The 59,118-nt window shown below is 43.3% G+C and overlaps 1 protein-coding gene and 1 long non-coding RNA gene across 3 annotated transcripts; one reads left to right on the top strand and one right to left on the bottom strand.

Moving 5' to 3' along the window:
• Nucleotides 1–1,090: 1,090 nt before the first annotated feature.
• On the top strand, nt 1,091–33,155 carry ruvbl2 (RuvB-like AAA ATPase 2). 2 transcript variants are annotated; one of them, XM_034178997.1, is made up of 14 exons: nt 1,091–1,162; nt 2,855–2,946; nt 3,092–3,147; nt 3,462–3,603; nt 3,749–3,878; nt 3,963–4,029; nt 4,194–4,300; nt 4,427–4,520; nt 5,427–5,645; nt 6,720–6,838; nt 10,040–10,159; nt 10,402–10,531; nt 24,225–24,339; nt 32,935–33,155. In XM_034178997.1, exons 2-14 carry the CDS (start codon nt 2,892–2,894, stop codon nt 32,961–32,963), a joined length of 1,383 nt encoding a protein of 460 aa, XP_034034888.1. In that variant the 5' UTR covers nt 1,091–1,162; nt 2,855–2,891; the 3' UTR covers nt 32,964–33,155. The 2 variants fall into 2 exon arrangements, with proteins under 2 accessions (XP_034034888.1, XP_034034889.1); XM_034178998.1 differs by lacking the exon at nt 1,091–1,162 and adding an exon at nt 1,287–1,290 and having other exon boundaries at nt 2,857–2,946.
• Nucleotides 33,156–33,492: 337 nt separating this feature from the next.
• LOC117516632 lies at nt 33,493–52,194 on the bottom strand. Its single transcript, XR_004562497.1, has 4 exons — nt 52,181–52,194; nt 51,756–51,761; nt 46,890–46,893; nt 33,493–33,572 (listed from the first exon to the last, which is right to left on the bottom strand). It is a non-coding gene; the product is annotated as an uncharacterized LOC117516632 (long non-coding RNA).
• Between the last annotated feature and the right edge of the window lie 6,924 nt (nt 52,195–59,118).

The raw sequence follows: 59,118 nt of genomic DNA, 5'->3' as shown, positions 1-59,118 counted from the left end.
AGTCTTCTATCTGTTGAATTCTCTTGTCAGTTTTTTGTTATTGTTGAGTCTGTGTGCTGAATAAATTCATTCAGTTCATTCATTAATTCATTCTGTGGTGCAAATTTGGTGAGAATCTGTGAAGTAGTTTTGAAGTAATCGTTCAAATCCTATACAAAGTGAAATCTTGATCCAGAATCCGAATCTAGATCACCTCCAAAATTCTGGGGAGTCTTCCGTGTACTAATATGTATCTGTTGTGCAAATTTGGTGAGAATCCATGAAGTAGTTGCTGACCGTGTGTGTGTGTGTGTGTGTGTGTTTGTTTGCGCACGTACAAGTTTGTCTGGCACAGACAAACCAGTGACCCCATGTAACTCCTGGCAGTTATCCAGGCACATTGTGCAGTTATGGTATATGAAAGATTTTCTCTCTGCCCGCTGTTGGCATTTTTTCCCCTGAGGCTATAGGCTACATGTGTAGGTCTGTGAATATTTGTATTGAACAGTAGCCTAGATTTGTGTGTGTGATTTTTGTCATTCTGTATATCATTAGTGACTGTCACACAAGGTTGGATAGGATTACTTTGAAAGAATACATGTGGATTACATGTATGTATGTACATACATTTGGATTATTTGTAATCTGATTACTTTTGGATTACATTTCAAAGTAATTCTACCCAACCCTGCTGTCACATATGAGAATGTGGCTATGTGTATGCATGCCCACGAATGTGGCAGAGGTTTAACAGAGGCGTCGCGACACATGAGCCCATAGCACACTCATAAAAATGCCAAGCTCCCCTGCAGAAAATATCTCTGGAGCCGCCACTGTTCAGGGACGAGCATTCATATCATATTGTGAATTTCGTTTTTTGAAGGCAACATAGGTCTTGACGTGCACAAGTAGATATATTGCTTGTATTTAATTTATACACAAAGGAAGTTGCTATTCATTCAAAGTTACAAAATCGTCATTCATTTCTACTAGTTATGAAATTCGTCCCCTGTCGGGTTCGTATTACTAGTGATTCACTTTGTGGCCTATAGAGGGCAGTCAGACGTAAAGCTGACAGTAGGAAAAAAAAAAATCTGTTTTGTTTCTTTCCGGACACATTTCGCCTGCGCACCTGTCGAAAGAAGCGCCGCATTCTCACGTTTTCATCAGTGCTGGTACCGAGGTGGGTTTTTAATTTATTATAATAATTATTTTTTTACACATATCGTGTAATGTGTAGTATGCTATGTATAGTATCTATTGAGTGTTTGTTTCTGTTGTGGTGTGTAACAGGAGAAACAAAAGAGCGGACAGAATCTTTGAGTGAATGGAGCTAGCTAGTTTTGCCAACATTAGCCAGTGCTAGCGTCTGCGCTTTCCGGAAAATATTTGTAATACTTTATAGCTTCTTTGTGTAATTGTTACTCGAATAAATTGTGTGATTGTTCGTTGTTTATATTAAAAAGGGAACTCGAGAAATAAAAGCCATGTTTGCTTATGTTTGTGACAGACGTCTCGACTGTCACTATGACAACCGCTTCAACAGACTTCACTTTTGTCATATTTAATTTGGAGAATTAACCTTTATTTGCAGTGATGTAAAAATAAATAAATAAAGCTGAAAACTGTACGAGAAATCTTTGTTTCTGATATATACATTTGCACTTGTCAACCATATAATCAACTATTACATATGTCATTTGTCTAAGGCATTTGTCTTCCAAATAATATCTAGGTTATAGCATTATAATATCTATATGTCGCGGACATGAGCAAAACTCTTCAGCATCTCACCATGTCATTTAGGTCCTTTGTCTACCATTACGACAATATTGTCCAGTTTATGGCTTCGTCTCCTAGGGCAGATTTTTTTTGTGCCATTTATGGTTTGTAGCTTCGTCTATTATCGGTTTGTGGCTTTTTCCCCTATATGGACAGATTTCTTGTGCCATTTCCGGTTTGTGCCTTAGTCCACCATAGAGTGAGCTTTGCGCTGCTGCACGGCTCTTTGCTCATACTATTCTAATTTTTCAGCTAGTTAACAGTGGGGATGTACAATATGGCCAAATTATCATATTGCAATATTGTCATATCAGTATGATATACGATATGACTATGATTTCACACAAAGTGCAGCAGCAGTGAACATTAAACATTCTTAAACAAAACAGTAATAATGCCACACTCATTTTGCACTCATAAAGTTAGAATACAGTGTCCTCCAAAAGTATTGGAACACTTGGTATTTCACACATTATATGTTCGTTGTCACTGACATTAATGAGTGAAGCTCTTCACTATCTGTGTATATATCATCGGACAATAAATAAAAATTGAATAATTGTTGCAGAACCTACCGTCGGTGTTGTCTGGTTTGTGGCAGCTTCATCTACCATGGGCAGATTTTTTTGTGCCATTTGCGGTTTGTTGCTTCGTCTACCATCGGTTTGTGGCTTTTTACGACAATGTTGTCCAGTTTGTTGCTTTGTCGACCATGGGCAGAGTTTTTTGTGCCGTTTCAGATTTGTGGCTTTTTACAACGTTGTCTGGTTTGTGGCTTTTTCCCCTATGGGAATTTTTTTTTGTGCCATTTCCGGATTGTTTTGTGCCATTTTGGGTTTGTGCCTTCGTCTACCATAAGAGCAAGCTTCGCGCCACTCAACAGCGCTTCACTCGTATAACCTTTTCCTTTTCCAATCACAATTGTATTTGTACTCAAAAAGAGATATTCAAATATTTTGTTGTATTTGTACATTGGGATTTTCATTTGTCATGTTTTGTGAAACAGCTATGGCATTCAAGTGTTTTTCTCTTAGCTGGGGTTCAAGCTAAAGATGGAAAACATACTTTTTCTTTGTTACTTTCCTGTTTTTAGTGTTTAGCCTATTTCTATTGGCTGTAACGTAACACAAATGGCGGCTCCGAAGGTCCCAGAGGTTCGTGACATTACACGGATTGAGAGAATCGGTAAGCCTACTTAACTCTAGAACCTTGACTGTTCAGGTAGTTAATGCTGGTGCTAAGTCTCTGGTTCCTTGGAGCTCAACATTGCAAGCGATACCTGGTTTTCATGTCACATTTACTGTCAGTTGTTTATTTTGATTGTGTTTAGGTGCACATTCTCACATTCGCGGTCTTGGATTGGATGATGCTTTGGAGCCAAGACAGGTAGGATTACTTTTAGATTAAATTTTGTGAAGCTTTAAAAATGTGAACTGTTGAGTCTTTAGTGGCCATTTGAAGGGAGTTATTTACAGTATAAGATTAAAACAAGGAAGTCCATTTTACTGGGATTGAGGTGCCTGTAATTTAATACTGCCTGTTTAGTGATGTAAATGAAATGTGTGTCATGAAATGCAGCACAGGTTTTTGGTCACGCAAATGTGTTTTGCATTTTGCTGCTCAAAATATGCCAGAGCGGAGAATGTGTAGTATGAGCCTCCAGTTACTATAGATACAGATTTGAATTTGTCTGAGTGCAGGTGTCTCAGGGGATGGTTGGGCAGCTCGCCCCCCGTCGGGCTGCAGGTGTCATTCTGGAAATGATCAGAGACGGTCGCATTGCTGGCAGGGCTGTACTGCTCGCTGGTCAACCGGGCACAGGAAAGACAGCCATCGCTATGGGTAACATTAATCTTTTAATCATCTTTCCATGAAGTGGTGATCATGTCTGCCATTAATTTATTTAATTCAACTGTTCAGTAAAGCAGTTTTCAACGTTTCCATATTTCAGGTTAGTGCACGATTTTCTTTTGATTTATTTATGCAGGTATTGCCCAGTCTCTTGGCCCTGATACTCCCTTCACAGCGATGGCTGGTAGTGAGATCTTCTCCTTGGAAATGAGCAAGACTGAGGCACTCAGTCAAGCTTTTAGAAAAGCCATTGGAGTAAGAATCAAGTGAGTGTGTAAACAATCATTTTGCTTTCAACTCTCACTTCATGAAATGAGTCAGTGTTAATCTGTGTTTATTTTTCACTGCAGAGAGGAGACAGAGATTATTGAAGGAGAGGTGGTGGAGATCCAGATTGATAGACCAGCCACAGGAACAGTAAGTTTCTCAAATGGTTCTGGGTTGCACATTGCATTCATATTTTTTAGTCATTACTCAGGATTTTACTCATAGATTTATTCATTGAAGAAAGGAACTGGTTCAGTGTGTGAGAGGTTAAAGCATCAAACTTGGTCTAAAAACGTGTAACTCTTATTTCGCAGGGTGCAAAAGTAGGCAAGTTGACACTAAAGACGACTGAAATGGAGACAATCTATGATTTAGGAAACAAGATGATCGACAGTCTCAGTAAAGAGAAGGTACAGGCTGGGTGAGTACATCTTTGCACATCGGGACCTCCCGTCTTTCTGTGTTTTTCTTTTTTTTGTTTTTCACCGAGTCCTTTCATAAATACAGGTATTTTGTTTTGTGTTTTTTCTTCTCATCACTCCTGTAGAGATGTTATCACCATTGACAAAGCCACAGGAAAGATCAGCAAGTTGGGCCGCTCCTTCACCAGAGCCAGAGACTATGATGCCATGGGAGCTCAGGTACCCTGTAACTATAAGTACATGTGTTTTCTGCAGAAGTAATGAAATGATAGCTTCACTTTGTTTTGTTTTAACAAGCCTAGTCATTTAAAACATTGTTAGCAAGCAATCCTCTTGAGTGCTGTTCTCACTTTTGATAATTATTATGTTTGTAAGAAATTATAATAATAATAATAATAATTATTATTATTATTAGTATTATTTTATTTATTTTTTTTTTTAAGTTTGTGAACGTCTGGTATAAAGGTTGTGACAAATCTACAAGCATATCTGCATCTGATCTGCTGAGATGACAAAATGGGAGAAGCCAAAAGAAATTATTTTTAGTTAAGGAAATTAATCCATGAAAGCCAATAAGACAGTTGCCTCAAGATGTAAAAATAGCAACAAAATAATGCCAAAATAGTTTTTTTTTTTAAACTAGGCAACGTTTTAGTGAAAAAATGTGAAGTACAACCCCAATTCCATTGAAGTTGGGATGTTGTGTAAAATGTAAATAAAAACAGAATACAATGATTTTCAAATCTTCTTCAACCTATATTCAATTGAATACATCACAAAGACAAGATATTTAATGTTCAAACTGATAAACTTTATTGTTTTTGTGCAAATGTTTGCTCATTTTGAAATGGATGCCTGCTACATGTTTCAAAAAAGCTGGGACAGTGGTATGTTTCCCACTGTGTTACATCACCTTTCCTTCTAACAACACTCAATAAACATTTGGGAACTGAGGACACTAATTGGCAAAGCTTCTGGGGAAAACCTGATCACATGTGGTACAGTGGACATTGGCTCTTGGGTTGCAAATTAACAAAAGAATACTTGCCTGGTTGTTTAAAAACTAACTGCCTGAGAAACCAAACTCCCTCTGTAAAATAATTTATTCCATTTTCATCCTCTCAGACGCAGTTTGTACAGTGTCCAGAGGGGGAGCTTCAGAAGAGGAAAGAGATAGTCCACACTGTGTCCCTTCACGAGATTGACGTCATCAACAGCCGCACACAAGGCTTCCTGGCCCTGTTCTCTGGAGAAACAGGCGAAATTAAGTCTGAAGTTCGTGAACAAATTAACGCTAAAGTGTGCGAATGGAGAGAAGAAGGAAAAGCAGAGATTATTCCAGGGGTAAGTTCCTGTACGTCTTTGTCCGTGTACTATCTCTGGAAGTCAATCAATCAATCAATCAATCAATTTTATTTATATAGCGCCAAATCACAACAAACAGTTGCCCCAAGGCACTTTATATTGTAAGGCAAGGCCATACAATAATTATGTAAAACCCCAACGGTCAAAACGACCCCCTGTGAGCAAGCACTTGGCTACAGTGGGAAGGAAAAACTCCCTTTTAACAGGAAGAAACCTCCAGCAGAACCAGGCTCAGGGAGGGGCAGTCTTCTGCTGGGACTGGTTGGGGCTGAGGGAGAGAACCAGGAAAAAGACATGCTGTGGAGGGGAGCAGAGATAGATCACTAATGATTAAATGCAGAGTGGTGCATACAGAGCAAAAAGAGAAAGAAACAGTGCATCATGGGAACCCCCCAGCAGTCTATGTCTATAGCAGCATAACTAAGGGATGGTTCAGGGTCACCTGATCCAGCCCTAACTATAAGCTTTAGCAAAAAGGAAAGTTTTAAGCCTAATCTTAAAAGTAGAGAGGGTGTCTGTCTCCCTGATCTGAATTGGGAGCTGGTTCCACAGGAGAGGAGCCTGAAAGCTGAAGGCTCTGCCTCCCATTCTACTCTTACAAACCCTAGGAACTACAAGTAAGCCTGCAGTCTGAGAGCGAAGCGCTCTATTGGGGTGATATGGTACTATGAGGTCCCTAAGATAAGATGGGACCTGATTATTCAAAACCTTATAAGTAAGAAGAAGAATTTTAAATTCTATTCTAGAATTAACAGGAAGCCAATGAAGAGAGGCCAATATGGGTGAGATATGCTCTCTCCTTCTAGTCCCCGTCAGCACTCTAGCTGCAGCATTTTGAATTAACTGAAGGCTTTTTAGGGAACTTTTAGGACAACCTGATAATAATGAATTACAATAGTCCAGCCTAGAGGAAATAAATGCATGAATTAGTTTTTCAGCATCACTCTGAGACAAGACCTTTCTAATTTTAGAGATATTGCGTAAATGCAAAAAAGCATTTACATAGCATGAAGTGTAAATGACTTTTTTTTTCTTACATGTTTGTGGTTTTAGGTGTTATTTATTGATGAAGTCCACATGCTGGACATTGAGTGCTTCTCCTTCCTGAACCGTGCTCTGGAGAGCGACTTGTCGCCGGTTCTCATTATGGCCACTAACAGAGGCATCACTCGGTACTGCCCACTTATCACACATACCTGTTTGATCACCCTGATCATTTTGATTATCACACTGAGGAATAAACTTAAGTGTAATTTAAATTATTGTGAATTATCATGTCTCAACTGTTAGGAATATTTTGTTTAATACAACTGGCGTTTTTTTTTTTTTATGCATTTCTGGCTGATGAATCTTCCAATTTGTGTCAGGTGTTATGACCTAAACTTGATTTATGCTTCAGCGTTCTGAAACAATTTTCAAAATGTTGCATTTAAAGACACACCCTCATCAAAAAGGCTGTGTTTGGAACATTTTTAACCAAGCACACACCTTCTAACATTTCTATCTACATGCAGACAGAATATCAGACTGGAAAAGATGGACAACAGGAGAAACTGTGTTTGGATTACAAAAGTACAGCTGTCTGTGACCTGAGGGAGTCTTTAAATGACCAGTGAATGGGCTTCTCTGATAATTTGAAAAAATATTTTTTAAAGCTTCGTCATGGAGCAGCATTTATACTGAATACGCCCATGAAAGTAATCTCATAGGTGCCATTTTACCCCTTTGCAATGCAAGATATGTGTAAATTTATACTCCACTGCCCCCTAGTGTTTGAAGAATAACATGAATATTTATTTTCAGTCTGCAAATAGAAATTGGTTCATTATGTATTATTCTACGTACGTGTGTGTGTGTGCGTGCGTGCGTGCGCACACACACACGTATAGGAAGACATGCTGGCACACTCTTCAAGAACAAAGGGGCCAGGACAGACTGTGGCAACTACAGGGGGATCTCGCTTCTTTCCATCACAGGCAGGATTCTTGCCCGCATCCTCCTTAACAGCTCATCAGTAACATCTATGAGAGCAACTTGCCCGAGGCCCAGTGTGGCTTCCACCCTGGCCGAGGCACCACAGACATGGTGTTTGTCATGCGACAAGTACAGGAGAAGTGTATCAAGCAGCAGATGGACCTAGGGGTGGGCGGTATAAATGATACATTCAGTTCACGGTATAAATTTGGGCGACAGTAGAGATTTAGACTCCACCGACCAATCAATCAATCAATCAATTTTTTTTTTTTTTTTAAGGCAATCACAGTAATGCTTGTTGATGACTTCATCATATCTTCCTCATCGACTCTGAACGATTGGAAAAGGCTGCAGTCAGTGCTTCAGTTATAGGCTCCATCACCACCTTGGCAGATTAAAACTTCTCCTTGTAAGAGTGTAAAATTGTTATTTTAACCCTCTGGAGTTGCTTGACTGAATTCAGTCATGTAAAAGTCACATGACCAAATTAATCAATTGTCCTATTAAATTCACTAGACTCAGTCTCTGTTTCAATGTGTTTTAAAAGTGCATGTTTCAAGCTTTATATGAGTTTTTAAATTACAACCCAATTCCAATGAAGTTGGGGCGTTGTGTAAAATGTAAATAAAAACAATACAATGATTTGCAAATCCATTTCAACCTATATTCAATTGAATACACCACAAAGACAAGATATTTAATGTTCAAACTGATAAGCATTATTGTTTTTGTGCAAATATTTGCTCCTTTTGAAATGGATTGGTCAACAAAATCTCCTCAGATGGGTCACTGGACAAAGAAATCACCTCCAGGATTCAGAACCCAAGCTAAGCACTAGATCTCCTCAGAGTGACTGTACTCCAGCAGAAGGGCATTCGTCTGACCACCAAGCTGAAGATTTACAAAGCTGTCGTTCTGTCGCCGACACTCCTGTATGGATGCAAAACATGGACTTCATACTGGTGGCACATCAAACAACTTGAACAATTTCATGCAAGGTCTCTCCATGCAGTCATGTTCATCTGCTGGCAGGACAGTTTCCAACCTGGAGGTTCTTGCAAAGGCAGAGTCCAAGAGCATTGAGGCAATGCTCATCCGAGTCCAACTATGCTGGATCAGCCATGTCATCAGAATGCAATACCACCGCATCCCAAAACAACTGTTGTACAATCAGCTGAGAGAGGGCACAAGAAAAACTGGAGGACCAAAGCAGAGGTTCAGAGACACTCTGAAAAACAACCACGAGTGGTGCAAACTCAGACTCATGACCTGGAAACGGCAGCTACAGACAGAGGCGCCTGGAGATCTCTGATCTACAGTGGAGTGAAAGCCTTTGAAGAAGACCGACAACACCAACTCAAGGCTGCAAGAGAGAGCTGTCACAAGGCTGCATCATCCCACATCCTTATAACCGATCACCAGTATCCAACCTGTGGGCGACTCTGTGCGTCAAGTTTTGGACTGCGGAGTCACATGCACTCCCATCGCAGACAAAGTCACCATCGGATCTGATGGACTACCAAGAAGAAGATGTGTGTATAGAAAACTATATTGCTGCTTACAAAAAACTAACAGATTATTGTGTAATGCAGTTGAAAACACAACAATGGAACTTAACATCCTGTAAAAGTTCCTTGCAGTCTGAAGAATGTGTAGGCTGATGCTCCAGGTTTTAATACCGATCTTTTTAACAGCACGTCATATTTAGCAAACTAAAATTCAAGCAATGAAACAAATAAGCAATGTTTCTGTGGAAAGTCATTTCCATAGTGACGCAGAGGCGGTCCTGAGTAGTCGTTAGTTGGGGAAGGTCAGCGGGCTGTGTGTTTCTCCATGTAGAGCTGGAGAGTTTTGTTTTTGTTATTTTTTTGTTTGTTTTTTGTTTGTTTGTTTTTTTTAGGAAGGGCATCCAGTGTGTAACTTGTGCCAAATCCCAATGCTGATCTGGACTGGATCCGCTGTGGTGACTCTCAACATCTGGGAGCAGCAGAAAGACCACACGTCATCAGAACAAATTTAAAAATAATGATAAAATATTAAATGTTCCCCTAATCTGGCTTCATTTGGAAAACAAATATTTGTTAAAGAAATGAAAATTTAAAATGTCACAAATACTTTTTAACAAGAAAATTTTTGAAACTACTTATTAAAATTATTATTATTTCTTAAAGAATAGCACATATCCAATTTTGCAAAAGAACTTTTCATACATACTGGTAAGAAAGTATGGATGTGTCACTTTAAAAATTCTCAGAAACTGGATTCTTTGCCTCTGAATATGAGTTGTAATTTTATTTAAAAATTAAGATGTATGCACATTCACCTCTGCACATTAAAACAAGATGACTTTATAGAATTTAACATTACTGAAGATTTAATATCTCACTTTTTCTCCCTAGTATCCGAGGCACAAACTATCAGAGCCCTCACGGCATCCCCATCGACCTGCTGGATCGCCTGCTGATCATCGTCACCTTGCCGTACACTGAAAAAGAGACCAGACAGATTCTCAAGATACGGTGATAATCTGATCTTTCTCTTTCAGCCAAACTTTAGTTTATTCTTTTATTTGTTATTTTGTTGTTGTTGGTATGGTCAGAGCAGATGGGCACCCCTTTGAGTCTTGTCTACTTGAGGTTTCCTCTGGTAGACAAAAAGCACCTGAGGAAGGTTTATGACTTATATTGTGATTTGGCGCAATATAATTAATTGAATTGAAACGGATTCTTTCAGGAGTTCACCTGTGTGACTTTTATTTCAGATGTGAAGAGGAGGATGTGGAGCTGAGCGAGGAGGCTCACACTGTTCTGACTCGCATTGGTATGGAAACGTCACTTCGTTATGCCATCCAGCTGATCAGCCCTGCTGGGTTGGTGTGTCGTAAACGCAAGGTAAGCTCAACCCACTGGAATACAGCAAGAAAACACTTGGGTCCTGCATATCTTCCTCCCGGAGTGAAGCAGCACACAGCACAGGTGTCTTTGCAAGTTTCCACCCTATACAGTTGTCATTGTCATGGCCACATTATTTAAAATGGCAAGTGTGTGGGTGTGTTGATCTTAGACCAGGGGTGGGCAGCGAGGGCTGAGACACTGCAGGTTTTCCTTGCAACCAATCACCTCAGCAGGGTGGTTGCTGATGAGCTTCTCCCCTGAGCAGAAACACTTGATCGTTAATGAAATCACCTGCTGAGGTGATTGGTAGGAAGGAAAACCTGTAGTGTCTCAGCCCTTCATGGCACGATTGCTCACCCCTGTCTTAGGCCGGGTTCACACGGCAGGATAATTAGGCCGATATTGGACCCGATCTTCCCCTTCCGACAATCGTAAGCACGCCCCGACAATCGTGATGACGCTAAAGATAATCTTATCAGATCTTCCTGCCATGTGTGGTGTGTTAAGAGGACTCTGATCTACTCGGAAGGGCGTCAGGAGCGCTCCGATCACAAATCGGGGATATTCAACATGTTGGATTTTTTTGGCCCGATATCGCTGTGTGTGTTGTGTCCTCCGACCAAAACAAGCACACACCCTGCTGAATGTGACGTGCAGCCAATCAGAAAGCGAGGTGACAGACACACGGAGCGGAAAATAAAATCAAAACAGCTGTTCTGACTTACCAGAAAGTCCGATGGTTGCGCTGTCTCCACTCCTTTAAAGAACGCCTTTTTTTTTTCTTTTTGTATCATTTTTTCCCTGTTTTAAATAGTCCACAAAGTACCGCCGTTTGTTTACTCTGAGGTCACGTTTAATCTCGAGAGATTTTGCGAGATTTCCTGTCTGAGCTGTGAATGTTCGTGTGTGGTGTTGTTGTCCTTACTGTGTGGCTGAACACCACACACTGTGTATGACCAAACCTGTTAGAGCTATGATTTTTTTATCTTCATGTGTGTGGTCCTCAGGTTTTGGAAACCTAAAGATAATTTTAAAATCCTGTCGTGTGAACCAGGCTTTAGACTGAGCTGTGGTCAGACACATTTCTATTGCGAACCAGCAGAAAGTGATATCGCAACAGACTACCAAAACCCAAGTCTAAGGTCGAGCGCATTTTTTTCTATTTATTTATTTATTTATTTATTTTTACATCAGGCAGCTTGGGCAGCTAAAGTACCCTCTGGGTTTTTAAGCTGTGGCTGTGCTCCTCATTCTCTTAATTTTTTCCTGCTAAACCGTAAAGAGCATATGTCTGTCAGTTATACTTACCTTTTTTATGTTAAACTGACCTGTTATGGTCTTCTGAAACAGTTGATGTATTTTATAACTTAAAAATGGGAGCTATGCTAATGCGTTAGCATGTCTATGGAATTTTTAATGTTAAAGTTAGCATTAGAGTCAAATGCATTACAAATTGTAATATTCATTTATTTCTGTTCATGAATTGTATTCATAACATAATAAAAAGTTAAACATCAACAGACAGTATAAAGTTTGTTCAAAAAGGAGTGGGAAGAAGTCTAAACTTATCAAATCCCACCCCTTCCCTACTTCCTTAGAAAGTACTACTGTTAACAGTCATGATAATAATAATAATAATAATAGCAGCAACAGCAATAAAAATAATGCTACAATACAATTTTAGACAAAGACAAAAACAACCCAATGAAACAAAACACAAAAGAAAAGTTAAAACCAACTAACAATGAACATATATAAATAATAACAGTTTCCTGTGAACACCTAGTGACTCTCACACCCCCCCACTTCAGCCCTGTATCCTGTGAAAACACATTCTTTATATTTTGTTTTAAACTGAATGTTTGGATGCTGCTTCAACTCTTCACTGATACTGTTCCTCAGTCTGACCCCACATAATGGAATGCAGACTCACAGGCAGTGTCTGTCAGAAGCAGTGCGCCCGGGCTTGTTCAGTCCTTTCCACGTCTACATCTCATCTGGGAATTGATAGAGACATCTTCCTCGTCACAGAGGGCTTGCCACGATATAAGCGGGGTGAATCGAAAAGAAAAATGAGATAAAAGTTACAAACTAAACTTAAAACACTATTTCAATAACTCTAGACTGTAGCATACTAACTTAACAAAATGTGGAAAAAGTGAAGCGCTGTGAATACCTTTTGGATGCACTGGATTTCTTTCTTCTCCCCTTATAGGTGATCAACACTGGAAGTTTTTATTGCAGTACATTTGGTCTGTTTGAAAATAACACTGGCTGTATGTTAAAATAAGAGCATGTGTAATTTAAAAAGTTCAACACATTTAAGCTGCATAAACAGGAAAAATTTGGAGAGGAACTTGAAAAAACTATTGTGAGAAATCAATGAAAATGGCACGCATGCGCGGTGTCAACATTATATACATTTTATATAACGGCTGAGTGGATCCTTGTGATTTGATTGGTGCTTTGTATGTCACATGACATAGATTAATTCATCCCATTTGTGTTGCATTGCATTCAGAGTGCGGCTCGGTTCCATTTAGAGTGCAAATTTGGTTCCATACGTTTGGTACCAGTGCACACACACATGTGATCACGCATATACAAGTGCGCACGAGTATGTGTGCACGCGCATACATGCTCGTGCACTGTGCGCACGTCGCAAAACACGCACGTATGTGCGCACCAACGCATGTTCGTGCGCGCGCACCCACACACAAAACCAATCCACTGTGCTGCCTGGAGGTTGTTAGCAGGAAGAGAGAACAAAAGCTGGACTCATTTTTGATGTGATTTTTTTATTTATTTATTTTTTTTGCTGCACTGAGGACGTATACAGTCTTATTTTTGTTGCTCACGCACGCACAAGCGCCGACCAGGTTGTGTGTGTGTGTGTGTGTGTGTGTGTGTGTGTGTGTGTGTGTGTGTGTGTGTGTGTGTGTGTGTGTGTGTGTGTGTGTATGCGTGCGCGCCGCGTGCAGGGGACACGACTCTCCTGAGACATAATTTGAGCTAACTGACACTGCTAATTCTTGTAAGATACACACACAAAACAAATCCACTGTGCTGCCTGTTAGCAGGAAGAGAAAGAAAACCTGGACTCATTTCTGACGTGACTTTTTTTTTGCTGTACTGAAGAGGTACAGCTGGACCGAGCCGGTTGCGTGGGCGCGCGCACGGGACAGTGACATGATTTGATTGAGTTAACTGACTCTGCTACACACACACACACACACACACACACACAAAATCCACTCCCTGTAAGTCGTCTGGATGCATGAAGAGCTGCTAACATGAAACGCTGATGTGATTTTTGGCTGAACTGAGGAACTACACAAAGTCTTTTTTTTTTTCTTTTTTTTTTTTTAATGGAAGTCAGAAGTCAGTGCACAGCATCACTGGACTACACATCACAGTGGAACACCAAAATGTAAGTCCCTTTTCTGTTGTTTATAAATGAATAAAATATCAAATGACAATGAGCTATTTTAGCCGTTATATAAAACAAATAATGAATGTTTTTACATTCTTTCAATGGTATGAATATTTCATGAGGTGAAATATTCATACCATTGAACTCATAAACATTCATTATTTGTATAATATATTACATTAGACGTACTAATTAATGCACATTGATGTGTATTATCAACCTGCCTTTCAGTTTTCCTTACCTCTCTGAGAGCATCAGCATTGTCGTTGGGATTCAATCTACACAGCCTCACATGCCCTGGCCATAATATAAATCATTATTTAATTAATTAAAACTAATAATAATAAGAAGAATTTTATTGATCTCACGCTCCATCCGTCCCTCATTCGTGAGCAAGACCCTGAGATACTTAAACTCCTCCACTTGAGGCAAGGACACTCCACCGACTTGAAGAGGGCATAGCACCTTTTTCCGGTCGAGAACCATGGCCTCGGATTTTGAGGTGAAGAGAGAGCTGAGTAGAGGGGAAAAGCTCTCGATTTACTGATCGATCTACGTTCCGATCCTCACCTATGGTCATGAGATTTGGCTCATGACCGATAGAACGAGATTGCGAGTATAAGCGGCCGAGATGAGTTTCCTCCGCAGGGTGGCTGGGCGCTCCCTTAGAGATAGGGTGAGGAGCTCGGTCACTCGGGAGGAACTCAGAGTCGAGCCGCTGCTCCTCCATGTCGAAAGGAGTCAGTTGAGGTGGCTCGGGCATCTTTTCCGGATGCCCCCTGGACGCCTCGCTTGAGAGGTGTTCCGGACACGTCCCATTGGGAGGAGGCCCCAGTGAAGACCCAGGACACGCTGGAGGGACTACATCTCTCGGCTGGTTTGGGAACGCCTTGGGGTTCCCCCGGAGGAGCTGGGGGAGGTGTGTGTGGATCGGGAGGTCTGGGCGGCTTTGCTTGAGCTGCTGCCCCCGCGACCCGACTCCGGATAAAGCGGAAGAAAATGGATAGATGGATGAATGGAATTTTGTTGATCCATTTACACTTTGCAAATTCTTCCTGATAATCTGGTTAATCTAGTAAAAAAAAAAGTAATCTGAATCTCGTCTCGTATGTTTTTTTTTTTTTCCCTGCATGTTTTTAGATCAGCGGCAAAACAACACTCGTGTAAAAAATGCGTTCACGCACAGGTATTCATTGCGATAATTTGCACTCGCAAATTATCACTACACGCGCAAATAGTGCTGTGTGCGAGGACCAGCGCTTCCCCCACTCCCTCAAAGTTGATTTCTGCTTGCGTGCAGAGAATTCCTGCTCTCTCGCTTGAAGTTTATGGCACTATGGAGGAGGGAAGGAGAGCGAGGTTTGATTGACAGCCCTCCTCTCTGATGCAGACTTCAGTCGGAGACAATGGCGTTAAGCGAATATCACCTCGTTTCTGCCTAAAACTTCACTCCAGTCATCATCTATCTCAGTGATAGATCTCTGAAGCTTCTGTACAACAATCATTTCCACATAAATTCAGCATTATTTCATAACAAATTACAGAAAGTCCTAAAAATCACCTCCTGACACCTTCACGTCTGCAGACTGACTGAATTTAAATTAATTGTGATGAGAACAATAATGATTAGATGGAGCTCACCAACTGAATCACCTCAAAGGCTGTAAACATGTCCTCCTATGCTGTGGAAGAACAATAATTTGCTTTGAATTTATTAAAACCTGCAAACAAAGAATAGCTTTCAATGTCAGAATCCTTAGAAAAATACAGAGAGATGTCATAATGATGAGAAATTGGTGAAATGCAAAATAATTGTGCCTTTTATGTTAATTCATGTACTAGCATACAAACATTAACAACATCAGGCCAATTTTGTTGCAGTTGAATAGTTTTCTTGGCAGTTAGAAATAGTAGTTAGAAATTAAAGCTTACAGAGTGTTTTGATTTTACACATAAGCTTCAGAAATATTTGGTGTTAATAAGGTAACAGGCTCAGTGTCGGCACCGGGCTTAACTCTTATCAAGACCAACTTATGGAACACATGTAATTCATGAACTGTAACATACAGTAGTGTTCAGAATAATAGTAGTGCTATGTGACTAAAAAGATTAATCCAGGTTTTGAGTATATTTCTTATTGTTACATGGGAAACAAGGTACCAGTAGATTCAGTAGATTCTCACAAATCCAACAAGACCAAGCATTCATGATATGCACACTCTTAAGGCTATGAAATTGGGCTATTAGTAAAAAAAAAAGTAGAAAAGGGGGTGTTCACAATAGTAGTAGTGTGGCATTCAGTCAGTGAGTTCGTCAGTTTTGTGGAACAAACAGGTGTGAATCAGGTGTCCCCTATTTAAGGATGAAGCCAGCACCTGTTGAACATGCTTTTCTCTTTGAGAGCCTGAGGAAAATGGGACGTTCAAGACATTGTTTAGAAGAATAGCGTAGTTTGATTAAAAAGTTGATTGGAGAGGGGAAAACGTATACACAGGTGCAAAAAATTATAGGCTGTTCATCTACAATGCTTTAAAATGGACAAAAAACCAGAGACGTGTGGACGAAAACGGAAACCAACCATCAAAATGGATAGAAGAATAACCAGAATGGCAAAGGCTCACCCACTGATCAGTTCCAGGATGATCAAAGACAGTCTGGAGTTACCTGTAAGTGCTGTGACAGTTAGAAGACGCCTGTGTGAAGCTAATTTATTTGCAAGAATCCCCCGCAAAGTCCCTCTGTTAAATAAAAGACGTGCAGAAGAGGTTACAATTTGCCAAAGAACACATCAACTGGCCTAAAGAGAAATGGAGGAACATTTTGTGGACTGATGAGAGTAAAGTTGTTCTTTTTGGGTCCAAGGGCCGCAGTTTGTGAGACGACCCCCAAACTCTGAATTCAAGCCACAGTTCACAGTGAAGACAGTGAAGCATGGTGGTGCAAGCTGTTGTGTGGGCCGCCAGAAGAGGAGGTACTGCTGGCCCACCACCAGAGGGCGCCCTGCCTGAAGTGCGGGCTTCAGGCACGAGGGGGCGCTGCCGCCTTACAGGAACAGCCGAGGTGACAGCTGTCACTCATCAACTATGACAGCTGTCACCGATCATCTGCACTTCTCCCCGGATAAAAGCAGGATGACACCTCCACCACGTCGCCGAGATATCGTACTTCTTTGAGAGGTAACTTTCTCTGCCTGCGTACTATTTTGATTGATTCCAAGAGCTACTGTGTTGCAGCTGTCTACCCAGAGGACCGGTGTGGGTCGCGACTGTTTCGTCCTACTTCCCACCAGATAAGTGCAGTACCAGATCCGACACGCTGAGACAGTGGCCACCTGGGGACTTCGGGACCTGGCGGCTCCAGTATCCTTCGGGTTCGAGGGTGGTGGAAATCGTGTGGTTCCGGTTCATCTCCAGACGGACGTCTCCTATCGTCGAGCCTGCCCACACGACACCTTCATTCATTGACTTGTATTTATTCTATAATCTGCTGTGTGTGGTTGTGACATTCACAACAGTAAAGTGTTCAAACTTAACTTCCTCTATTGTCCGTTCATTTACGCCCCCTGTTGTGGGTCCGTGTCACTACACTTTCCCAACAGGATATCTCGGCCAGCGTCATGGACTCCGAGGGGCGTCACCCAGCTGTTGAACGACCAATGGGAGAGCAGGGAGCGCAGGCGTCTGCAGGAGGCGTGATTGGTGAGCTGCAGCACATCCTCACCGCCTTAACGGCTCGGTTGGATCAGATGACCGAGCAAAACATCCTACTGAACCGCAGGGTGGAGGCTCTCTCCGCACAGGTGGCGGCGAGCGCTCAGGGCGCTGCGGCAGCTGCTCCTCCTGCCGACCCTGTGCAGGATATGAATATTCCAGTGGTTGTTCAACAACCCCTCCCACCATCCCCTGAAGCATACATAAGCCCCCCAGAGCCGTACGGAGGTTGTGTGGAGACGTGCGCGGACTTTCTCATGCAGTGTTCGCTCGTCTTTGCACAACGTCCCGTCATGTACACGTCTGATGCTAGTAAAGTAGCTTTTGTAATCAATCTGCTTCGAGGAGAGGCACGCGCTTGGGCTTCGGCGCTTTGGGAGCAAAATTCACGGCTCCTTCACACGTACACTGGGTTTGTGAGAGAGTTCAAAACCGTGTTTGATCACCCTAACAGGGGAGAGACCGCTTCAACAGTGCTGCTGTCTATGAGACAGGGACGCCGGAGCGCAGCCGCTTATGCAGTCGACTTCCGCATCGCGGCTGCAAGGTCCGGCTGGAATAACGCTGCGCTCCGCGCCGGCTTCGTAAACGGACTGTCGTCGGTCCTGAAGGAGCACCTGGTGGCCAAGGACGAATCGCGGGAATTAGATGGGCTTATCGATCTTGTTATACGGTTAGACAATCGGTTGGAAGAACGCCGTCGGGAACGAGACGAGGGGCGTGGCCGGGCACGCGCCGTCCCTCTTCCTTCCGGGTCCGAAAAAGGTCCGCCCTTCCCACGCTCCATGGCCTCTACGCCCCGTGTGGCTACATTCAGACCACCGAATAGACAGAGGAGGCTTCCCCGCGGGGCGTGTTTTGTTTGCGGCTCAATTGAGCACCAATTGAGACTGCCCCGAACGGTTAAACACCAACGTCCGCCCCTAGAAACTGGGCTTAGGGTGGGCCAAGAAATTCACGTGGGACACACACATATTTCCACACAGCTCCCAGTTACAATCCTTAGTGGGGATTTAACCCTTCAGGCCCCAGCACTGGTAGACACAGGGTCAGAAGGGAATCTGCTAGACAGCAGATGGGCCAGGGAGGTAGGGCTCCCTCTGGTGGCGCTTCCTTCGCCATTGCAGGTGCGAGCACTAGATGGCACCCTACTCCCTTTAATCACACACAGGACACTACCAGTAACTCTGGTGGTGTCAGGGAATCATCGGGAGGAGATTGAGTTTTTTGTGACTCCTTCTACGTCCCGTGTGATTCTGGGGTTCCCCTGGATGCTAAAACACAATCCCCGGATTGATTGGCCGTCCGGGGTGGTGGTACAGTGGAGCGAGACCTGCCATCGGGTGTGTTTGGGATCCTCGGTCCCTCCCGGTTCCCAGGCTAAGGAGCAGGTCAAAGTTCCCCCCAATCTGTCGGCGGTGCCGGTTGAGTACCATGATCTTGCTGACGTTTTTAGCAAGGATCGGGCACTCACCCTTCCCCCGCACTGTCCGTACGATTGTGCCATCGATTTGATGCCAGGCGTGGAGTTCCCGTCCAGCAGGTTGTACAACCTCTCCCAACCTGAGCGCGAATCAATGGAAACCTACATCCCGGACTCCTTAGCTGCCGGGCTGATCCGTAACTCCACCTCCCCGATGGGAGCAGGTTTCTTTTTTGTGGGCAAGAAAGATGGCGGTCTTCGTCCATGCATTGATTACCGGGGGCTGAACGAGATCACGGTTCGCAACCGATACCCGTTGCCTTTGTTGGATTCAGTGTTCACCCCCCTGGATGGAGCCAAAATATTCACAAAGCTGGATCTTAGGAACGCATATCACCTAGTTCGGGTCCGGAAGGGAGACGAATGGAAGACGGCATTCAACACCCCGTTAGGTCATTTTGAGTACCTGGTCATGCCGTTCGGCCTCACTAACGCCCCCGCGACGTTCCAAGCTTTGGTAAATGACGTCTTGCGGGACTTCCTGCACCGATTCGTCTTTGTGTATCTGGACGATATACTCATTTTTTTCTCTGGACCCTGAGACCCATGTCCAGCATGTACGTCAGGTCCTGCAGCGGTTGTTAGAGAACCGGCTGTTTGTGAAGGGCGAGAAGTGTGAGTTTCACCGCACCTCTTTGTCCTTCCTAGGGTTTATCATCTCCTCCAACTCCGTCGCCCCGGATCCGGCCAAGGTCGCAGCGGTGAGAGACTGGCCCCAACCTACGAGCCGTAGGAAGCTGCAACAGTTCCTCGGCTTCGCAAATTTTTACAGGAGGTTCATTAAGGGGTATAGTCAGGTAGTTAGCCCCCTGACAGCCCTGACCTCACCAAAAGTTCCCTTCACCTGGTTGGATCGGTGCGATCCCGCGTTCAGGGAGTTGAAACAGCGCTTCTCGACTGCACCCATCTTGGTTCAGCCCGATCCCAGTCGCCAGTTTTTGGTTGAAGTGGACGCCTCTGACTCAGGGATAGGAGCCGTGCTATCCCAGAGCGGAGAGACCGATAAGGTTCTTCACCCGTGTGCCTATTTCTCCCGCAGGTTGACCCCAGCAGAGCGGAACTATGACGTGGGCAATCGAGAGCTCCTTGCGGTGAAAGAGGCTCTTGAGGAGTGGAGACACCTGCTGGAGGGGGCGTCAGTGCCTTTCACGGTTTTTACTGACCACCGGAACCTGGAGTATATCAGGACCGCCAGGCGACTGAACCCCAGGCAAGCCCGCTGGTCACTGTTCTTCGGCCGTTTTGACTTCCGGATCACCTACCGCCCCGGGACCAAAAACCAGAGGTCGGATACCTTGTCCCGGGTGCATGAACATGAAGTCAAGACCGAGCTGTCGGATCCACCGGAACCCATCGTACCGGAGTCCACTATCGTGGCTGCCCTTACCTGGGACGTGGAGAAGACCATCCGGGAGGCCCTGGCACGGAGCCCGGATCCCGGAACAGGACCGAAGAATAGACTATACGTCCCACCAGAAGCTAGGGCTGCCGTCCTGGACTTCTGTCACGGGTCCAAGCTCTCCTGCCACCCAGGGGTGCGTAGGACCGTGGCAGTGGTCCGGCAGCGCTTCTGGTGGGCGTCTCTGGAGGCTGACGTCCGGGCTTACATCCAGGCCTGCACCACCTGCTCCAGGGGCAAAGCGGACCACCAAAAGGCACAGGCACTCCTTCAGCCGCTTCCTGTGCCTCATCGCCCCTGGTCTCACATTGGTCTGGATTTCGTCACGGGCCTCCCGCCGTCCCGGAGGCACACCACCATCCTCACGATAGTGGACCGGTTCTCCAAGGCGGCCCACTTCGTGGCCCTCCCGAAGCTCCCGTCGGCCCAGGAGACAGCGGATCTTCTGGTCCACCATGTCGTTCGTCTGCATGCGATACCAACAGACATCGTCTCGGATCGCGGTCCCCAGTTGTCCTCGCAGGTTTGGAGAAGTTTCTACCAGGAACTGGGGGCCACCGTGAGCCTCTCGTCTGGGTATCACCCTCAGACCAACGGACAGGCTGAACGGGCTAATCAAGAGCTGGAGCAGGCCCTGCGATGTACTACATCCGCACACCCGACGGCTTGGAGTGAACACCTGGCCTGGATCGAGTATGCGCATAACAGCCAAGTGTCCTCTGCCACCGGCCTCTCCCCGTTCGAGGAGTGTCTGGGGTACCAGCCCCCTTTGTTTCCTGTGGTGGAGGGAGAGGTCTGTGTGCCCTCGATCCAGACCCACCTGCGGAGATGCCGTCGGGTGTGGCGCACCGCCCGTTCGGCCTTGTTGAGGGCCCGGACGAGTGCAAAGGCCCATGCAGACCGTCGACGGTCCCCGGCTCCCGCATATCAGCCCGGGCAGGAGGTATGGCTATCCAGGTGGCTTCCCCCAAACTAAAGGACCGCTACATAGGGCCCTTCCGGATCCTCAAGGTCCTCAGTCCCACCGCAGTGAGGCTCCAACTCCCGGCCTCACTGCGGATCCATCCAGTCTTTCATGTGTCTCGGTTGAAACCGCATCACACCTCACCCCTCTGTACTCCCGGTCCGGCGCCGCCTCCTGCCCGTATCATCGACGGGGAGCCGGCTTGGACAGTACGCCGGCTCTTGGATGTCCGTCGAATGGGTCGGGGCTTCCAATATTTGGTGGACTGGGAGGGGTATGGACCCGAAGAACGCTCCTGGGTGAAGAGGAGCTTCATCCTGGACCCGGCCCTCCTGGCCGATTTTTACCGTCGCCACCCGGACAAGCCTGGTCGGGCGCCAGGAGGCGCCCGTTGAGGGGGGGGGTCCTGTTGTGTGGGCCGCCAGAAGAGGAGGTACTGCTGGCCCACCACCAGAGGGCGCCCTGCCTGAAGTGCGGGCTTCAGGCACGAGGGGGCGCTGCCGCCTTACAGGAACAGCCGAGGTGACAGCTGTCACTCATCAACTATGACAGCTGTCACCGATCATCTGCACTTCTCCCCGGATAAAAGCAGGATGACACCTCCACCACGTCGCCGAGATATCGTACTTCTTTGAGAGGTAACTTTCTCTGCCTGCGTACTATTTTGATTGATTCCAAGAGCTACTGTGTTGCAGCTGTCTACCCAGAGGACCGGCGTGGGTCGCGACTGTTTCGTCCTACTTCCCACCAGATAAGTGCAGTACCAGATCCGACACGCTGAGACAGTGGCCACCTGGGGACTTCGGGACCTGGCGGCTCCAGTATCCTTCGGGTTCGGTGGCGGTGGAAATTGTGTGGTTCCGGTTCATCTCCAGACGGACGTCTCCTATCGTCGAGCCTGCCCACACGACACCTTCATTCATTGACTTGTATTTATTCTATAATCTGCTGTGTGTGGTTGTGACATTCACAACAGTAAAGTGTTCAAATTTAACTTCCTCTATTGTCCGTTCATTTACGCCCCCTGTTGTGGGTCCGTGTCACTACACTTTCCCAACAGCAAGCATCATGATATGGGCATGTTTCTCCTACTATGGTGTTGGGCCTATATATCACATACCAGGTATCATGGATCAGTTTGGATATGTCAAAATACTTGAAGAGGTCATGTTGCCTTATGCTGAAGAGGACATGCCCTTGAAATGGGTGTTTCAACAAGACAATGACCCCAAGCACACTAGTAAACCAGCAAAATCTTGGTTCCAAACCAACAAAATTAATGCCTCACAGATGTGACGAAATCATGAAAAACTGGTTATACAACTCAATACTAGTTTAGTGATTCACAGGATTGCTAAAAAAGCAGTTTGAACATAATAGTTTTGAGTTTGTAGCGTCAACAGCAGATGCTACTATTATTGTGAACACCCCCTTTTCTACTTTTTTTTTTTTTACTAATAGCCCAATTTCATAGCCTTAAGAGTGTGAATATCATGAATGCTTGGTCTTGTTGGATTTGTGAGAATCTACTGAATCTACTGGTACCTTGTTTCCCATGTAACAATAAGAAATATACTCAAAACCTGGATTAATCTTTTTAGTCACTTAGCACTACTATTATTCTGAACACTACTGTATACACGGGTGGTCATCCACTTGTCCACTTTATTGCACATGATACAAGTTGCTGGTAAAGTAGTTGACCTCTGAGCCAGGCTGGTGCTGTCACATCTTAAGAAGTATGGTATTTTTGGCCGGTGGTTCATCAATATAGCAGCATCTTGATCTTTAGCTCTTTTCAGCCTGAGGAGTGAAGAGGATCACATTTATTTACTGGGTACAAATGTATTCAATTAAAAACATACTAAATGTGCATGTATGTGTTTTTTCTGTGTACAGTGACCACAAGCATCCATTTACATGTAAAGGAAGGACCCTTTAAACAGTTAAATGGGGCCTTTGAACTGCTTCATCAACAATGAGCCCTAAAATATTACGAAATATTCCCTTAATCTACCTTGGGGATTAAATTTATGTCGGTGGATCAACAATAACACGGCGGATGAAATCCAAAGTCGAGGTGTACCGCAACATCACGAAAGGATTTCCCTCCATTTCACCAGGATTTACAGCAATCAACAACCTTAATCACCTCGCTGCTGTCATTGGGGCGGATTTCTCGTTATTTACAGATTCAAGGTGGAAAAAGCATTTAATTTCTGCTTCTCTCGCCAGTGAGCCGACACTTGCTTACACGCTGCTAGCATGTGAATGTTGAGCAGTGATTGGTCCAGACGGATCACGTTCCGCTTCTCAGTGAAAATATTTTTTTTTCGCACTTATATCTTGCTGCTGTGCAGATTTTTTGAGTTGAACTCTGTGAAATGTGCTTTTGTATATTTTTTAACAAAATTATTGCATAACGATCATTTAAACCGATTTCACTGCAACAGAATGTGAAGATTTTTTTTAATCAGATCGCCTGTGATGGGATACTGTGGACAGAGATGGAGGAGGAGATTTTGTAGGATTGAGGTGCTCAACTGCTTCACTTTTTAACTCTGATTATATGAAGTGGAGATAGCAAAATAGAGTTTGACACGCCCCCAAAATACGCATGTGCTATATGTTGTCAAGATAGGGCCCAGTGTTTTCAGCAGTCTAAAAATAACACTGATGCACGGTTTTTGTTGTCTTTTAGGGGACAGAAGTTCAGGTTGAAGACATTAAGAGAGTTTACTCTCTGTTCCTGGATGAAACCAGATCCGCTCAATACATGAAGGAGTATCAGGATTCGTTCCTCTTCAATGAATCACGTGAGTTTGCTGCTTATCCTTTTTGTGTTTTAGTGGTTGAATTAAGTGGAGCCCACAAAGATCGCAAAATAAAGCTTCTTCTAAGTTTTCTGTTGCCGAACAAACGTTATCTGTTAGCCAGAAGGATATTCATACATTTTCTATACCCGCTTGCTCCAATCAAGGGTCGGGGGGGGTGAGTTGTAGCCTATCCCAGCAGTCATAGGGTGTGAGCCTCGGTACACCCTGGACAGAACGACAGTCTATCACAGGGCCACATACAAACAGACGGCGGCGTGGCTTAGTTCCAGCTTTACCGGGAATCGTCGAAAAAATTATTCAACGTCGAATAATTCCGGGAGCGCTCCCGGAGAATTCGCGTGACAACGGAGACAACGCGGACAACAGCGTTTGATACTTTTTAATCGCTGTTTCATCCTGCCCCTTCCTGTAGTGCCGCAGTTTACACCGCCGTAATTGGCGGCCGGCGTTGTATCCCTAATCAACGGTGTGTAAAACGGCGATAGAGCCCACATCGGCGTCCTCAAGGGCGTTTTAACCGCCGACAGAGGCACACAAAACGGCGGTGCTAGCAGACAGTACGTCGTTGTAAACGCCACCTCCCGGTTATTAACGGCGTTCCAAACGGCCGATAGGCAGCGGTCAGTATAAAAACGCTAGCGCGCTGCATGCAGGCCTCTCACTCGCGGCCAGCTCCAGATATTTTTGCAGAGAAGCTCCAGTATGCAAAAGAAAATTGGCAGCGGCAAGGACTTACCAAGAGGTCTGGTTCAGAAGCAGAGGGGAGGTGGAGACGGAGCAACACGTTGAGGAGGTGGAAAAGGAAAGGAGAAGAAAAGACTGAGTATGATCTCCCTTCCCCTGCAGTGACAGAGGCATGTATTCCTGCTGCATCAGCCTATTATACTCTGGGGGCGGTGCCTATATGCAAAAGTTCCTCGAGTAACACAGGATTTGCCTGGATAAAACCAGCGGTACACAGGGCATTATCGGCGGCAGCAGAACACCGCTGTTCTCACGCGCGTCTTAACCTGCGATTGTACAGGATAGAACTGGGTATTAACCCCGTTGCCTGACATGTGCCAGATGCTACGGCGGATTTAGCGGCGTTTTATCCGCGTATTTGCGGCTAGTACGGCGGTCAAAACGCCGGTGAAATGCTCCGCCCCTTTCCACCGTGAAAACAGCCGGAACTACCGCGAACTTCGGTCTACATACTACCCGCCGACAAAACCGTCTATGTGTAAACGGGGCTTTACTGTGAGGCTATAGTGCTAACCGCTAAGCCACTGTGTTGCCCAGCCAGAAATTAGAAGAGCAAATATTGTTTTGACAGCTGTACTTTAGTCCCAAGGTAATTCTAAACAAATTGCTGTTTGTCTTTATCTTGCTGCTTTTTTTTTGGGGTGTTTGTTGCTCAACATTGAATGCTGGAATGAGAATAAGAAACTCCTGCATTAAACTCCATGCCAAATTTGAGCACATGACCTGCACTGGTACAGTTTTTGTACAAATTGTTTTGAATGAAGTACAAAGTAGAGGTGCAACAGTGAACCGTGAAACCAAAAGACTTCAATATTTTACATTTTCTGAATATTACACGTACTGAAAAAGGGCTGTGCACCTTTAAAAAACAAACAAAAGGTGAGGTCTGCAACTTTTACTATGAATTATATTGTCATGTTCAGATGTTTGTTTTTCATGTAATTGTCCAAAAAGAAATGTAAAACTTCATGCAGAGTGTTCAGCAGATGGTAAGTGTAGAAAGTTGTGCCAGATGCTGAACATCTCTAAAGCCCCTTTCACACCAGGCTTGCATACAGTTGCGTTATGATGCATATGGAGTACACTAGAAAATTGTGCACATTTGGCATAGTCCCTGTATAGGCTGGTGTGTGATTGCATGCGTTTGCATTCCTAGTCTTGCTTGCAGTTGCATATGGTTGCTTACTGTCACGTATGGAGCCTTTGCCATTATGTTTTGCCTCTGTGGAAGTGCACGCCATTGTCCAAACGGTTCATGAAAAGCAAACGGCACTCACGTTTTCCAACATACAGCACTGCTGTCTCGTCAGGGCTCATAATATCAGATTACAAAGTTCAGAGTCCGTTGTGCCCCCCCCTCCAAAAAAAAAGAAATTATTGCCATTTAAACTCACATACTTAAACATCACGTTTCTTGTTTCAGCATGTGAGCGAGACAGAGACGGAACACTGTCTCCGGTCCTAAAAAAAAAACAGACAGCGCTGTCTCTGTTTTTTTTTTTTTTTTTTTTCCAGGACTATGGAGGCCAAAAGTTTTGTAATCTGAAAATAAAAAAAGATTGAAAAAATACATTTTGAAACTGAAAATTCAATGTTTGTTCTTGAATTTTATAATCATTTAAAAAGTATTATTGAAATAAAAATAAGTGTAAGATATATATTTTTCAGTTTAAATACATTTTTGATTCAGCTCTGTAATTTTTTTGATCAAATTTATTTTCATTCATATTTGTTTTTTTCACCTTCAGATCTTTTTTTCACTTTCAGATCTTATTTTTTCAGTTTCAAACTTTTGGCCCTGTTCTGGTGTGGGAGGGCGTGGCTTCGATTGAGAGGGGCGTGGAATTGTGAGTGACAGGAGAGCAATCAGTCCTCACATGACGTTGCTTTCAGGAAACGTGGGTCCTTTGATAGATACATCGGGGTGAATGTGAGGCATAATTGTAAAGCGCTTTGAGCGTCTGATGCAGATGGAAAAGCGCTATACAAATGCAGTCCATTTACCATAATGACTCTGCTCCCGTCTCCATCGTCTGTTTAATACGCAGCTGGTGCGTGAAAGAAAATAGAGAGAATGAAAGTTTATTACGAGGCTTTAAACCCTTGCGATAAAGCTGTTTATTGGTTCAGTTGGTTCAGTGGATCCGTATGTTGTACTGGATAGGTGAATTTAATGACGATGTAACAAAGTTGACCGCCTGTAAATCCAAATCCAAAGCTGCCCAGAAGAGCGCTCCGGCTACTGTTGGTGTGAAAAGGCCCCACCGTTACAGGCCCGGCACTGAGGCGCTGAGAGAGATCCACCGCTACCAGAAATCCACCGAGCTGCTGATCCACAAGCTGCTGACCAGGTCAGCCTCGCCGGCCTCCTGCAGAGCATCACAGCGGAGGTCAGTCTTCAAGTCCTGAGCGATTTCTCTCACCAGGTGCTGGAAGGGCAGCTTGTGGATCAGCAGCTTGGTGGATTTCTGGTAGCAGCGGAGTGCCACAGTGCCGGGCCTGTAACAGCGAGGCTTCTTCACACCGCCAGTAGCCGTAGCGCTCTTCCGGGCGGCTTTGGATTTGGATTTACAGGCAGTCTGCTTGGTTCTGGCCATATTAAAGCTTCCTTCAGATCTGCTGAGCCAGGTCTCTCTGTGTGTCACTTAAAAAGGTCGTAACACTCCACTGCAGCCTGTAAAATTAGCGACCTGCCTCATTTTCATGCGGCGATGCTGCGCTGCGTTCACGGTCTTGTATGGATTTGGGACACATCGGTTTTTTAGGTATAGGTGTTGAACTTTACAATCTTGCATATTTTCCAGTTTTTAAACATCAAAAATGACCAAGAGTGGTCTAGAATGACTTGTAATACACATCTTTGTCCTTAGCATCACTTTATTTACAGGTATCAAGACAATACAGTGGAGAGAAAGTGTTCAAGTCATTATCTATCAGAGTACCCACGTTTCCTGAAAGCAGCATCATGTGAGGACTGATTGCTCTCCTGTCACTCACAATTCCACGCCCCCTCAGTCGAAGCCACGCCCTCCCACGCCAGAACGGGGCCAAAAGTGTGAAACTGAAAAAATAAGATCTGAAAGTGAAAAAAAGATCTGAAGGTGAAAAAAGAAATACGAGTATGAATGAAAATAAATTATTTGATCAAATTTACAGAGCTGAATCAAAAATTTATTTAAACTGAAAAATATATATCTTACACTTATTTTTATTTTGATAATACTTTTTAAATGATTATAAAATTCAAGAACAAACATTGAATTTTCAATTTCAAAATTTATTTTTTCAATCTTTTTTTATTTTCAGATTACAAAACTTTAATTTTCAGTTTCAAAATGTATTTTTTCAATCTTTTTTTATTTTCAGATTACAAAACTTTTGGCCTTGATTTAGCTCCATACAGGACCGGCTGCTTCTGTTCTCTGGATTTTGAATGAAATCCAGTTTATGAATTGAAAGAATGTAACCATGTTTTCTGATTATCAGATTACTGAAGTGCATAAACTGATGCGTCCCTGGCGTGGACTGGCTCATGCACACGCAATGGCTCGTTCAGCCAGTTTGATCACCTGACTTAAGCACACACAGGTGCTATGGGCTAAGTTTCACCCCACACTTGCGCCCCCAGCACGCACTGGCGCTGCGGGTGTGGATCATTTCACAGCACACTCGCGCACAGGTTAGATTACCTGTTCTGAGCACGCACAGGTCCACCTGTTCGATCACCTGTTGTAAGCAGACACAGGTGTTGTGGGCTGTGTGGATCATGCAGTCACATGCACTCGCCCCAGTTCGATTAGGAGTTAACCTGGATGTGGAAATGTCCTCCTGCTGGCGATCAGTCCGTGAGCAGGAGTTAATGGACTTTATTTAATTTGCTACAATCTTGAGAGATCTGGAGGAGGTGAAAAGCAAAGCAGAGCTGCATCTGGTGATCATGCATGCGATCCATCCATGAGGAGTGAATGTGGACATGTCCTCTGAATGTGGAAGCTTGGCCCACCTCTTCTTCATTGCCAGCAAAGTCCAGCAGGATGAATAAAATCTATCAATCCAGGTATGAACTGATAAAAGGATTTTTCTTCCTGGCGTGTAGCACTGCGGAGGATTGGTGTACAGTGGTGCATTGTTGTGTAGATTTACAAACAGTTGTGGAATGTTGTGCAGACTTGCTTAAAAAATGCATACTTTCTGCATCCAGTGCTCTACGCCCAAAAAATTAAACATGTTCAATTTCTTGCATCCTCCTAGCGTAGCTCTCAGCATACTGCTGCGTAGGGAGCAAAACACAGCATAGAGCTGCTTAAACTGGGCATAGAGCTGCTGAAACTAGACCAGGGGTGGGCAATTATTTATTGCAAAGGGCCAAATGAGAAACAAAAAATATTGTGAAGGGCCGGTCCAAAAGGCTAAACTCAAGTCTACACAATAATAATTTTATTCCTATACAAATAGCGGTAAATAGTAAATTGCTTTGATAAACTGTTCAATGTTCTGCTTAGAAATTTTTAGTATAGCAGTGCTGTTGGGAACTATCACCGCACGCAATGATTACACTCGGGGTCCTATCCGACCTTGTGTCCTGAAGCTCAAAGACAAAAATGAAAATCTTTCAGTACTGTTTCTGGTCTGATTCTGTGCTGAATTGTTGATTAAATTAATCTAAAATGTTTGTGTTTTGTTGACACACTGCATGTTATGAATGTGCAATAAACTTATTTGAAAGAAAAACTGTTCAGGTTTTTTTTTTTTTCTTCTTCTCAGTGGAGTTGGTAGGGTTTATTTTTAATTTTACTTTGAGTGTCTGTCTTGACTGTTCAGTAATGGAGCACGCGCACCGCACTCCTGCAGTGTGCACGCGCACTGTTTTTGCACACTGGAAAGTGGCTCCTTTTACCGTGACTGCATCAAAATGAACAGTTATCACTTAAAAAAACGAGTCATCATAACACGATATCACACTTATGTCAACTTTGTAATTAATCTGTGATTCCATTTTTAACGTTAGCAGCATTTAATTCAAGTGCACGCTGAGACGTTTTCCTCTAAGAAACACTGTCGGAAACACTCGGAAATGCTCATGTCCTTTAACACATAGACTAATGGAAATAATGCACACTGCCGTTATCCAGCACCAAAATCTCAAAGTGTGTCTCTGTACCTGAAGAATTTTGAATTCCGTTCTGCTGTTTTCTTCATAAAAGCCTCCCTGTTCACTGTCACAGAGGCTGCAGCATCGTTCTTAGCCTCTGATCTGATTGATTCAACAGCAGACAGCGTTGGATCGAGTCAGCTGTGTACCTGCCTCAGTGATGATCGGCACCAGTGTGCCTCCTCTCCAGACAGTGCGGTGATCGCTACGCCCCGCACGGGCTGTGGTGCGACAAGACGAAACAAAAAATGCAGAGATCATCCTCTGATCATCTGACACTTGCATTTTGTCATGGTTTGTGTCATCTGGATGTAAACAGGATAAAATAAAGAGCTGAAGTTGTTTATGTGAAATTTCCCGCAAAAGCAGGTTTGCATGCCGATAGATTCCCACGAAGTCTCCCGCTAAAACATCATGAGATGACACTACACTATAGTGGCGCTAGATGGCAGTGTAACGGTGTGGCGCTGTTGTTCCATTGTCCGGGGAGATCCCTGATTTTATTCTTTAATTTCCAGATATTTGCGGGCCGGTCCGAGTCAGCCAACGGGCCTAATACGGCCCGCGGGCCATAGAATGCCCGGGTGTGGCGTATATTATACGCTGCAACACGCAATTCTATGTTGGCCCAGTGTGAAAAGGGCTTTAGTGATGTTGACCCATCTTTTTAATAATGTTTTGTTCTATACTTGTATGAGGGAACTTAGCAGGAATGTACCATGATTTGAATCAAACTCAGAGGAAGATGTATCTACGTTCTGCCGTTCTGAGCAGATATGGATGATAATTTGAAGTAGCAGTTGTTTCTGCTCAGAATCACTAATCTGTCATACTTTCTTCTTACTGGCTATCTTCACTAGCAAAAGGTTTATTTTCAGCTGGAACAATATTTAAATGTGTAACAGTGAAATGAAAACTGTCACAATAGTAAGCAAAACTTCTCAGTTGTGGAACACAGTGCTGTTGCACTTTTTGGCACCGTGTCCATATAGCTTTTTTTTTGTTTTTTCCTCTCGGCATAAAAGTACTGAGAGGGTGCAGAGCAATGGTTAACTCCATCACGTTCTTCAAATGAAAAAGTGCTCCTCATGGGATTTTTTTTCTTTGACAGCAATAAACAACTACTAGCTTACAACACTAGCTGCTTGCTCTGCGACCCGGATATGTGGATAATGTATATGGTGATAATACTCAGCTTCAGCACGAATGAAGTGTCTGTCCAAGCTGCTGTCACAGATAAGGTTTTTGTTACTATTGAGATAGAGTTTGTGTGACAAATCAGATGACTTTAAACAGAGACTCCCAAAAACAAACTTTTCTTTCCAAGACTGTTTTTTTACACACACACACACACACACAGAAGAAGGATTGGGGCAAACTCAACTGGGGGAAAATATCTGTTTACCAGTTACAAAAAACAAAACAAAAACCCGGCTTGTGAGAGCCCAGCCCTCGAGCTCTGTGAAGGAAAACCACCCACAAATTATGTGAAGACAACAAATGCAAGTCTATGAAATATTCAAGAGGTTTGTTTTACTCAAGAATGAGTTTGAGGATAATAGTGATGCTGCGTGTGGGAGTGTTTGTTTTTTTGATATTAAGGCTCCATTACTGTTGAAGTACAGAGAAGGACAAAAAGAGTTACATTGTGTGTTTGTGGACTTAGAAAAAGCTTATGATAGGGTGCCAAGAGAAGAGTTGTGGCATTGTATGAGGAAGTCTGGAGTGGCAGAGAAGTATGTTAGGGTAGTGCAGGACATGTACAAGAATAGTGTGACAGCGGTGAGATGCGCAGTCGGAATGACAGACTCATTCAAGGTGGAGGTGGGATTACACCAAGGATCAGCTCTGAGTCCTTTCTTGTTTACAGTGGTTATGGACAGGTTGACGAATGACATCAGACAGGAGTCCCCATGGACTATGATGTTTGCAGATGACATTGTGATCTGTAGTGAGAGTAGAGAGCAAGTTGAGTCTAGTCTGGAGAAGTGGAGATATGCTTTGGAGAGAAGGGGAATGAAAGTCAGTAGAAGCAAGACTGAGTACATGTGTATGAATGAGAGGGAGCCCAGTGGAATAGTGCAGTTACAAGGAGTAGAAGTGGTGAAAGTAGATGAGTTTAAATATTTGGGGTCAACTGTTCAAAGCAATGGAGAGTGTGGTAGAGAGGTGAAGAAGAGAGTGCAGGCAGGGTGGAGTGGGTGGAGAAAGGTGGCAGGAGTGATTTGTGACCGAAGAATATCAGCAAGAGTGAAGGGGAAAGTTTACAAGACAGTAGTGAGACCAGCTATGTTGTATGGTTTAGAGATGGTGGCGGGACGGTTTGGAGATAAAGTCAGAGAGGCGAGATTGAGATGTGCAGAGGAGGGACCCAGGGTATATAGGGAGAAGGATGCTGAGGATGGAGCCACCAGGCAGGAGGAGAAGAGGGAGACCAAAGAGGAGGTTCATGGATGTGCTGAGGGAGGACATGCAGGTGGTTGGTGTGACAGAGGAAGATATAGAGGACAGGGTGAGATGGAAACGATTGATCTGCTGTGGCGCCCCCTAACGGGAACAGCCAACAAAGATGATGATGTTGGCTTATGTGGCTTCATTATGTTTTTTAAAGTCAGACTTGACTAATTGGTTGATGATGGGGGGAGTAAATAATAGATTTTTCTTTTGTTACATTTCAGAAACAGCTCCAATGGACACATCACAATGAAGATACCAGCTGTGTTTTCATATTCTGGAACGTTTATGCCGTCACTCGATCTCTGTGGTTGGAATCGAAGTTAAGTGTGATCCAATTTCAGCTGAATTTCCTTAATATTTGTGTTGAATTTTACACTGTGTAAGTTTATTTGCTTATTTTTGGTTACTTTTTATTAAAATGAATAAACAGGCCTTTCCAACTATACCAGGTAGTCTTAATGGTTTCTTCTTAACATTTAATCTTGAATATGTCAGACAGAGTTTATTTTCCCTCAATGGTTGAAGGCCCGAAGGGGCATTATGTTGTGGCGGTTTCCGTCCCTCCCAAAAAGAGGATAAGCATTCTGAGATCAACTTCTCTCACACCTTTAGGAGGAATTTTGTGAAACTTGGTACAAGTCCTTGTTATAGGTTGACACATTTTGGCAGTTATGACCCTTGATTTACAAACTTATACACTGCTGGTGTCATGAGTGGGTGTGTGCATTCTGAAATAAACTCCTTTCTCAATTTTAGGAGTTTTGGGAAACGGTGCAAGTCCTTGAAATGTTATCAGAATGTAGCAAACACTTGAACCAAAGCACCATTTGCCAGCGGGGGATATTGTCCTGTCAGAGCACTGAACAGAAAAAAAAACAATGTGTTTGTGTCTCACTGGGACACGAGCTCATTCAGGTGCAGTGCTTCGTTCAGACTGACATAAATTATGTCAAACCACAAATACGATTAGATAAGACTTTTGAGCTCACCAGTATAATTGCATCAAACAATTGTGATATAAATAAAATAACAAATGTCTTCTTTATTATTTTAATTAATTTTATCTTCAATTTTAATGGCAGGCAACGGCAGTTCCACATCCATTGGAAATGCAGGTGGAGCTGCAGTTGGCTGCCAGATATCAACATGATAGACAGACCAAGAAAGCCAGTTGACTTAAGTGCTCTCCTCTGGGAGGACCTCCTTCACTGTGTTCATCCATCCATAATCATCTTCTACAACAGTGACAGCATTCACAGTGTTAGTAGGTCTCATTGGACCTTGTACAGCAGGTGTAATGAAGCTCTTCAGAGCAGCTGGTGGGATACTCGTGGAGGATGTAGGCACAGGCTCTACTAACATGGAGGAAAAGCTCAGGGATTAAAGTTCTCTGTCATGATGATGGATTTCCATCAATTGGGCTGCCAAAAGGCAGGTTTCGCACCCGACGCCATCCTGAGGAAAAATCAAAGCTGCACGCAAGAGTTAAAATTTAAAGTAAGTCCCTTCGGCTGCTCCCTTGTTTGCACTCTGCGTCACCACAGCAAATCCAAGGTGGATCTCCGGAAGTCCTTCTTGACGCAACTCCACCTTACATGGAGAAATGTGGCAGGAGTGGGGTTTGAACTGGGAACCTTCCACACTGAAACCAAGTGCACTAACCACCTGGCCACCACCCCTGCCCCTGCCAGGTACAAACTTTACTGTGTTCAAAATGTTCAAAACACAATTTTTAGAATGTCTTTTTTTTTTTTTTTTTTTCTTTCTCCTCCTCTTGGCAGCGAGTCTCTGTGTGTTCATCTGTGTTCTGTCTGCACTCTGCTGCGGGGGGGGAGGGGGTTGCGTCTCAGTGCGGTGACGACCAACACAGTGAGCAAAGAGCAGTTTTACAAATATATTTTTAAACTTTTTTATTTCAAAGTTTGTGCTGAGTGTCCTCGCTATGGTTAAGCTAAAAACACAGCTGCAGACCCACGATGTGTAACGACAAACACATAATGTAAAATGCACTCATAAAATACACTCATAAAACCTTCTTACCTGTTAATCAGATTGAGCTTTCCACATAAATTCACAAATTCTTGATTCCTGCGCAGACAGTAAATCAGGGCCACATCCAGACGGACAGATGTGGTGTGGGGGGAGCTTTACAGTACTCCTTGATTATAGGTCCACTTTTGAAGACATTTTTTGTTCTACTTATAATAATGATAATAATTTTAACAACTAAAATGTTTAAATCAGTATTACTCTGGGCCTAAGTTTTACTATACAGTAGTGTTCAGAATAATAGTAGTGCTATGTGACTAAAAAGATTAATCCAGGTTTTGAGTATATTTCTTATTGTTACATGGGAAACAAGGTACCAGTAGATTCAGTAGATTCTCACAAATCCAACAAGGCAGTTGATTAGGCCAGTTGATGTGTTCTTTGGCAAATTGTAACCTCTTCTGCACGTCTTTTATTTAACAGAGGGACTTTGATTCTTGCAAATAAATTAGCTTCACACAGACGTCTTCTAACTCACAGCACTTACAGGTAACTCCAGACTGTCTTTGATCATCCTGGAGCTGATCAATGGGTGAGCTTTTGCCATTCTGGTTATTCTTCTATCCATTTTGATGGTGGTTTTCCGTTTTCTTCCACGCGTCTTTTTTTTTTGTCCATTTTAAAGCATTGGAGATCATTGTAGATGAACAGCCTATAATTTTTTGCACCTACGTATAAGTTTTCCTCTCTCCAATCAACTTTGTAATCAAACTACGCTGTTCTTCTGAACAATGTCTTGAACATCCCATTTTCCTCAGGCTTTCAAAGAGAAAAGTATGTTCAACAGGTGCTGGCTTCATCCTTAAATAGGGGACACCTGATTCACACCTGTTTGCTTTTACATTGGATTGCTTTTATTAAAAATAAACACTATTTGTACACTGAATATATAATTTCTTGTTATTTGATGATGCAAAATGCCACTTCTTGATGACCTAAGGTCGTTGACTTCTCAGGGTCCTCACAGGTCAAACTCATCTTATCCCCCCATCTCAAATTAAACCTCATGGTATCTCTGGTAGCAAAAGCATGCTTTTATCGTTAAATGCACAATTCTTCCAGTATGAGCACTTAGCTGCTGCACTACAATAACAGATTATTTGAATGAATTTCAGAGCAAACTTTTTAATACGAGTGTTGTACTTCTGCCTAGTTGCCACTAGATGGCGAGCTGAGCTCACCCCTTGCAGAAGAACATGTAGACAGGAATCGCTTTGTGTCTATTTCTTGCTACTTAATAAACTTCTACCTTGGTGAAGGTTCTTAGTCATCCAGGTAAAAGCTGGTTTACAGCAGCTGGACTTTTTTTATGGTCTTGAAGACTCTTCACCACTTGCCCCAGTAGCTTCTTCAGTTTTAAAAAGGTACAGTTGAGAGAATCACCTGTGTATATTTTGAGAGTGTGTGTTGTCAGTTTTCTCAGCGTGAGATCTTGTTTCCAGACGATCATTCCGGTCTGCTTCCCATCATGGATGTGTGAAGTTTAAGTATCTTCTTGTGAGTAATGACCATGTTGTAACTGGTAAAAAAAAAGGTGCAAAAAATCTTTGGCTTGTAGAATGTAAAGAATCACAATGGTCAATGGTTTAGTGGTTAAGCAGTGGGTTTGAGACCAGAGGATCCTTGGTTCAAACCCCTGTTTGGCTGAAAAATCACTAAGGGCCCTTGGGCAAGGCCTCTAATCCCTAAACTGCTCCCGGTGTGTATTGAGTACCTTGCATGGCAACACCCTGACATTGGTGTGTGTGTGTGTGTGTGTGTGTGTGTGCATGGGTGAATGTGAGGCATTACTGTAAAGCGCTGTGAGCTTCTGATATAGATGGATAAGCGCTATATCCATTTACCATTTGTTCTTACAGCCGTGTGATTCCAGAATAAGCGCCATGCAGGAGTAAGATCAAAACTTTACCCACCCCATGACCATTGTCATGGACTACAAAGTAGCTACATGATGCTCACTATGTGGACAAATTCTCAACAAAGCATACAACAGAATGTGGAAAGTAAAACAAGAATTTGTGGTTGGTGCCAACCTTTTTCACAGTTTTGCAAACTAGTGATGCTAACGCAGGACACTTCTTCCAGAGTACTACTGGATATTAATGCACGCTAACGGGTTTCAGGACCCTTATTTTTGGTGAAATGGAAAATCATACGTATTGCTTTTCACAAGAGAAGATAAGGGAACGTGAATCTGCTTAGCTAAAGAAGTGAAAACAGGAAGGGAAACAAACCCGTCTGTGACTGGTATCGACAAAATGTCGTCTACAGCTTCATTACAAACTAAATCTGACGCTAAATCTTTAAAGTGCCCACAGAGGCTGTAAGGGCTCCACAGTGTAGGCGTTTGGCCTTGTAGCTGAAGTTTATTTGACAAACTTGGGGTATTTTATCCTCACTTTTTGATGGGATTTAATGGACTGAGACCTCATTCTGGAGGTCTGCAGCCCTGCTCCTCCTTCATATTTTCCGTGTGTACCTGCAGCAGTCACGAGCTGATTAGGCAACCTTTCCAGCCTCTTGACTGGCTGAGCACACCTGAGTTAATTAACAGTGGGTGGAACAAGGAGATTTGGAAGACGTGCAGGGCAGGTAACCTCCAGGAGCAGTAGGGGTCAGTGACCCCTGATCTCAAGAATGTGTTCCAGCCAGAAGAAGCACTGCTGTGCACTGCAGTCTGAGTGGTGTCCATCTCTTCTGCTTCTGCAGGATGTGCGCACCTTTGTGTGCACACACCTGCATAACCTCAAAGACAGCTTGCGTGTGCACAATCCCCTGTGCGCATTCTGCGCTTTTTCATACGTGCAAGCTGGCTTGATGCTGACGCTCAGCCTGTACTTGCAACTCACTCGTTCACAAATCACTGCTTCTGTTTCCTCAACACATGAACATGTGCACAAATGGAAGTTTGTTGTTTTGTTTGTTCTGAATCGCTGGATGGACCGGAATTATTCTAAAGATAAAGTTGCATCAGCTAAACGTGGCAGCTGAAGCTGAGCTGCATGTTTCACTGCTCATCAAATGAAGCATGAGTGCATATTTTATGAGAAAATCAAAACTCCAACTGTGCCAGGGTGAATCCGCAACAGCCGTCTCTTAGTGGACAGGGTTCAGTCTGAGACGTTGCTTAAAGGCGGGATGGTTAAAGGACACAGGATGATGACATCGTCTGCTTCTGTAACTATGACAACAGCAGCTCTGACCGTCCAGTGTCAAATCTTCTACCATCATTTGTGTTGGTTTCTTCATCAGCACCTCATCATGAAACATAAGTCATTCCGCAGTTTAACTGGAACGTGTGTCAGCTTCATTAATGACAGCGCAACTTGTCAAGAGCCATAATTAATTGCGAGTCATGGAAAGCTAAAGGTCACTGAGGTCCTCAGGCCTCGCTGTGACGTGTGGGAGCAGCTCAAAGAAGAAAACTTTTGGTTTAGTTGCGTTTTTGTGAATATTACTACTGGATTTTCTGTATTCTAACATTAAGTGTCAACTTCAAGTCAACAAAGATGGAGCATATTTAAAAAAGAGCACATTTTTCCCTGCCAGATAAAAATCCGAAGGGGCCAATCGCAGTGCCGCCTACAGTGCCACTCTTTCTCTCCGATTGTTCTGAGTTATTTTCTTTAGTTACTTCATCCAAACCATCAACATGTCTATTAGACCCCATTCCTACCAGGCTGCTCAAGGAAGCCCTACTATTAATTAATGCTTCGATCTTAAATATGATCAATCTATTTTTATTAGTTGGCTATGTACCACAGGCTTTTAAGGTGGCAGTAATTAAACCATTACTTAAAAAGCCATCACTTGACCCAGCTATCTTAGCTAATTATAGGCCAATCTCCAACCTTCCTTTTCTCTCAAAAATTCTTGAAAGGGTAGTTGTAAAACAGCTAACTGATCATCTGCAGAGGAATGGTCTATTTGAAGAGTTTCAGTCAGGTTTTAGAATTCATCATAGTACAGAAACAGCATTAGTGAAGGTTACAAATGATCTTATGGCCTCAGACAGTGGACTCATCTCTGTGCTTGTTCTGTTAGACCTCAGTGCAGCTTTTGATACTGTTGACCATAAAATTTTATTACAGAGATTAGAGCATGTCATAGGTATTAAAGGCACTGCGCTGCGGTGGTTTGAATCATATTTATCTAACAGATTACAATTTGTTCATGTAAATGGGGAATCGTCTTCACAGACTAAGGTTAATTATGGAGTTCCACAAGGTTCTGTGCTAGGACCAATTTTATTCACTTTATACATGCTTCCCTTAGGCAGTATTATTAGACGGCATTGCTTAAATTTTCATTGTTACGCAGATGATACCCAGCTTTATCTATCCATGAAGCCAGAGGACACACACCAATTAGCTAAACTGCAGGATTGTCTTACAGACATAAAGACATGGATGAGCTTTTAAAGTCAGATAAAACTGAAGTTATTGTACTTGGCCCCACAAATCTTAGAAACATGGTGTCTAACCAGATCCTTACTCTGGATGGCATTACCCTGACCTCTAGTAATACTGTGAGAAATCTTGGAGTCATTTTTGATCAGGATATGTCATTCAAAGCGCATATTAAACAAATATGTAGGACTGCTTTTTTGCATTTACGCAATATCTCTAAAATTAGAAAGGTCTTGTCTCAGAGTGATGCTGAAAAACTAATTCATGCATTTATTTCCTCTAGGCTGGACTATTGTAATTCATTATTATCAGGTTGTCCTAAAAGTTCCCTGAAAAGCCTTCAGTTAATTCAAAATGCTGCAGCTAGAGTACTGACGGGGACTAGAAGGAGAGAGCATATCTCACCCATATTGGCCTCTCTTCATTGGCTCCCTGTTAATTCTAGAATAGAATTTAAAATTCTTCTTCTTACTTATAAGGTTTTGAATAATCAGGTCCCATCTTATCTTAGGGACCTCATAGTACCATATCACCCCAATAGAGCGCTTCGCTCTCAGACTGCAGGCTTACTTGTAGTTCCTAGGGTTTGTAAGAGTAGAATGGGAGGCAGAGCCTTCAGCTTTCAGGCTCCTCTCCTGTGGAACCAGCTCCCAATTCAGATCAGGGAGACAGACACCCTCTCTACTTTTAAGATTAGGCTTAAAACTTTCCTTTTTGCTAAAGCTTATAGTTAGGGCTGCATCAGGTGACCCTGAACCATCCCTTAGTTATGCTGCTATAGACTTAGATTGCTGGGGGGTTCCCATGATGCACTGAGTGTTTCTTTCTCTTTTTGCTCTGTATGCACCACTCTGCATTTAATCATTAGTGATTGATCTCTGCTCCCCTCCACAGCATGTCTTTTTCCTGGTTCTCTCCCTCAGCCCCAACCAGTCCCAGCAGAAGACTGCCCCTCCCTGAGCCTGGTTCTGCTGGAGGTTTCTTCCTGTTAAAAGGGAGTTTTTCCTTCCCACTGTCGCCAAGTGCTTGCTCACGGGGTCGTTTTGACCGTTGGGGTTTTTCCGTAATTATTGTATGGCCTTGCCTTACAATATAAAGCGCCTTGGGGCAACTGTTTGTTGTGATTTGGCGCTATATAAATAAATTGATTGATTGATTAAATCCGAACTGACAAATAAGGGGTGAATTTGAGCCTTCTTTTTCCTTGAGGGAGCTGGTGTTCTTCAGCAGTTACTAAATTAACTATTTTTAATTAATTCATTTATTTAGTGAATAAACTGCAATATTTGTAGAAGCCCCTGCGACCCGATCCCGAATAAGTGGTTGAAGATGAGATGATTTGCAGAAGCACCCCCCCCCCCCCCCCGCCTTTTTAATGTACATTTTCAGAGGATAGGATGAGGTAGGAAAGGGCTGCTTGTGGTTTGAATGCTTGTCTCACAATGACGTGCTCCCTCTGTACATCTAGAGCTGCCTTACGAAAGGCGTTTGACTTAAACTTGTGCTAAATCAACAGGTGCATCCGCACTGGATCCACGCAAAAACTAGAGAAGCCAAAAGAAATTACAACAGCATGGGAAAGTAATAAAAAGCAAAAAAAAAACAAACAAACACACAAACAAAAAAAACCCTATATAACAGCTTTTTTGTGATTCTTATGTAATGTTAAGTAATCTTAAGTAATGTTTTTGCCTTTGTAACCCACAATTTTTCATATGTCGTTATGACATTTTTCCTGACTATTCAAATCCTAATAGGTAAGAACTGATTCAATTTTCAAGGTCAAAGGGCAAAGTCAGGAAAAATCTTGGAAAAATGGAAAATACTTATCTTTAACATTTGTATAATAAAAATGTTATTGTGCTGTTTTGCACCTGTCTTAAAGTAACCCTGAGAATGTATTTGTTATTTAATTTTGTTTTAGCACTCTGGGGTCAGTCTGAACTGGGAGCGAAGAGCTGGATGTACTTGTTATTATTACACTGATAGCACGACTTTGTTTTTTGTAGCCACTAACGACTGGGAGTGAAGCATGCTGGGATCATTCGGAACTGGGAGCGAAGAGCTGCTTTTATTATGTCTTTGTAAGAGAGAGAAAATAACTTTCAGATGCCTGTTGATTAAAGAAATTATGTGCGCCAGGGAGGTTGAGTTGGCCACTCACCCTCCCTTCGCGGACACACTAGAAAAAAGGGAGTAGAACCATGCTTCAACAGAGTCTGCTGCGGGTTAACGTACGAACGCCCAGCCGGTTGACAGGCGCACTCTGCTGAAGGTGTTGGCTCTCCACCTTAAAGGCGTCACGGTAAGAGAAAAATGCGCTGCAACCACTTGTGTTTGATGTAACTGCTTTTGTGGGGAATAAATATACGCCTTTTTATTCTAGCAAAATGCAGTCTGTGTGATCATTTCTGTGTGCCGATCTGACCGAACCTTCAAAACAACATTGAACAAATTTTCAGAAATTCATAACTGTCAAAAAAGATCAAATTTCTTTATTTGAAGGCGTTATATAGGATGGTATCCTTTATCGACTAACAAAGTCTGATCCAGTGTAACAGTATATCTTCCCCTGAGGGGCAACATTTTCCTAGGATATCTTACCCCCCACCCTGGATGTCTTCCCACCCCCTGCATAGCAAGTCTGCTGCAGTATTATCCCATATTAGATTTCCAGGGTGGGCTGGGGGGAGATATCCAGAGGGGAAGATATATGGTTACACCGGATCTGATCCGGTGACCATTTAAATTTAACATTGAAACCCCCAATTTAATTTATATTTTACATTATAGCTTAATCAAACGTGCCCCAATCACTCATATTTGAAAGTGAGGTGCAGACTAGCACTCACTATTTTTTGACAAAGTTTGATCAGGATCAGATCCAGATTGTGGATTTTGTGGACATTTGAATTTAATATTGAAAAGTGTATATTTTGCATTATATCTCAACTAAAAGTGCTTCAGTCACTCTCATTTTTCTCTTATGGATTTACCTATATCACCAAAATTGGTGATGTCTGCATTGCTGGTAAGTGGGCTACGACAGCTAGTTTTTTATTTGTTCACTAAGCTAACTCATGTGGATCATAAAATGTGCATTCGACATGTTTTCTGTATCAAATCAGGCAGTGCTGGAAGTAGTAAAAAAACTAACTGTTTTTACAAATGTAATTGATTACATTAACTGCATTCATGTATTGATTGATAGTAATGCTGTGTCTTCTTCGGAGACGGCTGTTGAAGTTTGTAACTTGAGTGAAGAAGAGGATTCTGGTGCTGCCAGCATTTCTGGTAAGTGGGCTACACAACCGTTAGCTGGTTTATTTGACACCTAGCTGTTAAGCTAACACATGGCCTATGAAAAGTGCATGCAACATTTGTTTATGCGTCTAAACTGAACACAAACAACGTGAGGGCATGCAGATTATATGAAGGGTGAATCTCGCAGCTGCTGGATTTGGCAGTACAGGCTCATATCCGAGCTTTGCCCCCCCTATATCTGAGCAGGGGGGCAAAGCTCTCGATTTACCGATCGATCTACGTTACGATCCTCACCTATGGTCATGAGATTTGGCTCATGACCGAAAGAACGAGATTGCGGGTACAAGCGGCCGAGATGAGTTTCCTCCGCAGAGTGGCTGGGCGCTCCCTTAGAGATAGGGTGAAGAGCTCGGTCACTCGGGAGGAACTCGGAGTCGAGCTGCTGCTCCTCCACGTCGAAAGGAGTCAGTTGAGGTGGCTCGGGCATTTTTTCCTGATGCCCCCTGGACGCCTCGCTGGAGAGGTGTTCCGGGCACGTCCCATTGAGAGGAGGCCCCGGGGAAGACCCAGGACACCCTGGAGGGACTACATCTCTCGGCTGACTTGGGAACGCCTTGGGGTTCCCCCGGAGGAGCTGGGGGAGGTGTGTGTGGATCGGGAGGTCTGGGCGGCTTTGCTTGAGCTGCTGCCCCTGTGACCCGACTCCGGATAAAGCGGAAGAAAATGGATGGATGGAGGCTCATATCCAGTACTAAACAGAGGGAGGAAAATGAACTCTTGCAATATACTTATTTGGGAGGCAATAATCTGCTCCTTATTATTGTTGAGAACTTTTCTTTCTTAATAACGAGTCACAGTCACTTTTTTTTTTTTTTTTTGAGTGACTGATTGGCTGATTTTCATGATTTCTTCACATCTGCGAGGCATTAATTTTGTTGGTTTGGAACCAAGATTTTGCTGGTTTACTAGTGTGCTTGGGGTCATTGTCTTGTTGAAACACCCATTTCAAGGCCATGTCCTCTTCAGCATAAGGCAACATGACCTCTTCAAGTATTTTGACATATCCAAACTGATCCATGATACCTGGTATGTGATATATAGGCCCAACACCATAGTAGGAGAAACATGCCCATATCATGATGCTTGCACCACCATGCTTCACTGTCTTCACTGTGAACTGTGGCTTGAATTCAGAGTTTGGGGGTCGTCTCACAAACTGTCTGCGGCCCTTGGACCCAAAAAGAACAATTTTACTCTCATCAGTCCACAAAATATTCCTCCATTTCTCTTTAGGCCAGTTGATGTGTTCTTTGGCAAATTGTAACCTCTTCTGCACATGTCTTTTATTTAACAGAGGGACTTTGCGGGGGATTCTTGCAAATAAATTAGCTTCACACAGGCGTCTTCTAACTGTCACAGCACTTACAGGTAACTCCAGACTGTCTTTGATCATCCTGGAGCTGATCAGTGGGTGAGCCTTTGCCATTCTGGTTATTCTTCTATCCATTTTGATGGTTGTTTTCCATTTTCTTCCACACATCTCTGGTTTTTTTGTCCATTTTAAAGCATTGGAGATCATTGTAGATGAACAGCCTATAATTTTTTGCACCTGCGTATAAGTTTTCCCCTCTCCAATCAACTTTTTAATCAAACTACACTGTTCTTCTGAATGATGTCTTGAACATCCCATTTTCCTCAGGCTTTCAAAGAGAAAAGCATGTTCAACAGGTGCTGCTTTATCCTTAAATAGGGGACACCTGATTCACACCTTTTTGTTCCACAAAATAGACAAACTCACTGACTGAATGCCACACTACTATTATTGTGAACACCCCCTTTTCTACTTTTTTTTTTTTTACTAATAGCCCAATTTCATAGCCTTAAGAGTGTGCATATCATGAATGCTTGGTCTTGTTGGATTTGTGAGAATCTACTGAATCTACTGGTACCTTGTTTCCCATGTATCAATAAGAAATATACTCAAAACCTGGATTAATCTTTTTAGTCACATAGCACTACTATTATTCTGAACACATCTGTACATGTAGAAAGTTCTCCAGATTCTCTGAATTTTATGATTATATTATGGACTGTAGATGATGGGATCCCTAAATTCCTTGCAATTAAACATTGAGAAACATTGTTCTTAAACTGTTGGACTATTTTTTCATGCAGTTGTACACAAAGTGGTGATCCTGGCCCCATGTTTGCTTGTGAACGGCTGAGCCTTTTGGGGATGCTCCTTTTATACCCAGTGTTCCAAACAGGTGTTCTTTGAGCATTTATCAACTTTCCCACTCTTTTGTTGCCACTGTCCCAGCTTTTTTGAAATGTGTTGCAGGCATCCATTTCAAAATGAGCCATTATTTGCACAAAAACAATAAAGTTTATCAGTTTGATCATTAAATATCTTGTCTTTGTGGTGTATTCAATTGAAAATAGGTTGAAGAGGATTTGCAAATCATTGTATTCTGTTTTTATTTACATTTTACACACCCAACTTTGGAATTGGAATTGGAGTTGTAAACTCAAATATCTAAACCTTTTTTCTATATACACAAAAGACCTGTTTCTTGCAAATATTGATCACAAATCTGTCTAAATCTGTGTTAGTGATCACTTCTTCTTTGCTGAGATAATTCATTCCACCTCACAAGTGTGGCATATCAAGATGCTGATTAGACAGCATGATTATTGCACAGCTGTGCCTTAGGCTGGCCACGATAAAAAGGCCACTCTGAAATGTTCAGTTTTATCACACAGCACAATGCCACAGGTGTCGCAAGTTTTGAGTGAACATGCAGTTGACATGCTGACTGCAGGAATGTCCACCAGAGCTGTTGCCTGTGAATTAAATTTTCTTTTCTCTATCATAAGCCCTTGCCAAAGGTATCTCAGAGAATTTGGCAGTACATCCGACCAGCCTCACAACCACATGTAACCAAACCAGCCCATGACCTCCATATCCAGCATGTTCACCTCCAAGATAGTTTGAGACCAGCCACCCGGACAGCTGCTGCAATAATCGGTTTTCAGAACCAAAGAATTTCCACAAAAATGGTCAGAAACCATCTCAGGGAAGATCCTCTGCATGCTTGTTGTCCTCGGAGGACATTGAGGGGCTCACAGTGTCTGACAGATTATCTTAACTTCTGTGCAGACATAGTCTGCCCAACCAAGGAGCAGAGATATGGAGGCAACGAAGGCAGCACAGCAGGAGGTGAAACTCTACAGAGGGAAGCAAAGGACAGCTACAGAAGAAGATGAAGCACAAGCTTAAACAAAATAACGAGGGAGGTCTGGGAAGGTGTGAAAACCATCACAGGCCAAACAACAACAAACTTAATAACTTCTTCAACCAGTTCGACCAGTCCATGCCCCCACCCCCTCCGTCACTGCAGCCTTCTCTCCTTCTTCCCTCAGCACACTTGTCCCCAGACATCACAGCAGCAGCCCCCTCCTCTTCCACCATCACCTCAACAGAACCTCCTCCATACAACACTGTGGACCAGGTCAGAGGACAGCTGAGGAAGCTTCATCCCAGGAAAGTGGCAGGCCCAGGCATAGTGTGTCCCCGACTACTGAAGACCTGGGCGACTGAACTGGAGGAACCGCTACAATGTATCTTCAACCTTAGCCTACAGCTAGGAAGAGTGCCCACCCTCTGTAAAACTCTATGCATCATTCCAGTTCCTAAGAAGGACCGGCCCTGTGAGCTGAATGACTGAATGACGACCAGTGGCACTCACTTCACACCTAATGAAGACATTGGAGCAGCTCTTCCTCGACTTCCTCAAACCTCAGGTTTGAGGAAGTCTCTGCAGTTTCTATATCGGGCAGGTGTTGGTGTGGAGGATATCATCATCTACCTGCTTCACTGAGTCCACTCACACCTGGATAAGGGAAACAGCACAATGAGGATTCTCTTCCTGGACTTCTCAAATGCCTTCAACACCACCCAGCCCATTGTGCTCCCCGACAAACTGAACAGGATGCGAGTGGACCCCTGCCTGGTCTCTTGGATCTCCAGCTACCTCACCCACAGGCTGCAGTATGTCAGGCTGAGGGACACCAATTCTGACACTGTGACCAGCACATCCAAGAAAGATACATCCAGGCTGGACAACCTGATCAGGTAGGCTGGCTCTGTGGTTGGTATTAAGCTGGACTCTTTGACAGTGGCAGAAAAGAGAACACTGGACAAATTGTTGGACATTATGGACCATGCCAGTCATCCTCTGCACACCGTCATCAGCAATCAGAGGAGCCTCTTCAGCCACAGACTGCTCCTTCCCAAGTGCAGGACCAACAGACTGAAAAGCCCCTTTGTCTCTCAGGCAGGGCTTAATTTGAGGGGGAGCAAGCCGGAGCGCATTCCGGAACCTCGGACACGCGCTCCGGAACCTCTGACATTGGCTTCACCAACTATTTATACTGGATCCGTGATCCGCCACCTCTCTTGACTAACAATATATATATATATATATATATAAAAAAAAAAAAAAATCACAGCGATTGCTCTCACTGCCAATCACACCGCCACCCTCCTGTCTGCTGTGTGGAATTGCGCCAAATCTGGCAACAGGTCCAGAGGCTACGCTCGCTGTTTTGATCCGGATGTTGACCGTAGCTGCAGAGCTCCGTGGCCACCGAGAGAGGACTTGGATTCTTTGCGGGTCCCGCATCCGTACCTCCGGAGGCAGTGAGTGAAGGGAGAGCATGCGCATTGTGTTCTGCGTGTGTCTGTTTATAATCTTCTTGCACAGAAGAAAAAAGAGAGTGTTTACACAAGAGAGAAAAGTGAGAAAATGTTAATGCCTGTTTGAGAAAAGTGTGTAGTGAGGGGTTTTACAACCTTAAAACATCTATAATAAGTGTAAAAAATAGCGCTACTTCGCGGATTTAATGCCGCGTTCACACCGGGCGTCATCAAATAGGAGGAGCTTCCATTCCGCTCGGCGTCAAGTCATCATGACGGACCTTTCACACGGAGCGAGTTGTTGTGAAAAGCTCCCAATACAGAGAGTATCATTATTTGCTGCAGGAGCTGCGTCTGGATGACGGCCGCTTTCAGTTTGGTTGTCTGCACAGCAAATGTTCCTGATTGGGACAAATAAAAATATTTCTTTAAATATAAAGAAACACTAAACAGTTTATTTATAAAAAAAACGGGGGAAAAAAACGATGGAAAAAACGCCCGAAAAAATAAGTTATTTAAAGTTGAGCTTTTGTGGTGTCTGAAAAAAGCTGTAGCTTTATTTGGTAAAAATAAAAAGACTGAACCATTTAGAAATTAAAGTGTTCCCTCAGATCAACTGTGCTAAAAGGCTACGCTAACGTTAGCCGATCATTAAACCTTCAAAGCAGTTAAGTAAGTTAAGCAGTTCTCACCTCGATAAAGCTGCAGAACTAAACTCCGTTGGTCAAACTGGGACTTTGCATATCCAAAAAGTGGGAGATTGGGAGAGTGGGTCTGCTCCATCACCCCGGCTGCCTGCCTCGGCCTGCCCAGTGATGATGCCTGAAGGCCAGCTTCTCCATGCGGTTTAGTCCGCTGTCGCGGTTCGATCGTTGGTCCTCCTCGTCCATCCTCCTCCTCGGTCGGCGTTACTCAGAAAAGTAGCTGAAAAAAAAAAAGCTTCTCCCAGCAGGGTGATGGGAGAATCGTTCTACTTTTTTTGTGGTTCAGGCGTCGCAAATTCAAGACGGTGATCGCTGAACTTTTTCAGATTGTGGAAACAGCCAGAGTGTGACGTGGCAATCTCCGCCCCCCACTTTTTTTTTTTTTTGCCGCTTCCAAAGCGACGCGTCTGACATCATCCGACGGATTCGACGGATCCCGATCCGTTGACGCATTGGCCTGACGGATTCAGTGTGAAAGGTCCTTAACAGTGGAATGTGCCGAAAAAGTGCTGATGTCCACGCCTTCTGCCTTTTTGTGAAAGTCAGACGACGTCCCGGATCAACAAAGCCTTCACGTTGGAAATGATCTGGTTGTTTCAGCGGGATGTGAGCCTGTCGATCGGCGCTCGGAGCGCGGCGTGCTCTCAGCAGTTGTGGGCGGTCTTTAAACCATCTGGATCACTCCTTAATCTGTATAATCCCCATAAAATCGTCCCTGAAAGCCATATTAATTTTCTGAACGGTGTCCACCTGGAGGTCTCTCACAGTTTCTGGAAAAAAATTTGATGCAGCAAAGCTCCAAACCGTTCAGACATTTATTCGCAATAAAAAAACGACGAGAGGGATGGACCACTGCTCACACAAAGCCTGCTCACAGGCGAATGATGCAACCGACAGGTGTGAAAAAACTCACGCATGCGCATGAAGGTTCAAGCTTGGCTGATGCAATCACATGTGATTCAAATCCATATGGTTTTTGAAAAAAATAAAAAGGTCCGATACTTTTCTCACAGATTTCGTATATATATCAAATACTAAATAAGATCCCTCATTTTCTAGGACATTACCTGTCTCCTCATGAAATTTCATCAGCATCCTCTCAACAGACTGAAATGATGGTTCTTGGTCCAGTGAGACATCGGCATCAATTTGACCAGTTAACGCTTAGCCTAGGCTCGTGTGTCATACGTCACACTGACAAAGTGAGGAACCTTGGGGTAATTTTTGATCCTACATTGTCCTTTGACCTCCACATGAGCGATATTATGAGGACTGCTTTCTTCCACCTGTGAAATATAGCGAAGATTCGTCCCATCCTGTCTATGGCTGATGCTGAGACCCTGATCCATGCATTTATCTCTTCTAGATTGGACTACTGCAATGTTCTATTTTCTGGTTTACCACAGTCTGGCATTAGGGCTCTCCAGTTGGTTCAAAATGCTGCAGCCAGACTTTTGACAGGAAGCAGAAAGTTTGACCACATTACACCCATTTTGGCGTCTCTTCACTGGCTTCCTGTCCCAGTGAGATCAGATTTTAAGGTTCTGCTACTAACCTATAAAATTATTCATGGACTGGCACCTCCCTACCTAGCTGACCTAATTAAACCTTACGTACCGGCCTGGGCTTTACGTTCTCAGGGTGCAGGACTACTTTGTGTCCCTAAGGTGAATAAGAAGTCTGTGGGTCACAGAGCTTTCTCTTATCGTGCCCCTGTTCTGTGGAATGATCTCCCTGCGTCAATAAAACAGTCAGATTCTGTAGAGACTTTCAAGTCCAGACTTAAGACGCACTTATTTTCCCTTTCATATGGCTAGCATACTGGTACAGTTTGTTTTACTCTTTTTACTCTTTTAATTCATTTATTAGTAATTGGAGCGGGCCGCGGCCTCAACTTCACCTAAATTATGGGTCTTTTAGTGAAGTTTAGGGCTAGCGGCCGGTGAGCACCTTAGTATTTCTTCTGTTTTTCTTGTTGTTTAATGCTGGCACATTATACAGTATTTTTTGTCATTGTGATGCCTGATTCTGTTTTTTCTCTGTTTAAGGTGCAGCTCCATCCAGAGATGGGAGTTGTGTTTGTGTTGGCGATCCTCCTGTCCTGTGCACAAACAGCAATTCTTGTATATTCGTCCGTGAATTGTTCTGTGAATTATTTCTGTAATTTATGTTTGTATCATGGCCCAAGCAGAGGGTCACCCCTTTGAGTCTGGTCTGCTTGAGGTTTCTTCCTCAGAGGGAGTTTTTCCTTACCACTGTTGGTCTGGGGGTTGGTAAGGTTAGACCTTACCTGTGTGAAGCGCCTTGAGGCAACTCTGTTGTGATTTGGTGCTATATAAAGGAAAATAAATTGAAATTGAAAAAATTGAACATTCTTTTAGGCCTCAGATCCAGAATATATTTAGGATCATCTCTAAAATGTAATTATGTCCCAAAACATAGTCTATTTGCTCACCTGATTTTATTCACATTGTGGAAATTGCGATAGCTGAAAGAAGGAGCAACTGCCTCCCATTTTGACATTGCATTGGCCTGCCACTTAATTTTTTCTTTTCACACAATTCACAGAACTTTTATAACACCTCAGTCCCACCCATTAACATCACAAGAGTGCTGACAGGAAAAGCACCACAGGAGGCCAAGACAGCTTGTCATATACACAGCAGGAATACACCTTGCCGATCACCCATGCAGGAGCTGAGACAAGAAAGACTGATATCAGAGATAGCTTGTTATATGCATAGCAGGAATACACATTGCAAATTAACCACGCAGAGACTGAAACAGGAAACATCAGTATGCAAACCTCGGCGTTTTAACACCTGCAGAACAGGGGACACGCTCTATTCACCAGTGGTGACACTTTGGTATATGCTTCGCACATCTGGGTGTGTTACCACATACCAAATAGGAAACACACTCGGTATGGTGAATTATGTCCATTACGTGTTGAATATCCGCCACAACATTCCCCCCCTTTTTTGTCAGACATTACCTGCCTGTCACACAGTTATATTTCAGGATGACTTATTTTAGAGCAGTACTACATAACTGCATACTGTTTCTTTTGTCACCTCATAAATAACCTGGAACCACATTTCTGCCACGAGGGGAAAAAGCTGATAGGATGTGGAAAAATGAGCAGCAAGTCCAATTTATAGGAAGAAAAGTGAACAGTTCAACATTCTGTCATAATTTTGAATTATTAATGAACTCAGGTGGTATTTAATCAGGTTTTTAACAAATATTGTACTGTTTTTTAAAATCAAGGTTTAAAATTTCACATTTGTTTTTTTGATGCATCTAATAAGAAAATCTTGACATTTCAAATGTGATTTTCTTTTGATCAACTGAAGAGAAAGGGGGAAAAAACCCCAAAGCAAAACCATGAAACGATTTAATTTAATTGAAAGTGCCTAGAACCTTTGTATACCATTATGTCTTTCTACAGGGTGATTCCCCCCCCCCCCACCACCACCACCACCACCAAAAAAAAAAACCCAACTCATCAAAACTGCAATAACTCCTATTTTATTTATTTCTTTAGTCCTTTGTTTAGACAGGAAAATCTCTTGAGACTCAATGTCTCATTTACAAAAGAGACCTGTATACTACCTATAAACAGTCTGTGTATGATTATTCCCCAAAGTTTCAGTTATCTTGGTTGCTTTGCATAATAGTCATGTTCTTTCATGACATAACAGGCCTGGAGGCCAATTTCACCAAGAAATCATACCACTGAGAACATATTTTGGAAAGAACCTGATTCTGTTCTTTTCACCTGGAACAGCCTGCCGATGTACGCGCTGATGCGGTTGCAAAGGCTATGTGTTTTTATGTATTTCCACGTGAGGATAGCATGCTCAAGCATGCGCCTCACGGTGGAGTGTTGTACGGTGATGTCCTTCATAAAACACTGTGTTCTCCAGCTGTGACTTGCGGATCCACAGATCCCAACAGCAGCGGCTCACGCGGACACGCCAACCTTACCGAATGAACTCAGCTCAAACACCAAAGTCTCACTCTCTGTTCCTTTTTTTATATGATTATTTATTTAATGTATTTGTTATATAATTATGTATGTAGTTATTGTTGTATGTATTTATTTGATTGTCCTGTTTCTTTGTTTTTAATTGAACACGTCGTGCACTGAGCCACTGTCAGGTGGAACTGACGAGAGCATGAGAACCCGCCCACACATGTGCATTGAGTGGAGCGTTATTCATGTTGTTGATGGCACGACATATGTCCTCCAGCTGAGTTGCGAGTACACAGCGGGAGGCTGTTCCAACTGGACATTACAGCCATCCAGATGCACACTGCCAAATCCCAGTGAGATTACTGTCAGTGTTCGATCATGGCATGGGTAGGGGGATGGCAACACACTTCTCACAACATCTGTGTTGCTGGGGGGTCCTTGCATGACGTGTGTTGCTTGGTAATGGCACATTTGTGGGATACTTATAAAATGTGCTGTCATTCGCACAGCTAGGTTGCAAGTGGTCAACTGTTCTCTACTCTCGTGCTGGCAGCGCGAATGGTCAAATTGGCCAATTCAGAGAGGATGTCTTCACTGTGTGCATCTGGTGTGAGATTTTGGGGTGGGGAGACTCCTGTCACAACAAGCACCTCCTGCTTGCTCCCCCTAGAGCCGCCAGTGTTGATGTTCAGTTCTGTTTGCGTCTTTCCTTTAACTAATGACTTTTAGATGCTTCTTTTTTCTGCAATACTGATTTATCCTCAACTGATCACAGCAGGATAGGGAAGTGTGAGATGAGCTGCTCGGTCCACTGCAATAAGCGGCAAAAAATTAATGAACGATCACAGTGTAGAAAAACCAAACGCGTGCGCCAAACTAACAAACTATGATGTGAAACATCATCTGAGAAACTACTACTGTGTGAGACAAACTGAACAACTTCACCTGCCAGAAGACACGTGTGAGCCTCAAACATGTCCCTGTGGGTAAAGCTCTGACTAAAAGAACAACCAACGGTCTCTCCCATAACAGCTACTGATGCTTCCAGCTTCTCATGTTTACGTAATTTACTGCAATGTTTACATTTCGTTATTTCTCATTAAATGAAACTTGTGATTTAGAAACAAATGAGGACAAATTTCAGCACACAGTTGCAAAATAATAACTTAAAGGCTCAAACATAATATAAACATACACAAACATAATACATTTTGTGGCTGTAAACACAAACCTAAATTTGATCAAATTAGGTACCCGACAGTCAGAGCTAAAATCTGACATTTGACCACAACAACCTTGAGTTTCACCCAAATGATTGACCTCTGGCTGACCTTGCCTGGGCAGTTCTGGAATCGACCCCATTGTGTGCCACATTTGGTCCAAATTCAGTTACAAATTATATTCCTTGACTTTTGACCTTTGCCAAAATTAATATTTCACAAATGAACTGAGCTGTATGTCAGTAAACACATGGCGACATGACCTTGGTCCAGTGACTGACCTTTAGTAAGTTTGACCTTGCTGGACAATTCTCCATATGTGTCTGGTGCAAATTGAAATGGAAAAACGTTTTTGACCTTTGACTTTGATCCACCTTGGATCTGCTGTGGCGACCCCAAGTGAAGACAAGGGAGCAGCCGAAGGGTCTCACTTTTACTTTGACCCCAATGATTGACTTTTGGTCAGTTTGATCTGGCCTAGGTAATTCTAGACGGCGAAAGACAGGAGACTGAAAATAAAAGTTTGGCTTTTAATTCCACTAACCTTAACCTCAGTGATTGACCTTTGATAAATTGCCTCTACTGGTGGTTGGCTCTCACTGCGGTATTGTATCACTTCCTGTTCCGGAGCACAGCGGTGTTTTTCTGTATCTGTTAGCTGTTTAATCTGCGCAGTTAGATTGATCTAGTTACCTAGATAACGATTTGCTTCACAGTGTAATCTTCACGTGCCTTAACTAAAGCACTCCCTCTGCTGAATCACCTCTAAATTATTTACACATTATTCACTTTGTGTGTTTTTAGGAATCCGCTAGCTTAGCGCAGCTACTAGCTCTTAGCCGGTTTAGCATGGCGGCTTCTCCTGTCTCTCACGCACTTTTCTGCTCTGGATGTGAAATGTTTAATTATTCCTCGGCCTCCTTTAGCAGTAATGATACTTGTAATAATGTAGCTTATTCGTAGCTTTGGAGGCCACGCTGGGCGAATTGGAGACTCGGCTCCGCGCCGTGGAAAATTCTACAGCTAGCCAGGCCCCTGTAGTCGGTGCGGACCAAGGTAGCTTAGCCGCCGTTAGTTTCCCTCTGGCAGATCCCGAGCAGCCGGGAAAGCAGGCCGACTGGGTGACTGTGAGGAGGAAGCGTAGCCCTAAACAGAAGCCCCGTGTACACCGCCAACCCGTTCACATTTCTAACCGTTTTTCCCCACTCGGCGACACACCCGCCGAGGATCAAACTCTGGTTATTGGCGACTCTGTTTTGAGAAATGTGAAGTCAGCGACACCAGCAACCATAGTCAATTGTCTTCCGGGGGCCAGAGCAGGCGACATTGAAGGAAATTTGAAACTGCTGGCTAAGGCTAAGCGTAAATTTGGTAAGATTGTAATTCACGTCGGCAGTAATGACACCCGGTTACGCCAATCAGAGGTCACTAAAATTAACATTAAATCGGTGTGTAACTTTGCAAAAACAATGTCGGACTCTGTAGTTTTCTCTGGGCCCCTCCCCAATCAGACCGGGAGTGACATGTTTAGCCGCATGTTCTCCTTGAATTGCTGGCTGTCTGAGTGGTGTCCAAAAAATGAGGTGGGCTTCATAGATAATTGGCAAAGCTTCTGGGGAAAACCTGGTCTTGTTAGGAGAGACGGCATCCATCCCACTTTGGATGGAGCAGCTCTCATCTCTAGAAATCTGGCCAATTTTCTTAAATCCTCCAAACTGTGACTATCCAGGGTTGGGACCAGGAAGCAGAGTTGTAGTCTTACACACCTCTCTGCAGCTTCTCTCCCCCTGCCATCCCCTCATTACCCCATCCCCGTAGAGACGGTGCCTGCTCCCAGACCACCAATAACCAGCAAAAATCTATTTAAGCATAAAAATTCAAAAAGAAAAAATAATATAGCACCTTCAACTGCACCACAGACTAAAACAGTTAAATGTGGTCTATTAAACATTAGGTCTCTCTCTTCTAAGTCCCTGTTAGTAAATGATATAATAATTGATCAACATATTGATTTATTCTGCCTTACAGAAACCTGGTTACAGCAGGATGAATATGTTAGTTTAAATATATAAGTCAACACCCCCGAGTCACACTAACTGCCAGAACGCTCGTAGCACGGGCCGAGGCGGAGGATTAGCAGCAATCTTCCATTCCAGCTTATTAATTAATCAAAAACCCAGACAGAGCTTTAATTCATTTGAAAGCTTGACTCTTAGTCTTGTCCATCCAAATTGGAAGTCCCAAAAAACAGTTTTATTTGTTGTTATATCTATCGTCCTCCTGGTCGTTACTGTGAGTTTCTCTGTGAATTTTCAGACATTTTGTCTGACTTAGTGCTTAGCTCAGATAAGATAATTATAGTGGGCAATTTTAACATCCACACAGATGCTGAGAATGACAGCCTCAACACTGCATTTAATCTATTATTAGACTCAATTGGCTTTGCTCAAAATGTAAATGAGTCCACCCACCACTTTAATCATATCTTAGATCTTGTTCTGACTTATGGTATGGAAATAGAAGACTTAACAGTATTCCCTGAAAACTCCCTTCTGTCTGATCATTTCTTAATAACATTTACATTTACTCTGATGGACTACCCAGCAGTGGGGAATAAGTTTCATTACACTAGAAGTCTTTCAGAAAGCGCTGTAACTAGGTTTAAGGATATGATTCCTTCTTTATGTTCTCTAATTGCCATATACCAACACAGTGCAGAGTAGCTACCTAAACTCTGTAAGTGAGATAGAGTATCTCGTCAGTAGTTTTACATCCTCATTGAAGACAACTTTGGATGCTGTAGCTCTTCTGAAAAAGAGAGCTTTAAATCAGAAGTGCCTGACTCCGTGGTATAACTCACACACTCGCAGCTTAAAGCAGATAACCCGTAAGTTGGAGAGGAAATGGCGTCTCACTAATTTAGATCATCTTCACTTAGCCTGGAAAAAGAGTCTGTTGCTCTATAAAAAAGCCCTCCGTAAAGCTAGGACATCTTACTACTCATCACTAATTGAAGAAAATAAGAACAACCCCAGGTTTCTTTTCAGCACTGTATGTTGTATACATATATGTTATATATTGTATGGCCTTGCCTTACAATATAAAGCGCCTTGGGGCAACTGTTTGTTGTGATTTGGCGCTATATAAAAAAATTGATCACTAATTGAAGAAAATAAGAACAACCCCAGGTTTCTTTTCAGCACTGTAGCCAGGCTGACAAAGAGTCAAAGCTCTATTGAGCCGAGTATTCCTTTAACTTTAACTAGTAATGACTTCATGACTTTTTTTGCTAATAAAGTTTTAACTATTAGAGAAAAAATTACTCATAACCATCCCAAAGACGTATCGTTATCTTTGGCTGCTTTCAGTGATGCCGGTATTTGGTTAGACTCTCTCAGATTGTTCTGTCTGAGTTATTTTCATTAGTTACTTCATCCAAACCATCAACATGTTTATTAGACCCCATTCCTACCAGGCTGCTCAAGGAAGCCCTACCATTATTTAATGCTTCGATCTTAAATATGATCAATCTATCTTTGTTAGTTGGCTATGTACCACAGGCTTTTAAGGTGGCAGTAATTAAACCATTACTTAAAAAGCCATCACTTGACCCAGCTATCTTAGCTAATTATAGGCCAATCTCCAACCTTCCTTTTCTCTCAAAAATTCTTGAAAGGGTAGTTGTAAAACAGCTAACTGATCATCTGCAGAGGAATGGTCTATTTGAAGAGTTTCAGTCAGGTTTTAGAATTCATCATAGTACAGAAACAGCATTAGTGAAGGTTACAAATGATCTTCTTATGGCCTCGGACAGTGGACTCATCTCTGTGCTTGTTCTGTTAGACCTCAGTGCTGCTTTTGATACTGTTGACCATAACATTTTATTACAGAGATTAGAGCATGCCATAGGTATTAAAGGCACTGCGCTGCGGTGGTTTGAATCATATTTATCTAATAGATTACAATTTGTTCATGTAAATGGGGAATCTTCTTCACAGACTAAGGTTAATTATGGAGTTCCACAAGGTTCTGTGCTAGGACCAATTTTATTCACTTGATACATGTTTCCCTTAGGCAGTATTATTAGACGGCATTGCTTAAATTTTCATTGTTACGCAGATGATAACCAGCTTTATCTATCCATGAAGCCAGAGGACACACACCAATTAGCTAAACTGCAGGATTGTCTTACAGACATAAAGACATGGACGACCTCTAATTTCCTGCTTTTAAACTCAGGTAAAACTGAAGTTATTGAACTTGGCCCCACAAATCTTAGAAACATGGTGTCTAACCAGATCCTTACTCTGGATGGCATTACCCTGACCTCTAGTAATACTGTGAGAAATCTTGGAGTCATTTTTGATCAGGATATGTCATTCAAAGCGCATATTAAACATATGTAGCACTGCTTTTTTGCATTTACGCAATATCTCTAAAATTAGAAAGGTCTTGTCTCAAAGGTCTTGGGTGGTTGGCTCTCACTGCGGTATTGTATCACTTCCTGTTCCGGAGCACAGCGGTGTTTTTCTGTATCTGTTAGCTGTTTAATCTGCGCAGTTAGATTGATCTAGTTATCTAGATTACGATTTGTTTCCCAGTGTAATCTTTACGTGCCTTAACTAAAGCACTCCTTCTGCTGAATCACCTCTAAATTATTTACACATTATTCACTTTGCGTGTTTTTAGGAATCCGCTAGCTTAGCGTAGCTACTAGCTCTTAGCCGGTTTAGCATGACGGCTTCTCCTGTCTCTCCCGCACTTTTCTGCTCTGGGTGTGAAATGTTTAGTTATTCCTCGGCCTCCTTTAGCAGTAACGGTACTTGTAATAAGTGTAGCTTATTCGTAGCTTTGGAGGCCAGACTGGGCGAATTGGAGACTCGGCTCCGCACCGTGGAAAATTCTACAGCTAGCCAGGCCCCTGTAGTCAGTGCGGACCAAGGTAGCTTAGCCGCCGTTAATTCCCCCCTGGCAGATCCCGAGCAGCCGGGAAAGCAGGCCGACTGGGTGACTGTGAGGAGGAAGCGTAGCCCTAAACAGAAGCCCCGTGTACACCGCCAACCCGTTCACATCTCTAACCGTTTTTCCCCACTCGACGACACACCCGCCGAGGATCAAACTCTGGTTATTGGCGACTCTGTTTTGAGAAATGTGAAGTTAGCGACACCAGCAACCATAGTCAATTGTCTTCCGGGGGCCAGAGCAGGCGACATTGAAGGAAATTTGAAACTGCTGGCTAAGGCTAAGCGTAAATTTGGTAAGATTGTAATTCACGTCGGCAGTAATGACACCCGGTTACGCCAATCGGAGGTCACTAAAATTAACATTAAATCGGTGTGTAACTTTGCAAAAACAATGTCGGACTCTGTAGTTTTCTCTGGGCCCCTCTCCAGTCGGACCGGGAGTGACATGTTTAGCCGCATGTTCTCCTTGAATTGCTGGCTGTCTGAGTGGTGTCCAAAAAATGAGGTGGGCTTCATAGATAATTGGCAAAGCTTCTGGGGAAAACCTGGTCTTGTTAGGAGAGACGGCATCCATCCCACTTTGGATGGAGCAGCTCTCATTTCTAGAAATCTGGCCAATTTTCTTAAATCCTCCAAACCGTGACTATCCAGGGTTGGGACCAGGAAGCAGAGTTGTAGTCTTACACACCTCTCTGCAGCTTCTCTCCCCCTGCCATCCCCTCATTACCCCATCCCCGTAGAGACGGTGCCTGCTCCCAGACTACCAATAACCAGCAAAAATCTATTTAAGCATAAAAATTCAAAAAGAAAAAATAATATAGCACCTTCAACTGCACCACAGACTAAAACAGTTAAATGTGGTCTATTAAACATTAGGTCTCTCTCTTCTAAGTCCCTGTTGGTAAATGATATAATAATTGATCAACATATTGATTTATTCTGCCTAACAGAAACCTGGTTACAGCAGGATGAATATGTTAGTTTAAATGAGTCAACACCCCCGAGTCACACTAACTGTCAGAATGCTCGTAGCACGGGCCGGGGCGGAGGATTAGCAGCATTCTTCCATTCCAGCTTATTAATTAATCAAAAACCCAGACAGAGCTTTAATTCATTT

This window comes from Thalassophryne amazonica, chromosome 9 (genome assembly GCF_902500255.1).
Source record: "Thalassophryne amazonica chromosome 9, fThaAma1.1, whole genome shotgun sequence".
Lineage (NCBI taxonomy): Eukaryota > Metazoa > Chordata > Actinopteri > Batrachoidiformes > Batrachoididae > Thalassophryne > Thalassophryne amazonica.
The sequence above is the reverse complement of the archived record's forward strand: the minus strand, read 5'-3'. Positions and strand labels throughout refer to the sequence as shown.

Excerpts from the sequence above, each read along its gene's own strand:
- ruvbl2 (XM_034178997.1), top strand. The coding sequence starts at position 2,892 with ATGGCGGCTCCGAAGGTCCCAGAGGTTCGTGACATTACACGGATTGAG. Across the intron at positions 4,521-5,426 it reads ATGATGCCATGGGAGCTCAG|ACGCAGTTTGTACAGTGTCC; the intron begins GTACCCTGTAAC and ends TCATCCTCTCAG. Across the intron at positions 24,340-32,934 it reads GTTCCTCTTCAATGAATCAC|AAACAGCTCCAATGGACACA; the intron begins GTGAGTTTGCTG and ends GTTACATTTCAG.